General features: G+C 45.6%; 1 long non-coding RNA gene across 1 annotated transcript; it reads left to right on the forward strand.

The window, feature by feature from the left end:
* Positions 1-5,524: 5,524 nt before the first annotated feature.
* On the forward strand, positions 5,525-32,104 carry LOC125167165 (uncharacterized). Its single transcript, XR_007152670.1, has 4 exons — positions 5,525-5,737; positions 20,848-20,961; positions 21,837-21,968; positions 31,824-32,104. It is a non-coding gene; the product is annotated as an uncharacterized LOC125167165 (long non-coding RNA).
* Positions 32,105-72,089: the final 39,985 nt, after the last annotated feature.

Consider the following 72,089-nt stretch of genomic DNA (forward strand, 5'->3'; position numbering starts at 1 on the left):
TTATCCATAAAAGGCATGGAATCCTGACACGTGCTACGACATGGATTCCAAGTGAAAACATCATGCTAAGTGAAAGAAGCCAGATGCAAAAGGACAAATACTATAGGATTCTACTTACCTGAAATACGTAGAACAGACACATTTATAGACACAGTAAGTAGAGAAGAGGTTTCAGGGCTGAGAGGACGGTGAATGGGGAACTATTGTTTAATTTATTGTTTAACAGGTACAGAATTTCAGTTGCGGACGACGAAAAAGTTCTGGAAATGGATAGGGGTGAGGGTTGCACAATAGTGTGAATGTACTTAATGTCACTGAATTGTGCACTTAAAAATGATTAAAATGGTGGGGTGCCTGGGTGGCTCAGCCGGTTAATTGTCTGACTTTGCCTCAGGTCATGATCTCATGGCTTGTGGGTTTGAGCCCCACGTCAGGCTCCAGCTCGGAGCGTGGAACCTGCTTTGGATTCTGTGTCCCTTTCTCTCTCTGCCCCTCCCCACTCATGCTCTGTCTGTCTGTCTCTCTCTCAAAAACAAACATTAAAAAAAATTTCTTTTAATAATTAAAATGGTTAACATTTTATGCTATGTATATTTTATGTCCCCTTTCCCCCAACACACAAGCCTTCCCACTGCCCAAATCAGAACTTGCTTTAAGAGGATGCAGATTGCCAGAACTCTTAGGTTTTCATTGTGGGGTTTAATGGCTCTTTGAACTACCTCATAATCCACTTTTTTTTTTTTTTTAACCAACAGAAAAACAAAATTCCCTAGCCTGACTCTAAATTTTTCACTGGGGCCCTCTAAGCCTGATGGCTTTTCTAGTAACACAGTTTTTTAAAAAAAAGCTTATTTATTTTTGAGAGGGAGAGAAAGAAAAAGAGAAAGAACTAGCGGGGGAGGGGCAGAGAGAGAGGGGGACAGAGACTCTGAAACAGGCTCTGTGATGACAGCAGAGAGCCCCGTGCAGGGCTCGAACTCACAAAACGTCAAGTCACAACCTGAGCTGAAGTCAAGCACTCAACCAGCTGAGCCACCTACACACCCCTCTGACAGTGCAGTTTTGTGGACTGATGGCTCTGGGGAAGGGATGAATCCTATTTTATTTTCCTTTTTGGTACTGAGACCCCCACCCCACCCCACCTCAGAACGGCTGCCAGCAGCCATCTGTCCCTGTTGCTGGGGTTGAAGGGAGAGCGGCTCTGAGTGCCTGCCTGGGGACAATTCAAGCCCTCAAGAGGTTCCCAAAGAAACTGCTCTAAGGTTATTCATTTGATGGGAAGACACTGGTGAGACGAGGAATGAGTTTTGGTGGGGTTGAGCCCGAGGCCCGCGTGGAGAAATGGTCTGGGAATGGATTGACAGATCCCACCCAGTGGGTGGCTGAAGGGGTGAAGGAAGCTCTGTAACAAACCCAAAGCTCGTTGGTGTACCCCCAGCTGCAAGGGTGGGGTTGGGGGCAGGCTGGGGAGCCCCCAGACCCTTATGGACTGAGTAGGCTTCCTGGACCACTGGTTTAATGTTGTGTTGTCACCATTTTGAAAGTCTTCATACATATATATTTTTTTAACAAGGGGCATCACATGCTTCTTTTGCATGGGGACCTGCACACTGTGTAGCCGGTCCCATCTGTAGGGTATTAGAGGGAGAAATTCCACCTGAAGGCAATGGGCCAAAGGATCAGGTGGGAAGGGACCGGGACCTCCAAGTTGTAGGTCCAGCTACAGCAAGTGTGGTGTAGCAGGTGCACAGGAGACAGGATCCAACTTCTCCACCAGTCCCTTTTATGAGAAAGCTCTCCAGGCAAACCCCAGACTCTGGGGCAGGAGGGGTGGGGGGGGGGTGCGGTGAGACCAGTATCTGCCTGTGCAGGTCTACCTTGTTTTCTCTTTTGCTTTGTCCTTGGGTATCATTCAGTCCTAGCCTGGCCCTGTGTCTATTATTCATGGTTAGCATTTTCATACCTAATATTTCTATGTGTTCTTTACACTTCTTCTTTTTTTTTTTAATTTTTCAATGTTTATTTTATTTTTGAGAGAGAGAGAGTATGAGCAAGGAAGGGGCAGAGAGAGAGAGAGACACAGAATCTGAAGCAGGCTCCAACCTGCCAGCACAGAGCCTGACGCGGGGCTCAAACCCACGAACTGCGAGATCATGACCTGAGCCAAAGTTGGACGCTCAACCGACTGAGCCACCCAGGGGCCCCATTCTTTACACTTCTTGCTTCATCCCGCGTATCTTTTGTCTCTTTATTTCTACTTGAGGCTTGTTTTAGATTCTTGGTCTGTTTGTCCCTGTTCAAATCCTTCTGCTTCAAATCACACGGGTGGCTTGTGTGGTTTGCTGTTGTTCTTCTGAAGGAGTAACAGCGCTCCAGGTAGGAAGCACACATTCCCCAGAAGCGCTGGTGGCTCTGTCCTGTACTGTGTGCCGGAGAGTGCACAAGGCAAGGCCCTGGTGTGAGCCACCTCCCCAGGGGCTTCTCAAGCCTTGTTGCTATAGTTATTGTTGTTGGTGTTGGTTCCCGGAATCCCAGTTTCCCTCTGTAGTTTTTCCAGCAGAAATTTGGGAAAGGGAGCCAGTGGCCCTGCTGGTCTGCCAACGTGGCAGATACTGGAAGTCTCTGGCTCACGGCTATTTCTTGCGTAACCCATCCACACAGTATTCTCCCTCCCTTGTAGATGGGTGAAACCTATTCTATTGTAAGTTGCTAGGTATGAGCATTTCTCCGTTTTAATCGGTCCGCTTCAATTCATTTACAAAGGGCCGATCTATTGCTACTGCCATTTAAACAAGATCCTGATAGTGGAGGCTTATGTGCAAGGTACGTGTGAGGAGAATGCTATCGTTCCTGAATTCTGATTGGGGGAATTTTCTTGGCCAAAAGTCAGGCAATTATGCAGGAACATGTTCTCACTTTTTGGAGAAGGTATTTAGGGATGAAATATTATGATGCTATGATTTATTTTAAAATACGTAAACATTTTGGAGTACCTGGGTGGCTGGGTCGGCTAAGTGTCTGACTCTTGATTTTGGCTCGGGTTATGATCTCACCATTCATGAGTTCGAGCCCTGTGTGGGGCTCTGAGCTGTCAGGGCTCTGGGCTGACAGCTCAGAGCTGGTTTAGGATTCTTTATCTCCTCTCTCTGCCCTTCCCCTTGTCTCTCAAAATAAATAGGGGCGCCTGGGTGGCGCAGTCGGTTAAGCGCCGACTTCAGCCAGGTCACGATCTCGCGGTCCGTGAGTTCGAGCCCCGCGTCAGGCTCTGGGCTGATGGCTCAGAGCCTGGAGCCTGTTTCCGATTCTGTGTCTCCCTCTCTCTCTGCCCCTCCCCCGTTCATGCTCTGTCTCTCTCTGTCCCAAAAATAAATAAACGTTGAAAAAAAATTAAAAATAAATAAATAAATAAATAAATAAATAAACTTAAAAAATAAATAAATAAAATACTTCAGCATTTTTAAAAACGTTTATTTATTTTGAAAGAGAGAAAGAGAGAGATGTGGGAGGAGCAGAGAGAGAGAGAGAGAGAGAGAGAGAGAGAGAATTCCAAGTAGGCTCCACACTGTCATCACAGAGCCCAATGCGGGGCTCGAACCTACAAACTGTGAGGCGACCTGAGCCGAAACCAAGAGTTGGATGCTTAACGAACTGAGCCATCTAGGTGCCCAATACTTCAGCATTAAAAAAAAAAAAAGGAATTTATAAAATGAGAATTGTTAGTCCCTAAATTTACATTCATAAGACCATAGGTTGCAGGAATCATTCTTGTCGGGAAGTATTGTTTCTCTTTTATACTGCACATAATCTGCCTCACATTGTATATAATCATGTTATTTGTTCTATGTAAATCCTATGGTTTGGACATTTGTGCTCTCCCCCCACCCCTAAATTCGTATGTTGAAATCCTAATGCCCAGTGTGATGGTATTTGGAGGTGGGGCTGTTAGGAGGTACTTAGGTCATGAGAAGGGAGCCTTTATGAATGGGATTTGTGCCCTTATAAAAGAGGCTCCAGAGAGATCCCTGGCCCCTTCCGCCAAGAGAAGATGCTGTGAGGAGGGACTGACCATGAACCAGGAAGCAGTCCCTTGCTAGAATGTCACCATGCTGGCACCCTGATCTTAGACTTTCAGCTTCCAGAACCATAAGAAATAACATTTTGCTGTTCATAAGCCGCCCAGTCTGTGGCATTTTGTTACAGCAGCCTGAATGGATTAAGACAATAAATATCTGGCAATATCTAATTTCATGAATTCTGCAGAATTAGTGCCCATTTGACAGATGAGAAACCTTCATTTGGGACTGGAATGGGACTGGAAAACCTGATTGCAAATGGCTTATTCCTGAGACTGTCGACTGGAGTCCTTAGTTCCTCCCCACATGGACTCTCCACAGGACTACTTGACAATGTTCACAGCACAGGGGCTGGCTTTTCCCAGAGCAAGTGATCTGGGAGAAAACAAGGAGGAAGTTGCAATGTCTTCTGTGACCTAGTCTTGGAAGTCGTTTCTGCCACATTCTATTCATTAGAAGGAAGATAGTAAGTGAAGACCACCCTCAAGGGGAGAGGATTTAACTTCCAACTCTTGAAAGGAGGAGAATCCAAGAACTTGTGGGTGTATAGTAAAGCCACCACAGGGGTCACCAGTCCAAATTTTTTTTTTTTTAACTAAAATGGGATCATATGGTATGGAGGACTTCATATTCTACATTTTTGTGTTTATAAACTCAGATCTCCTGGATTCAAATCCTGCCCCTCTACTTAGTAACTATATAATCTTGGGCAAGTTACTTAACCTCTCTACCTCAGTTTCCTTATCTACAAAATAAGAGTAAAATTAAAGCATACCTTATAAGGCATTGGTGACAAGCATGAATCAATACATTTAAAGAACTTATAATCATGTCCATCACAGGATAGGCAGTATATTTTGGCTCATCATGTCAGCAAGGGTATTTTTAAAAAATCTTGGGGTGCTTGGGGGGCTCAGTTGGTTAACTGTGCAACTTTGGCTCAGGTATGATCTCACAGTTTGTGGGTTCGAGCCCCACATTGGGCTCTGTGCTGACAGCTCAGAGCCTGGAGCCTGCTTTGGATTCTGTGTCTCTCTTTCTCTCTGTCCCTCCCTGGCTTGTGCTGTCTCTCTCTCTCTCAAAAATAGACATTAACATTTTTAAAAAAATATCTCAATCACTGCATAATGTGTTATTATTTGGTTATATTGTACCTTAATTCCACTATTAGATCTCTTCTAGTTTTTTTATTACTGTGACATGATAAAAAATATATTTGGTCTCTGCTTCCAGTTCCTGACATAGAACTCCAAAATCTCATGAAATTTCCTGATAGGAGTCTCTTTTGTTCTAACGAGGCAATTTTCTGTGGGCTCCTGGATAGCTTCAAGAAGAGGAACTGATCACCGGAAAGACCAAGTCATGATTATAAGTCTGAAGCTTTCAGCTCCACCTCTCATCCTCCAGGGAGGGGAGGGGCTGGAGATTGAGTTAACGATAGTCAATAATCATGCCTACGTGATGAAGCCTCTGTCCCTAAACTTCGGGGTTCAGAGAGCTTCTGGATTGGTGAGCACATCCACATACGAGGAAGCTGACACACCCAACTGCATAAGGACAGAAGCTTCTGTGCCTGGCACCCTTCTGGACCTCACCCTGTTCCTCTTCATCTGGCTATTCATTTGTATCCTTTATAATATTATTTATAATAATATAAGAAAAATGTAAGTAGATGTTTCTTTGAGTTTTGTAAGCCTTGATAACATTATCAAGCCTGAGGAAGGGGCTATGGGAACCTGGATGTATAGGCAGTTGGTTAGAAGTGTAAGTGATGGGGGCGCCTGGGTGGCTCAGTCGGTTAAGCATCCAACTTCAGCTCAGGTCATGATCTCGCGGTCCGTGAGTTCGAGCCCCGCGTCTGTGCTGATGGCTCAGAGCCTGGAGCCTGTTTCAGATTCTGTGTCTCCCTCTCTCTGACCCTCCGCCATTCATGCTCTGTCTGTCTCAAAAATAAATAAACTTAAAAAAAAATTTTTTTTTAATTAAAAAAAAAAAGAAGTGTAAGCGATGGGATACCTGGGTGGCTCAGTCAGTTAAACGTCCGACTCTGGATTTCGCCTCAGGTCATGATGTCGTGGTTTGTGAGTTTGAGCCCCACACCAGGCTCTGCACTGACAGTGTGGAGCCTGCTTGGGTTTCTCTCTCTCTCTCTCTTTCTCTCTCTCTCTTTCTCTCTCTGCCCCTCCCCTGCTCACATGCATGCTCACTTACGTGCGTACTCTCTCTCTCAAAATAAATAAACTTAAAAAAGAAAAAAAAGAAGTGTAAGTCACAGCCTGGGACTTGCAATTGGTGTTCGAAGTGGAAGCAGTCTTATGGCTCTGAACCCTTAGCTTGTGTGGTCCGTGCCAACTCTCATAGTTTGTGTCAGAATTAGAACAGTTGGCGCATGGAGAGTTGGAGAATCGGTTGATGTGGAAACCCCTCCCCCCATATTTGGTGCCAGAAGTGTTGTGAGTAGAGAAATAGTTTTTCTTTTAATTGCTAATATTAGTAATACTGTACTAAATATTTAGCTATGTTACTGTACTAGATATTTAGCTACATTACTGTACTAAATATTTAGCTACATTACTGTAGCTAAATATGTGAGTGGAGGATGAAACCCTTTGGAATGTGTACACAATTTTGCATATATAAAAGGCTGGGGGTGCCTGGGTGGCTCAGTCGGTTGAGGGTCCTACTCTTGATTTTGGTTCAGGTCATGATCTCACAGTCATGAGATCCAGCCCCATATTGGGCTCTGTGCTGAGTGTGGAATCTCCTTAAAATTCTCTCTCTCTCCCCCTCTGCCCCTCCCGGGCTTGTGCACGCCCACGCTCTCTATCTGGGGGGGGGGGGGGGGGAGGGGGAGTCTGTTTGTGGAGAAAGGAGTCCATAGCCTTCATCAAATTCTCAAAGAGATTCCTAATTCAAAAGATGTTAAGAGCTGCTTGTCTAAGATCTAGTCCTCAGCCACCCAGGATGAGGTCCTGGATGAAGGGATTGGAGATGTGGTCATCAAGGTCAGAAGCACACGTTCGCACCAACCAAGGTTCCGGGGAAGGTTCGGAGGTGCCTCAATCACATGAGCAGTACATTCCCATGTTGTATTTCATGGCAGCTTATTTCTAAGATGATTTCTGTAATTGACTAGTCTGACCACCTTATTATTCTTATCATAACATCAAGTAACTTTGTGGTCTCAAGATCTGTGATTCTTCAGTCCATTGTGTCTAGGCTGATACCATTTGGGGGTTATGGTACAATGACTCCAGTGTGTATATGCTATGTACTAAGCATTCTATAGCATTTGTTGGATAAATGAATGAATAAATGGAAGCGTTGTCAAAAGTGGAAATACATACAAGGAAATGCAAAGAGGAAGTGGCCCTTGTTTGTCAGGCTTTGGAATGATTGAGCTTTTGTGATGATGAGTTTTGTGATGACAAGAAACCCTAGAGAGGAATAGGGATCCCAGCATCCTGGTGGAAAAAGGAGATGGCAGTAGATGCTGCAGGGAAATGTTCTGAAGCTTGGGCTCTCAAAGAGCCAGGTTGGGTGTGAGGATAATGGACTGATGTCTCCGACAAGGTGGTGGGGGTGCAGGCAGCAGGAAGCACCTGGTCTCATGCGTGGGACCAGCTCCTACAATGACTGCACTCACTGCCACCCATGAGACCATCACGGGACACATCCACCCTGCAGCTGGGAGCTTAGCGTCCCACCCAGGGCAGCAGCCTGGTGGTGCTTTGGATGCCCACCTCCCACTGGTGGCGGCCTTTCATCTGAGCCTGAGCAGTGGCTCAGAAACTGCCCATCGTCCAGGCCAGTGGCCCTTCAAGTTTGGTGTGCACCTGAATCATGTGGGCACCTCATGTACAATGTGGATCCCTAGGCCTCGCCTCTGAGAGTGTCCCTTAGCAGGTGCGAGGTGGGGTCCAGGAGTCTACCGATGGCTCACAGACCACCTGTGTTCATTCAGGTTCACTGAGAAGCAGATGCCAAGATGGGATCGGCCGTAAAAGAGATTTTGGAGGGAAATGCCTATGAAGGATAAAAGGGTGGGAGCCCAGGAAGGGGGTGAGCTCGGACCCCAGTGCAGTTCTGGCCCCAGTGAAGGGGAAGAATAGGCAGTGAGGAGACTCAGGGCAATTGTACAGATTAGAGGGAACAGTGACTACAAGACTGCCCTCACTTCAGACACCAGCTGCAAGTTCAGAGTCTCCAAGACCATTCTCAGGGTTCCATGATTTGCTAGAAGGACTCATGGAACTCCCTGAAAGCTGTTAGACTCATGACTAGTTTATAGGGAAAGGTTATAGATTAAAATCCGCCAAGGAAAGGAACACATAGGATGGAGTCCAGGGACCAGACCCAGAGCTTTCCTTGTCCCCTCCCCCATGGAGTCAGGACATGTTACTTTCCAGGAATCTACCTGAGACTATGCATGGAGTGTTGTAAACCCAGGAAGCTCACCTAAGCCCTGGTGTTCAGAGTGCTTATTGGGGCTCCGTCATGTAGGCATGGTTGATTGACTGTCCATGTAGGGGATCTCTGTCTGTGGGTGACCCAAAGCTGCACCCTAAACCATATTGTTCTTCCTGGTGTGGCCAGCCCCCACCCTGAGTCACACTGCTGTTTTTTGGCCAGCCCAATGCCCCCCCAGGCAAATGAAGATTATCTCCCAGGAGTTAGGGGTAAACGTCAGATCTCTTTTGTGCTAGATTAATTTTTTTATTACACAAGTGGGAAGAGTCTTAGTAGTACGAGAAATGTTCGGGCAGATACATGGGGAGGCCCTGAGCCAAAGCTGCTTGGGAGGAGTCCTGGGTCTCTCAGGAATGCCCTGCGTTAGTCCATCCCCGGTTCCCCAGTGCTCAGCGTGGACTGGGTGTAGGCCTAGGGAGTGTGGCTTCGGTGTGAATGTGGGGGTGGAGCCCATAGCAGGAATGCTGAGTGGCGGCTCTCATCTTCATGCCACAGGGACGGTAGTGGCAGTGGCTGGGTGAAGCTGCCCCCCTCCGCCCCCCCCACCCCGTCTTCCTGCAAGGCTTCTTTGCCTGACATGTTTGTGTCCCCCCCCCCCCCGCCCCCCAACCTCGTGGCTCCTGCAAAGAGGAAAAGGATCTGCGCAGGGCTCTGGACACAGCAGTGGCAGGTGAGGTCCAGGCCCAGACTGTGTGCTCCCCTCCTGCCGCAGCCTTGTACGGGCTCCCGCACACAGGACAGAGTAGGGACAAAACAGGAACAAAGGAGGTCAGGGTGTGGATGGCAGCTTAGCTCCTATGAAGGGTCACTCCTGTGGCTTCTGCTCTAGCTGGGGCTCCCCTGGGGTCCCTGCAGCTTGGCCTCAGCCTCACACAGGGGAGTCCCAGGGGCTATGGCTCAGAGTCTCCAGCTCAGGGACAGTTCCGGGGCCCAGAGGCACCGGCTGCGGAGAGCGTGGGCTCAGGGGGCAGCTGGGGAGGCCCCCCACCCCCACCCCGGAGTCTCCACGGCCAGAATTTCTCTCATAGTCCTTTCAAGCCTTTTATTGATTGCTCCTCTTAAACTCCACGAGCCGTTGGGGCAAGAAAGCAGGTGGGGAAACTGAGATTATAGAGAAAGTGTGGCATGTGGACCAACCATGTGGAACCAGGAAGGGGATGACTCAGAATGTCAGTGCTGCGGGTATGTTCTATGCCGGGCACAGCTGGGTCTGCTTCTTATTCCGCAGCCCAGTTCCTACCCCACCTTTGCTTTCACATTGCTTTAGTGCTTTCCTTGCTGGCGGTCAGATCCCAGCCCCAGGGGAAGGCTGCACTGTGCTTCTAATTGAAGAATGAGGAAGCAACTTTGCACACTTAAAAAAAAAAAATGTCTGGACCTGGGCCAACCCCTACCAACACTAGGCCTCAGGGTAGGGACGGGCGGCCTTGGTAGTCACACAAGTAAGAGAGCCCCACCCTGGAAACACTGTGATCCTGGGGACACGGCATCAGACAAGGAGGCTGGCATCCCCATCCTTAACTGATTATGCCTTTGACAATTATTATTACCCTTCTCAGATTCTAAGGCACCATCAGTTGTAAGATGCACCAACAATTTAATAACTGCTTTTAGGGACAGGAAAAGAAACACACGGCCATATCCAATGCACACATCAACTCTAACATCTGTTCTGATTTCAGGGCTGTGAGCATTTGAAAAATACAGTGCACCTTAAAAATGATTTTTTTTTTAAAGCAGAATTTATAGGGGCACCTGAATGGGCTCCGTCAGTTAAGCGTCCAACATCGGCTCAGGTCATGCTCTCATGGCTTCGTGGGTTCGAGCCCCGCACCAGGCTCTGCGCTGACAGTGTGGAGACTGCTGGGATTCTCTCTTTCCCTCTCTCTGCCCCTTCCGTGCTCTCTCTCTCTCTGTCAGAATAAATAAATAAACTTTGAGGGGAAAAAAAAGAATTTATAAAAAAAAAATAAAGCAACAGGAGACTTTTCCTAATTCTGGGGTTGAGATGCAAAACCAATACCCACATTTTGGGATAACAGTGTTGATAGGCTTTTTACCATGTGTCGTTGCTCTCTTTTTGAGGGGAAGAGGACTTGGGTTAACCTGATAGATACCCAATCGAAAAGATGGTACATTAGTGATATTTATAGTCAGAGCAGTGCACGGTTTAAATTGGTTACTAGATATTTGCATCTTTTAACTACACAGCTAAAATAAGAGAACTACAGGACATTTCAGTCTTAGAACAACAACTAATGTTTGTGGGGCACTTTTTAGGTGCAGGCCCTGCTCAAGGTACTTCATGTTTATTGACTTGTATAAACCCACAAAAATCCCATGAGAAGGTGCTAGGACCACCTTGACTTTAGCGATGGGAACACGAGGCATGGAGATTAAGCTCCAGGTCCCACAGGTAGGATGTGGACTTGAACCCAGATGGGTGGCTCCAGAACCCACCTCTTACCTGCACTAGACAACTTCTCTTAGAGCATAAGGGACGAAAAGAAATCAAATAAAACTTAGAATTTCTAGTCACTGTCCGTGGGCAGGGCATGTTGGGCTGGGCCAAAGGCAGTGGTATGCTGGTCAACCCCCCTCAGAAAGCCCTTGTTTCTAACACTTGCCAATGTCCTTGGTGTAAATACTTCTCCCTTGGCTGATTTTAAGACACACCGCGCCGGTAAAATTCCTGAGTGCTTAGCAACTGCATCTCAGGAGTTGGCACGAGCTGGCTCCACCACCCCCGGCTGAAAGTAATTGTTCGTGTCCGCGTGGCACCGCTTGGCCAAGAATGCGTTTTGCATGAAGTTCGTTCAGTGAAGCCAACCGCGGGCGGGACTCGGCGCGCGCGTTCAGGGCTTGGAAATGGTTTCTCCCCTCCGTTTCGCCACCTGCTAACCAGGGGAGCCAGCCCCTTGCTGCACCCCGGATGACAGGTACGCACATGCTCGCCACTCCCCTTGGCCTCCTGAGCATCAAAGACGAAGCTGAAGACCAAAGCTTCCGGGCAAAGGGAGGCCGTTGCCTGGCTCCTGCTGGAGGAGACTCTGCGGCTGGTTGCCTAAGGGCCTCCTTTCTGAAGCAGAGCGGTGGTGGTGAGAGGAGAGAAACACCAGGTTAAACGAGAGGGAAAGGGGCTTCTGAAGCGTTAGAGTTGAGGCATTAGGGGGAGGCTGGTGAGCTGTGGTCAGTGAGGGCAGAGCAGAGAGCAGAGCCATCAGGCTAACCGACTGGACAACATTTAGGTTCCTGTCTGGACGGCTCTAGAGACAAAGCCGCAAAGTCAGATGGCTACAGACGCCGGGCAGATGACTGAGGTGGGCAAATGAGACAAAGCATGAAAAATAGGAGTGGCGGCCACAGTGGTGAACTGTAAGCACACACCCCACCAAATGACACTGGCGGGTCATGGCTTTTTTTGTTTTGCTTGTTAACATCACAGGCCGAACAAAATAGGTCGGTGACCTGGATACGGGCCTCCATTTTGTGAGTTTGGTCAGCAAGGCTTCCTGGCAAGGTTTAGAAGGCCAGACTCAGAGCGTGGCTTGCCAGGGGCTGAATTCCACCCCCTCCTCGCGTGAGAGGTGGGACACCAGGGGTGTGAGGGCAGTGGGGTCACCCATCCCGAAGGCAGGCTATCGGGGGTGCATTATTCAGCAAATTCTCCAACAACCATAAAATTAAGATTCAGTCTTTTTTTTTTTTTTTTTTTTTTTATTGTTCACACGTGCTGGCCAATCTGAACAATGTCAGTGATAAAAATATCCTCCTTGAAAAATTCTTTTGTCGGTCTAAGTTCTACATAATCGCTCTGGTTGCTGTTGAGTTTCACTAATGTATATGTAAGCTTCAATGAACACATTCAAATAGCTTATCTATTAACAAGCATTGTATTCTACATGGAAGTTAATTTGAGAATTAACCCCTGACTCCAGTGAATTCACCCATAAGTGTTTGTTTTCAGAATAAGTACCTAATGATTTGGAACCCTTCAGTTCCAAACCCTGTGGAAACACATATTCCTATGTTTAAACCATAAATTCAAAATAAACAATGATAATGCCTGATTGCAAACATGAAGAAACAGACTAAGAGTTAGTAGGATTTTGTCATTCCATGTGCCCATGCCAGAAGGACTCCAAAGGGCAGTGTTTATTTATTTCTAATTTTCAAACAGTTTTATTTATTTAAGTAATCTCCACACCCAACATAGGGCTCGAAATCACGAGCCTGAGACCAGGAGTCACATACTCTTCTGACTGAGCCAGCCAGGCGCCCGAAAAGGGCAATGTGTTTTGTTTTGTTTTTTTCAATATATGAAGTTTATTGTCAAATTGGTTTCCATACAACACCCAGTGCTCATCCCAAAAGGTGCCCTCCTCAATACCCATCACCCACCCTCCCCTCCCTCCCACCCCCCATCAACCCTCAGTTTGTTCTCAGTTTTTAAGAGTCTCTTATGCTTTGGCTCTCTTCCACTCTAACCTCTTTTTTTTTTTCCTTCCCCTCCCCCATGGGTTTCTGATAAGTTTCTCAGGATCCACATAAGAGTGAAAACACATGGTATCTGTCTTTCTCTGTATGGCTTATTTCACTTAGCATCACACTCTCCAGTTCCATCCACGTTGCTACAAAGGGCGATATTTCATTCTTTCTCATTGCCAAGTAGTATTCCATTGTGTATATAAACCACAATTTCTTTATCCATTCATCAGTGGATGGACATTTAGGCTCTTTCCATAATTTGGCTATTGTTGAGAGTGCTGCTATGAACATTGGGGTACAAGTGCCCCTATGCATCAGTACTCCTGTATCAAAAGGGCAATGTTAAATGCCTTGTTTTCAAGGCATTCAAAGAGCTGGATGCTTGTTCTCAAGCAACATATCAAATAATGCCAATATTCACTGTTACTCAACCATTTTCCCTGATTTTTACAGAAGAAACACCGTAGAAGTTTACCAACTGTAATAAAAATGCATGGTAAATTTTCTGGTGGAGATATTTTAGCAGAAATTTTCTTACTACGAAGACATTTGAAAGCATCTAAAATTGATCCCAAGAAACAAATACATGGACAGTATTGCAACTTCTAAAGTGAATTGTGACATGGGATTTTTAATGAATCTTTGACAAACCTATTGTTATATTTAAGATTTCTATTTATATATTTGTTGATTCATGTAGAAGAAGTTTTTCAAAATGAAAATTAACCATGAGTGAAGACTGTCTATTGAACAACGAACTGTCCATTGAACATGAATTATGTGAAGATGAGTTTTGACAAAGTCATTAACAAATTTGTAGAGGTTAAGCCTGGAAAACAGAAACTGTTATTCGTTACTGCAACAGACCAATATGTAGGTATGTTTGTTCCAGTTTTTAAAAGTATTGATGTAATTAAAACAGAAAAATCCATTATTTTTCCTCTTTTTTTATATTTTAACATTTATATATTTTTATTGGGATAGATATATATAGGGAGAGGGTTTCCCTCCCATCCCAGTATTTCATTTAAAACCTTTTCCAGGGGGCTTGGGTGGCTCAGTCAGTTGAGTGTATGACTTGATTTTAGCTCAGTTTATGATCCTAGGGTCATGTGATCAAGCCCTTCATCAGGCTTCATGCTGAATGTAGACCCTGCTTAAGATTCTCTCTCTCTCTCTCTCTCTCTCTCTCTCTTTCAATAAAACTTAAGGGCACCTGGGTGGCTCAGTCAGTTGAGCATCTGACTCTTGGTTTCAGTTCAGGTCAGGATCTCATGGTTTGTGGGTTTGAGCCCTGCATCAGGCTCTGCACTGGCAGCATGAGCCTGCTTGGAATTCTCTCTCTCTCCCTCTCTCTCTGACCTTCCACTGCCAGCATGCTCTTCCTCTCAAAATAAATAAATGAACTTCCATTTAAACACCTTCCATTTAAATTTAAAATTAAATTAAAAAAATTAAAAAGACAAAAGCTTTTTCCAATATAGGAATGGTTTTGAGACAACCTGATCCCATATTTACTGGCCTGATTGGAGAGTCCATCTTGGCAGCACAGAATGAGATTTGGAGCAACCATGGAAATCCTGGAATTTGCGAGTTTGATCTCATGGCCAAGGAGGGTGGTCTTGTTCCCACTTGAGAATGAAAATATTGTGAGGGGCTTTCTAGCCACCGTTCTAGATAGGTGATATGGGGCTTTCATAGGCACAATGCTCTGACGTTGGGCAGAGAGATAGAAGTGACTTTCCTCTCCTGCTGGCTCCTGGCCCTTAGCCAGACCATGTCACTGTTGGCTCCATCATGGTTGTCTTTGCAGAATTTGGAAGTGGAGACTGGCCAGCCTGATGAAGGGGCAGAGTGAAGACAGCGAGGATCACCCTTAAATCAGCCCTATTGTGGCCAGCCCTAAATGGGCAGAGAGGGTGGCATTCTCCAAGGAATAATTGGCAAGGTCACTGGCCCAGATCGGGCCCTCTTCTCCCGCATAAGTCCTGAAATTCTCACTGTCGAGGTATTATTCCTCCTCCTCCTGTTACTAATACCACCATTTTACTCTGCTTCCTAGATATTCTTGTGAATGCGCAAAAGTGCCACCTGGAAGAACTACCACATTCACCCTCAAAATGTCAAGGAAGACCAGCTCCTGGTCACTCAGACCAGTCTAGTCACTCAGGGCCCTGGAGGCCAGGGATGCAGAGCAGGGATGTGTTTACGAGGAATCTTAGGCACAGAGAGGTCTGGGACGGGAGGGAGAGAAGGGTAGGAGGGGAAGGTCTGGACTGCCAGCACTGGAGGGGGGCCCGGTGCCCAGGGATGTGACAGGCGGTGGTATTAGTCCTCACCACTTTGCCTGGTTCGGTTCATGGGTCTAAAATCGTCGTGTGTCAGGCAGAGAGGGCGGTGGCACGGAGACACTCCAAAGGCAACTGATTTCTTCTTGGAAGCTGTTAAGGTTATTGATTTAAGTCATGACAGGCTCAAGGGCACTAAGAGATTCTTTCAAAAGGAAATAAAACTGCTTCTCCAGGTGAGTATTGCTTTTTATTTAGGCAGGGGTCTAAATCTATTGAGGTGAAAGCGACTGGGTCTCACCTCTGGAGCAATCTGGGGAGACCTATAAAGTTTATTGATTGGACTTACTTAACTTACACTGGCTAATAATAAAGCAACTAGACCCATCCATCAGTCCCCAGGCCCTCCAAGAAAATGATTACAGGGTGGATTGATTCCTCCTCAGAGATGGCAGTTTACGGGGAAAACACTGAGGGGGTGGGGACAATAGATGCTGCACAATGACATCCTAGGGCAGCACATTGGGGAGGCCACTTCTTGCCCAGGTGAGTGTCCTAGAGGAGGGCCAAGAGTTCTCTGGGAATAGGCTGCCGTGACCTCTCTGGACAGCAAAGAGTTAGCCTCATCAGGAAGGTAGTGGGAAGCTGCCAGATTTATGACTGCCAGGTAAGAAAGGGCAAGAAAGTGAGGATATTGACACGGGGCAAGGAAGGAGGGGTATATGGTGAGGGGCAGACAGCCAAGATAACTGAGATTCCAACACCCCAGTCTTCAAGTCTGGAGCAGGGCCCTCTCAAAGGCATGCTGCTGGCCTGCCATTGAGCCAACAGGAAGGATCTGGAGGAAGAGGAGTTACTCAATCCTACTCAACAGGTACTTCTCTTGCCTTGAAAAGTAAGACGTGTCCTTGCCTGTGGTTATATGCATTCTTGTTGGGGAGAAAAGATGTTCCCACTTGAATGAGATAATGACCTGAGACCTTGGGTGATAAAATGTCAAGTCAGTGGCACACATTCTCCTTGCTAGGGGAATTCAGGGAGAGAGGTGCTCTGTGAAGGCTGGACAGTTGGGGAGGATCTCAGAAGGAATGTGAGACTTGAACTAGGCTTCCCCAGTTCAAGAAGAGCAGAGGACAGTTGGATGATTAAATCCATCCTCTACAAATGTAGCATCCACTGCTAATCGGGCAGAGACGTACATAAGGACTGTGCAATAATATATACAGTAGTTAAATGTGACAGCTCTGGAGTCCATGTTTGGCTTCCAGCCTGGCTTCCACCAATGACTATCCACATGGGCAAATAACATTTACAAGTCTGAGCCTCCTCGTCTATAAAATGGGGATACTACTACCATTTGCATGGTAAAGCAGTTGTAAAGATTATACAAGGATAATGTTTGTAAAACACTTAACATAAAGCCTGGAGATTAGAAAACATTCAGTAAATGATGGTCGCTGCCATTCTTCTTCTTATTAGTGATGGAGGTATTATTAAAGGTAGGCAGTATTCAGACTACCACGAGGTTCTGGACACTCCCCACCCCAGTCCTGGGTGTTTCTGCAAGCCCACATTAGCCTCTTTGAATTGCATGTACCTAGAACCTAAAGGGCAGGGAGGGAAGGTCCAGGAGCTCACTGAGGGGTTGAACAATGGCGTACCACAGCCAGCAGCCAGCTAGTTGAGCACCTGCAGGGCAGAGATAAGTGATCCCTGAACTTTTACAGGGCCTCCCCCAAAGGCACCATTGGAGAGCCAGCAGGGATGTAATGAGGAGAGAACTCAGCCCTGAGTTTTGAATTTAAAGTGGCGGGGAGAATAAATAGGTTGAAGAAACTGCGAGAAGACTATCCTTTGGGGACCCAACAGAGACGTATCTAGAAGTGCTGGCTCCCCGCAGCAACAATTATATAAAGGGACTCCCAACACTGTGAAATGAAAAATAAACCAATCTCCAGAGCAATACCAGAGTGCCTCGGGTGATGCTTACAAACACCTTCAGAGCTGGGAAAAGGAGCACGGGTTCCTCACTTACCTTCTAGCTCATTCTCCTTTGCTTTCCCCCGTGCAGCCAAAGGTTGCAGGACTAATAAGCCCTCAGAACGGGGGGGGGGGGGGGGGGGGGGGGGGGGGGGGGGGGTTGAGGGATATGGAACTTCCATAAACAGTACTTCCAGCAAGTTGGTAGGGATTAGGCAGGATCTCTCAGAAATCAAGAAATACATGGGCTACTTTCATTTTTAAAAGCTCCTGGTATATTTTAAAAAGAATGTCAAAACAGAATCATAAAAATTATGATTTTTTGGGAAACTCTGCATTTATTTATTTTTTTTTAATTTATTTTTTCAACATTTATTTATTTTTGGGACAGAGAGAGACAGAGCATGAATGGGGGAGGGGCAGAGAGAGAGAGGGAGACACAGAATCGGAAACAGGCTCCAGGCTCTGAGCCATCAGCCCAGAGCCCGACGCGGGGCTCGAACTCACGGACCGCGAGATCGTGACCTGGCTGAAGTCGGACGCTTAACCGACTGCGCCACCTAGGCGCCCCGGAAACTCTGCATTTAATACGTTGGTATAATTTAATGCCCAAGGCACTGAGTTATTCACAAGATAATTATAGGAGTTTTGAAAAATATCAACTTATAATGTACTGCAGGCAGTCTGACTTGGTAGTGGGGATACATGTTTTAGCTGTAGGAAGACCAGCATCTTCCTCAATGCTGTTGTCAGTGTGGCCCTGAGACTGTACATAGAACCTCACTCGGAGATGAGTCAAAATATTAATCTTGAGGCCTTTGGTTGGCCTGGGATGAATGGAATAAATGGTTTCCTCAACATAACACACTGCCCCCTCCCCCCACAATGGTAGCCCTGGGTGGAGCGGAAGTAAATAGTTTATATAAGTTAACATTTTATGAAGACTCAGGAGTCTTAGATAATATTTAATAAAGACTGCCTTGCTTTGTGACTTAGCCAAGTATTAAAGAAGGGATTATTATGGCTTCTGGGACAGCATTCTGGGGGACCTCTTTGCCTTTAGGGCCCAAATTTCATGAAAGCACTGCCAGTGAGATTCAGTTATATACATGTGTCTCCACAAAAAACCTAAAAAGACCGAGGTAAAATGCCGAAGGAAGGGAAATCGTCCTCCTTTACCAATGTATGTGCATGAGACACCTCCCATGAGACACTTCCAAGGTTTAGGTCTCTCCTGTCCCTTATTCCATCTGTATCCAGTTCTGTGGGGTGCCAGCCAGTTCGCACAGGTGCAGTTGACCCTGACCCACCTCAGGTGCACTTTTTGTACCCCTTGCTTTCTGCCTTTGGGCCTCTGAGTGTCGTTATGGGTGGGGCCCCCCTGGAAGCCCATTTGTCACTCACACACGGGCAAGGTAGACAACCATGCAAAGAACTTTTGCCCGGTGGTGTGAGGACAATGGAGAGCTGCTGTCTTCTTTCCTCCCCCCTGGGTTGGTGCTGAGACACCTTTCAGACAGCAATGCCATGACCTCCTGGGATTGTACACACAGATGCCTGTAGACATGGCCACCTCCATAACATAGTTCTGTACTGGTTCTTTTCTTCTTCCTTCTTCACTCCGCCTCACCTCCTCTCCTTTGCTCCTTTGATCACATTCCCAGGAAGGAATTTGCACTTAGGCCTCTGTCCTAGACTCTGCTCTTTGCAAGCCGAAAACCCTTTTCATAAGAACTGTTCATGTATGATCTTCCTTTTACTGTTTCTTGCAATTGATTTTTTGAACCTAAACGTAAGATTTGACATGGAGATTTGTTACATGCCATCTATTGAAATGTGCCTTAATTCTGATTTTGTCATTTTACAATGTTAGCTGTCCTTCTTTGCCTTGAGTTATCCATAAATTTTTTCATAAAACTTGTTGGCTGTTAAAAAAAAAGCCATCAGTGACCAACCTCTGTAACCTCATCTCATGCTTCGCTCTTCTCGGTAACTACCCTCCTGCGGCTTCACCTCCTGCGACTGTACAAATGGGCCAAGTTCTTCCTCCTCCAGGTCTCGCATTTGCCGTGCTTTCTGCTTAGAATCCTCTTCCCTCAGGCTCTTCACATGGACATGTGTCACACTTCAGGACTCAGCTTAAGTGTCACTTCTCAAAGAGAACTTCTAGGACTGCTGTCTTTCAGTCATGGCCTTTATCCCAAACCATGGGTACCATAGATCCATTTTTTTTTTTAAATTGTTCATTGCCCTAATTAGAATGAAATCTCTAGAAAGGCAGGGATGTTGCCTGTTTTCTTCTCTGCTGTGTCCCCAGCACCTAAGTAGATTCTCACACTTGTCCACTAGGTCCCATTCCATCTCACCTCCTCAAGGACAATTCACCGATTCTCTCTCCTCTCTCCTGTGTCAGTATCCCCCCGCCCCCCTTTACTGGATCATTCCCATCAGCAGACAGACATGCTATAATTTCGCCTGTCTGAAAAAGCAAATAAATAAATAAGTAAAAATGATAGTAAAAATAAAGAAAGAGCAACAGCTAAAAAAAAAAATCCTCTTGGCATGCATCCACTTACATATTTTGTTTGTTGTCTGTCTGTCTCCACTAGATGAGAAGCTGTATGAGGATTTTTTGTTTGTTTGTTTTGTTTATTGTGATATCCCTAGTGCCTCAAAAGTGCCTGGCACACAGTAGGCATTCAGTAAAAATTGTTCGGTGAATGAATAATTTTGCAGATTGAATGAATAAACTTTCTTTTTTTAATTAACAGAGAAAAAAAATCCATCTGTATCTTGAGCAATGTCTAAGTAACTGAAAAGATCAACATTCAGCTAATAAAGCAACTATATGTCAGGTAGCTTTGCAGAGATAGATGGTGGCTATCTGACTGTAAGTGATGTGAGGAAGAATTCTCTTCCACTCTCTGGTGCAGTTTAATGGAGAAAGGAAAATCAGCCGTGGACCCCTCTGCATTTAGAGAATGGCCTTGCCTTAGAGATGGAAAAATTGAGGTCTAGAGGTAGTAACTTCTCCCAAACTGTGTTCTCCACTCTAATGGGATAGAGCATAATCCTTCAACAAACACACCCGGATAACTAACAATAAAAGAGTTCTTCCACTTGCTTACAAACGGGGCACCCTGGATTGCTTCCTGGTACATTGGCATGCGATAATAGGGCCTGCCAGCAGATGGCGACGTGCCTTTCTTTCCAGGAGGGCTACACTCTAGGCAGGTGCTGAAGGGCAGAGGACTGGGGACCTGGCCAGGTCAGCTGGCTTGTCAACCAGGGGCCCCTAGGCAGGAGAGCCCCCCAAACAGGGTTCTGCCTCAGAAGACCTCATTCTTGTTGGCTTGGTCCCCATGAGTAAAATAGTTGTTGCTGAAAAAGGTACATTTTTAAGGCTTCAGATGCCAGAGCAACTAGGAATCCAGGACGGTTGGCAGGTCCACAGTCAGGAAATTTATCTCAAATTCAGGGAGTTTGAAAATCTAGGACAGCTCCTTGGCAACCCAGTACTGACAGTCCTTTTGTTCGACTTTTCTTAGGCTTAGACAACAGCCTCCGAGAGCCAACCAGATTTCCTCCAAGAAGAAGACCCACCCTGGCCAGCATTCTACCACAGGAATGATTAATCTGGGCTTTGGGGTCCACCAACCCCTGTAAGTGGGTGTAAAACTGTATTCGAGGGTTGAAGGTGGGGGGTGTGCTGATAGATATTTACAGTTCCTAGAGAGAAAGCCCATTGTTTTCATCTGTCTCTCAGAGAGCTCCATGGTTCAAAAACGGTTCAAAAACTAATGCTAAAACTAAAAAACTACTCTAAAAAACTGCAGCTTTCCCTCCTAGAAGCCCCACTGTTTTGTGTGTTTTTTTGTTTTTTTTTTTTTAAGTAGGCTCCACACCCAATGTGGTGCTTGAACTCAGAACCTTGAGATTCGGAGTCACATGCTCCGGTCTACTGACTAAGCCAGCCAGGTGCCCTGAAGCCCCACTGATTCTTTACCCCAGTGAGGCCCCTGAGAGACTCCCCTTCTCACTTTTTTGGCAAGAGGCATACCAGTCAGGGACCGGCCAGGAGAGGGAAACGTTGTCAGGTATTTGAACAGAGAAGGTAGTATAACAGTTGTTCAGTAGGAGCGAAGTTATTAACTTGGCAACTGAAAGTCAAAACCAGGACACTAGGGTGTCACGGAGGTAGGAACTGCAGAAAGCAGCCGCTGTCTGAGGGGCTAGGTGTGAGGGCAGGTGGGAATTATTAAAAACTTAGCAACCTGAAACCCAGACTTTGAGGAGAAGGCACGGCTGGCTGGGCTGGCACCTCTGAGCTGGAGAGGGGCCCGTGGGGACCTGGGGTCTCCGGGGAGAGGCAAGTGTAATGAAGCTCGTGAGGTAAGCGTTGGAAAAACCACACTGTGTGCAAAGTGCTGGGAACTGCCAGTGCTGGGGTGGAGAGGTGACATCAGAGTGACCACCAAGGAACAGGCACCCCACGGGATGCAGAGAGGAAGGAACACATTCTTTCTTTCTTCTCCAGCTTTGCTGTCTCCCTCTGGTGCTTCCCATCCAAGAGCTAACAGGGAGCCCGCAGGGAAGCCCGCAGTGTGGTTTGCAGAGTCTGAACTGCACAAGGCTGAGCCCGGAAGGGCAGGTTTGGATCTGAGAGACGGTAAGTTCTAAAGGTCTCCGAAAACATTTTGTTTGTTGTAATAGTCACAGGCATCATCCAATCTGTTCATCCCAAGAGATTCAAACTCTTAATAGATTCATCCTTGGGTGGTCTCTGGGGGCACATATAGCGGATTTTTGGACCGTGGTCGTGCAGCAACGGGAGCAGTGGTGGCTCTCACCATTTATAATCTCTGGTCAGGATGGGTTTCTAAATCGGATGGGGACCAATGGCACTTCTTGATCATAGCCCCATGGCGACTGTGGGCACTGGCCTATTTATGTGGTTGGTGTCACCTCTCCAGTGATGTTTTCTGGGGTTCTGAACCAGAGTCCAACTCACAAACAACCACCCACTCTTTCCTTGGGCACTAGGAAATCGCCCAACATTGAAAACATGACTCATGGAGTGTAATCAAAGCAAATTTGTTTCGGTCTCCCACTGTCCATTCTCATCCATTCAGGGGAATGAGCTCTTCCCCTGCACCAGATAAAATTTAGGGCGAGCCCCATGACTTTCTAGTCACACTTAGTAATACCCAAGATTCCTCTAGTCACTTCAAAATGTATAGTATAAATTTAATAGTTGAAATATTCTTGCCTTAAAATTGAAGCTCCCTTTCCTGTCCCAGCTCAGGATTATTGAAAGATGGAGAGAAAAGGGGCTAAGTATACTTACTAACTATGAGTCCTGACTCTTTCAGGGCTGGAGTTCTGGAATTGAGAGGAGGTAAGAGGAGTGGGGGAGTTCTTGCTTGATTGGTCTTGGCATAGTGATTTATATCATCTGCTCTCTTTGGACTTGGCAGGTGTTTTTAAGCTGACTCTCACAGACTCTTTTGGATGATCTTTACTCCCAATTACTGAGGATCTTTTTCCTAAAGTTTGTTTCATAGGACAAATACTCTATTCCAGCCACTCGCTTACTTCTTCTTCAGCCTCTGTGAATGTGGTGATACCTCAGGCTTCTCTCTGAGAAGATCTATTTGTCCCCCCTGCAGCCCTCTTAGAGCTAAGATAATCTTTCACTGCTGTGGGGAGTAACGTGGGGGGGGGGGAGTAAGAGGGGGGACTTTTCCTCTACCCTCTTATATTCAGTGACTGGAACCTGCAAATTAAAATGACAAAAGATAGATTAACAGGAGAGAAGGTCTGTGTTTGGCCTGGGGGTGGGGGGGTGGGGGAGGCTCTCACAAAAAGGAGTGAAAAAATCCCCCAAAGCCTGGGGGCTTATATACCATTTTAACAAAAAGTGATAAATCATGAAGTGACAAGACAAGTTAAGGGGTTTGGGCTTCTAGGGGTGGTAAATCATGGAAGGTAATGTACAGGGGAAACTAATGGAAGATAAGAGTTGTTTTAGCCTAGATTCAAGTCAGTGCCTCGGGCAAGTATGGGAAGAGGGGAAGGGGCACAGCACAGGGGAAAGGCGTGTCTCTCTTTTACAAAGAGAGAGGGCAAACAGTTCCTCCAGTGTGTGTCATTTCTTCATTGCCTTCAGGTCAAAATAACCCTTAGGTTACAGAGACATATTTTGGGGTGGGATGTTCTGATCCCCTTCACTGCCAACCCTATTTTGGGTGAGGCCGATACCTAGCCAGATACTCACGCTGTTGTAACAAATTTGGAGAGTGCAAGCTGTCACTGGCCTTCCCTTAACTCCACAGTCAAAGCCATAGTCAGCCGGTCACTCGTCCCTCAGATTTTCTAAGTGGAATATTGGATACCTGTGCACTGTGTCTCCTAAACCTCTCAGGGGACATGTTGGATCCCCTTTCTCTAAGCTTGTGACAAGGGCCCTATACTCCCTTCTTTCATTCGTGGGTAAGAATGGGACTCACAGCACATCAAAAACTTTGTTCAAAAACCCTCTTCTCTCACCTCCAAACTCTTATCCCCATGATCGAGGGGTACAACAGTCACAAAACTGGTTTTCCCTGCCTGCCTTCCAAAGCCTGCATGGTGGTCTGGCACCCCATTTTGGAAGGTAATCTCTGTTGTCTTTAGGTCTTGGCAGAAATTTCTATTGCGGTATCTTGTTACATGTGTACATTAAGAAAAATGAACAAAGTAACTGAGTAATTATTCTAGAAGCATCAATATTCTTAAAGTTTCCAAACTTGAGTAGAATGGCTGGGATGGGTCTTTTTTGGTCCGTTAGGGACTGTTCAGGTAGAGCAGAGATACTGCAAAACTTCCCTCAGGCCCTCGGAATCCTCTCCCAACAGAAATCACGGAACTGTTTCTAACCTCTTGTAAAAGGGGGGAGCACTCTGGGACTGCACCAGAGGACTGTCCTCTACTTCACCGGCTTACCCCGAGGATTACATGAGATCATATATGCAAAAAGAATTTTGTAATTTGGTAAACCAGAAGGCACGATGCACGGACATGCAGGGGGCTATCGTGATTATGGATACTTTAAGGGGGCCTTGATTAGCTAGAATTTCTCAAGACAGTTCTAAGCAGGCACTTCCAGTTCAAAGAGGAAATTTTGCTCATTAAAACTAGATACAGAGCAAACAATGGGGCTATTTGGCAAGTGTTTCTGAGGGGAAAAAATACACCTAGAGTACACATTAGCAACATTGGGAGATTACTGTGTAGCTGGCAGGCAGAGCCCCACCTATATGCCCTTGGCTTACCCCAGGGTCACCTGCCACCTGTTCCCCGGTGACCCACAGCTTCCTGCTTCTTGCTGCCTGCAGGTGTTCTCTGGCCTCTGGAGCATGCCTGCCTCTGAGGTTGGCAGGGATGAATGCTCCAGGAGCAACACTTACCCCATGGGGGTGTGAGGGCCCCCAGGGGCCATTCTGAGATGTGTTCCAACTTCTCAGAGGGTCCCTGCGGCATCTAGCCCCCCTCTTGCCAGTGGTAGCCAGCTCACTACCCTTGCCTCCCTTTCCTGCTTCACCTTCCTCCTTCTCTCACAGAGCATTCTGGGATCACCACCTCAACTACGTGCAACCTGAATCTTTGCCCGAGTCTGCTTTCAGGGGAGTGACTCAAGCTAAGGCAGAAAAGCCCGGAGGGCTTATCTTTGGCAGGAAAATGTAAATCATACTAACTGAAATAGTAGCTTCTCGGTAAATCTAGCTACTGGGTGGAAATTGTTAAGTGGTCATAATAACTTGCAGGTATTAATAGCTTCCTTCATGATACTAAGCTCTCTTCACACACTTCATTCATAGCAATTGTAGAAGTGGATGCTGTTATTTTCTCTTATTTTATAGATGAGGACACTGAGACACAGTGAATAGTGCAAGGCCACATAACTTGCAAGCAACAGAGCCGGGATTGCGACTCTGGTAATCTGGTTCTAGAAACCACACTCGTGTCTCCTCACTGTGCTTTTTAAACTATTGAACACTGACAGAGCAGGCTCTCCAGTGCATGAGAGGTGGGCCTAACTCAAGTGTTGCTGAGAGACAGAGGGTCTAGGAAGATGAATGGAGATCAGAGATTGGAAGCCTGAAATCAAAGCCACATCCCACCCCACTTACCAGCTGAGTGACCTTGACCAAATCACTTCCCTGACCCTCAGTTTATTTATTTATTTAAAAAAAATTTTTTTCATGTTTTATTTATTTTTGACAGAGAGAGAGAGAGAGAGAGAGAGAGAGAGAGAGAGAGAGAATGAGTGGGGGAGGGGCAGAGAGAGAGGGAGACACAGAATCTGAAGCAGGCTCCAGGCTCTGAGCTGTCAGCACAGAGCCGGACGCGGGGCTCAAACTCACAGACCGCGAGATCATGACCTGAGCTGAAGTCAGACGCTCAACTGACTGAGCCACCCAGGCGCCCCCCCCCCAACCCTCAGTTTAAATCTTACGTGTAATGTGGGGGGGGGGGGGGGGTTGGTGAAAAAAAACTTACGTCCGAGTCATGGGGTGGTGCTGAGGTTCAAATGAGAGGGCACTTGTGGAGCCCCAGGCAAACTCTGAGCCTGATGGGCGATTTTCAAAGCTGTCATATTGGCCACAGGCTCCCAACTCTGTCCTCTACAGATCTCACCATCACCTTTATCCCACCTCCCAGGACCCAGGACTCTCATTGCCGCTTCCCTGAAGGAGTTACTATGATGTGGGTGGCAGAGGATGAAACTGGAATCTGACAGGAATTCGAGTCTCAGAATCCTTACTGTTTCTACTTTACTTTCTTTTTGGAAGTAACCTTGGACAAGTTATTTAATTTCTCCAGGCCTCTGTTTTCTCACCTGTAAAATGGGGATAATAAACAAGACTGTGGAAATGGTTAACTAGACAATGCACAATAAGAGCTTAGCACAGCCGGCACAGGCCAGTGCTCAAAACATGGTAGCTACTGTTGTTACTATGGGTTTTTTTGAGAGAAAAACACGAGCCCCATCCAGAGACAGGAAGAAAAAGGGCTGATTTGACATGATATATAAGAAGAGAATTATTAACTGTTTCCATCTACTTAAGAGAAAGTGAGAAAGCCTCAATCTGTCATTGTATTCCTGTTTACTTTCAAGTTCTATACATCTTGCTGGAGAAAATGATAAAGAAGGTTTGAAGAGGAAGCAATTTTGGAAACCATTATTAAAAGCAACAATGATGTAACACAAAAGTATAATCTATAGCCGTGAACCCACATGGATTCCTTAAACATAAACAAAGCTTTTATTTCTGAATCTAGCTCCCTCCTCACAAAGAAACAAGCATAGTGTCTGGGGGAAGGGAGCAGGGAATGCAATGTGCTGAATCCGGGAAGAGACAGCGGGCTGGAATGATCGCCCCAGGCAGCCGGGCGTGGACTTTGGAAGGAGCAGGGCAGGGGCAGAAATGTGGGTGAGGAGGGTGAGAAGAGTGAAGACACAGTCAAGTAATGGTGAAAAAGAAACCCGGCTCTGGCCTCCTACCTTGAGGCAGGCGCCCTATGGACTGGTCCCTCCTCACCCACCCTGGGGGGCTCAGGGAGAGGAGACACCCTGGTGTCTGCTCCTCACCAGGCTTAAGTGCCTATCTAGGATCCCGCACTTGTTAATTTGTCAGGTTTAAAAGAAGGGAGAGAGCCCTGACGTTTTCCCACCCCGTGGAAGTGAAAGAAGAAAGAGTTCTTTACTTTTAGGGCCATATCCTGAATGACAGAGGTCAGTGTTTGCAACTGATCTGTGTGGGCTCCGGCTTCTAATTATTTCCTGGATAACCTGTTATCTATTAGCCATCAGGCTGCTTGCCAGAATATGCAATGTCTCCAGAGTTCCTGGTCTGGATTCTGAGGATCGGATTTTGTGTTTTTATTTATTTGTTTTGTTTTGTTTTGTTTTAAGGGGAAGTGGGAGGTGGGGGCAGACGGCTGTGAGTCCCACTGGCAGAAGGGCTTTTCTGTCCCCCTGTCCTTAGCCTGCGCTGAAGGAGCTAGAAGGCGGAGGGGCCCAGGGCACAACCATTCTGATGCCCCTGTGGACCCCGGCGTGTCTACCGGCTCCTTGACTCGCACTACTTTGGGAGACTTGGCTTTGTTGTAACCTTCTGGAAAAGCTTCTGAGAGAAATGTTTTTCTGGGCTGATATCATTTGCTTGGAGAACAAGGAAAGTCTTCAAATAATCTTTTGTTGGGGAAAGGAGGGAAGGGAGGGTATCTGAATTCAATAGGCCTGTTCTCAGTGGAGGAGGGGCAGAACTTGGCCGTCACCCAGGTGAGCTCAGTACCATCAGCCATCAGTTACACCCATGGCCTCTGTATTTGTACTAGGGCACAATGAAGTGTCATCAAATAAGAGGGGCACGCAAATATAGGGCATCGTTCTTTCTCTTGTTATAAAGGTAGCGCATGTTCATTGCTTAGATATTTAGAAACGGTAGAAAAGCAAAAAAAAAAAAAATCCACTCAAAATTTCATTCTTCTGAGATAATCGCTTAGGGTTGAGAGGACAAAAGGAAGTAGTTTGAATTTTTAAAACTTAGAAACTCAGAAGGGAGCTGTGGAGTCTCAGACCCCCTCTGAGGAAAAGGTGCTCCCTGAGGGGTGGTTTCCGTGGGTGCAGAGGAAGGGGCCCTTCGGGCTGGAAACCAGAGCTCCGAGAGGGGTACTTCCGGTCCGTGCCGGTGAGTCTGCAGTGCTGTAATGAGACCTTTGGGAAAACCGTGAGCTGCATCTGGCTGCTGCTGTGAGCAGGGTGACCGGCGGCCGGGGCGAGGCGCCCCTGGAAGGGCAGCGGCCCGGGGCAAGCGGGAAGGACCGGGCCCTTTCTCCCTCCTCCAGCCCCGCAGCCCCCGCTCCGGCCTGCCACCGGCTCCCAGACGCAGCAGGCGCGGCGGAAATGTGCTTTGCAGAGCCTCGGCTCCAGCATCAGAGGCAGAGTAGAAAAGGGTGGTTTGGAACCGAGAGAGAGGGTAACAGGTGCGTCTGGGTTTATTTGCCCTTGCTTGTGTTCCTTCCTCCTGTCCTTTATTTAATTCATTTGTTTAAATATGTAGCACATTAACCTACTTCGCAAGAATAAAAACTGTCCACAAAGGTATACACAGAGAGGCGTCCTCACCCCCCCCCCCCCCTTTACCCGGTATCCCCCACCCCTTGTAGGTATTCCACTTCATGGTTTTCCGATTTGCCTTTGATGTATGTGTGTGTGTGTGTGTGTGTGTGTGTGTGTGTGTGGTTTTTTTCGCTTTTCAGAATTTAACACTTATGTTTTCTTATTCCCTTTGGTCTTCTGTGCAGAAGTATATTATTTACAATTGTTTTTGCACTTTGCATTTTTCATTTACTATATTCTGGAAATCAGGTCGTAGAGTTTACCACATTTTTTTTAAATAGTACTCTATAGTACTCCAGATGTCATCGTTTATGTAACCAATCTTACATGTCTGGGTATTTAAGGTATTAATATATGTATATTTTTTGAAATTACCAATAATGTTGCATGAACAACCTAGTACATGAATAGTTTTTAAACTGTTGGACGTGTACCTTCAGGGTAAATTCCTAGGAGTGGGACGATTTTGTCAAAGAGTGACTGTATCCTGGTTTGTTACATATTGCCAAATTCCTCTGCATAGGAGTTGTATCTTTTTTTTTTTTTAAGTTTATTTACCTATTTTGAGAGAGAGAGAACGAGTGTGGGAGGGGCAGAGACGGGGACAGAGGATCCCAAGTGGGCTCCATGCTAACAGCAGAGAGCCTAGTCTGATGGAGGGATCAGTCTCACAAACTGTGAGATCATGACCTGAGCCAAAGTTGGACACTTAACTGACTGAGCCATCCAGATGCCCCTCAATTGTACCATTTTTCATTCTCATTGGCAATAGATAAGTGCCTGTTTCATCAGCAGAAACTATTGTCAGGATTTTGAATTTTTGCCCATCTGATGGGGGAGAAATGCTATCTTAGTATGGTTTTAATTTGCCTTTCCCTTATTATGAATGAGGTTGAACATTTGTTCCTGTTTCAGGATCAGTTTTGTATCTTTTTACTGTTGTTAATTTTGCCCATTCTTCTGGAGGATTTTTGATCCTTTTCCCTCAATTGAAAAAACCATTGATATATTAGAGATTTTGATCCCTTATCTGTGCGATTGTGATGTAAATCTGTTCTATAAATGTGTCATTTGATTTTTGATTTTGTTGATTTGTTTGCCCTGCGAAACCTTAAATTTTTTTAAGTAATTAAATGTATCAATCTTTTATTGCATCTTCATTTGGAGACATAATTAGAAAGATTTTCCCCACACACAGGTTGTAGAAGGTAGTGCCCGTGTTTTCTTCTAGTACTCGTGTTTCAGGTTTGGCATTCGGATCTCTGCCCCATTTGGAGTCCGTGACACCTTTTCCCAAGTGGCTGTTTCGGTTATCTATGGATGGATAACAAACCACCCTGAAATTTAGTGGCTTAAAATAAGATTTGTTTTATTAGCTTCCACAGTTCCGTGTGTAGATTTGACTCAGCTGGGCAGTTTTGCTATTTTTGCTTGGGTCCTCCTGTATGGTTGCAGTGCTGGGCGGCTGGGGCTGGAGTTGTTTAAAAAGGCTTGATTTGGGGGTGCCTGAGTGGCTCAGTCAGTTAAGCGTTGGACTCTTGATTTCAGCTCAGGTCGTGATCTCACCGTTAGTGAGTTCTGAGCCCCCAGTCGGGCTCCACACTGGTAGTGCAGACCCTGCTTAGGATTCTCTCTCTCCCTCTCTCTGCCCCACCCCTGCTCTCTCTCTCTCAAAATAAATAAATACAACTTAAAAAAAAAAAAAAGGCTTGATTTGGATACTGGGAAGGCCTCTCCTTCCACATGTAGTTCTAGGTCCTCTTCTCTCCATGGGGCCTCTTCATTTGGTCTTTTCAGTAGGGGAGCTGGATTGCTTCTTTGTCTTTTCTTCCTTTTTCTTCTATCTCTCTTTCTCTCTTTTTAAAAGTAATCTCTCCGCCCAATGTGTGGTTCGAACTCAAGACCTGGACATTGAGTCACATGCTCTTCCCACTGAGCCAGCCGGGCGCCCTTCTTCTCCTTTTAAATGTTTTATTGTGATAGCTTTCAAATGCCATAAAATTCACCTATTTAAAGTTCACACGGTTCAGTGGTTTTCAGTACAATCAGAGTCGTACAAACCCATCACCACAATCTAATTTTAGAGTATTTTTAGCATCCCAGAAAGAAACCCTATACTCATTAGCAGTCATTTCTCATTCTGCGGCAGGCTTCATGCCTGTTCCGGCCCCAGACAACCACTGATCCACTTTCTGTCCATATGAATTTGTCTATTTTGGGTATTTCATATAAATGGAATCATACAATATGTGGTCTTTTTTGACCAGCTTCTTTCACTTGGCATAACGCGTTCAAGGTTCATCCATGTTGTACTGTGTCTCAGAACTTCATTCCTTTTTATATACAAATAATAGTCTGCTACATGGTGATCTCCCAGTTTGCTTACCCAGTCATCTGTTGGTGGACATTTAGATTGTTTTGACATTTTGGCTGTTATGAATAATGCTTCTATGAACATCTTTGTTCAAGTTTTTGTGTGGATGTATGTTTTGATTTCTTTTTTTTTAATTTTCTTTTAATGTTTATTTATTTTTGAAGGAGAGAGAGAGAGAGACAGAACATGAGCTGGGGAGGGGCAGAGAGAGAGGGAGACAGAATCTGAAGCAGGCTCCAGGCTCCAGGTTCCAGGTTCCCAGCCTGACGCAGGGCTCACACTCATGAGCCGTGTGAACATGACCTGAGCTGAAGTCGGACACTTAACCCACTGAGCCACGCAGGCACCCCTGGGTGTTTTGATTTCTTGAGTCTATACGAAGAGTGGAATTACTGGATCTTATCTTTAGCCTTTTCAGGAATTGCCACGGTGTTTTCCACGATGGTTGCACCACTTTTTGGATTTCGTCGGAAGCTTTATTTATCATTTAGGGTGAAATCACATGTTTTTCTCGTTAGACCCGTTCAAATGGTGCTTTATATGAACGGATTATTTAATAGTGACATATCCTCGCATTTCCAGCATAATCTCAAATAAGTTATTTCTTGATGACCTCTCTCTGAGGTTCAGTTTTCCTATCTGTAAATTGCAGATAATACTAGTATTTACTCTCCTAGGGTTGTGAAGATTTAATGAGGTAATGAATGTAAAGTGCCCGTCACCGTGGTCAGCATAGAATAAATGCTCAATAAATATTAGCTATGTATTACCATCTGTGGGTAGATTCTCCCCAATCCAGGACATTTCCCAGCCACAAAGTCTGAGTTTGTGCAGAGAAATTTTCTGTGAGGCACAGTGCACTTAGTAGTTAACAGCTGTGATATTTGTAATATTGAAAGAGGACTTCAACTAACTCCATTTTGACCTCAGTCTGTACTTTCTAATTGATTAAGTTCTTCTTTGTGGCTTATCTTTTAACTCAGGCAAAAGACCCCGTGGGCAAGGCATCCCTTGATAGGAAACTAAACTACCCCCTCCAGCAGTTAAGTACCGCACCGAACCAGCAAGACCCTGCATGACTGACCCCAAGACAATGGCCGTCCTGACCTTTACTGCCCGCCTGCACATTCCCACCGACCTTTGCCCCACATTTTCCTCATATAAACCTGGAAGTGTTTTCGGCACTTTGGAGACAGTCTTTGAGACTCTAGTCCACAGTCTTCCCGGTGCTGGCCTTGCTGAAATAAATTCCTTTCTTGTTTCACCACTGCTTGTCTCTCTGCCTTTGGATTTTGTCAGCAGAAGAGTGGCCGAACCTGGTCTGTTTGGGACCCCTGGAGCCACACGCTCTTGCACACCTGCACCAGGCTACAGCATAACCAGAAATTTATACTTGGTCTTCATCCCCAGTTCCTGGGATAGAGCTCCTAAAAAGCTTTGTAAATTCCCTGAGTGATGGGGGTGGCAGGAGAGTCTTTTGTTATTTATAATAAGCCCCATCCAACCACAGCTGAGTTATGCTAATGAGGTGACACCTGCAGGGCGGAGGCTGCAAACCCCAGAAGCTGACCATGTGATCAGAGGGTCAGGATTTTCAGCCCCACTCATGACCTCCAGGAGCCTGGGGGCTGGAAACTGAGTTATCCACCAAAGGTCAATGATTTAATCAAGCATGCTTATGTAATGGAACCATAAAAACTCTAAATGAGCGGGTTCAGAGAGATTCCAGGTTGGTGAATCCAGGCCAGGTTCCAGGAGGGTGCCAGGAGGGTGCCAGGAGGGTGTCACACTCAGGACAGATCTGGGCCTCGCTCTACATCCCTCTTATCTGGTTATCCATTTGTATCTTTCATAATAAACCCTTAATAGTACCTAAAGTGTTCCCTGAGCTCTGTGAGCTATTACAGCAAGTTCTTGAAATCGAGGGTTATGGGAACCTCTGATTTGTTGCCACATGGGCAGAAGTCTGGGTCACCTGGGGACCCTTTACTTGTGAGTAGCATCTGAGGTGGGGGGATGTCTTGTGGGATGGAGTACTTGACCTGGGTAGTGAGAGTTAGAATTGAATTGAATTATAGGACACCCAGTTGATATCCCCAGAGAACTGGAGAATTACTTGCTGTGGGAAACCCACACAATCTGGGGTCAGAAATATGGGGTGAAGGACTCGGGCACTGGAATTCAGCAGGCATGAGTTGGAATCCTGCGTTTACCACTACCAGCTCTGTGTCTTCGGGTGTGTTTTGCTTAACTCAGAGATTCATTTTTGTCATCTGGAAAACAGCGGCATTAATGTCTGCTTCATTTGCTTGATGCATGAATTAACCAAAATCATTTATGCAAAGCACTTAACCCATAGCAATACCATATAGTGAGTCAGAACTTGAAGCAGGGGGAATGGTTAGTCTGACAAAAGAAGAATGGCATGAGGTGGCCATATCCTGACTCAGGAGGAACTGACTTGACCAGGATAATCCATCTTTTTTCTACTCTTCTCTCCTCTAAGAAATAGAATTAATGTTTCCTAACTACATGAAGCAGTGTGGTATGACAGAGGGAGCATTGGCCAGTGACGCTTGGATTCCAGTTTTGATTCTTCCAGGAATGGCTGCTTCCCCTTGGATGAATCACTCTCTAACTACATCAGTGCCTTTCAAAGTTTTGAGCACATCTCAAAACACATTTATTTTGCTGGTTCAGTGCAGTACATTAACCATGGTCTGATATTTATGTATCTGTATACATAACCAAAAAACACTATCAGTGCTAACTTGACTGAGTTTCTTTGGCTCTGGTCCTCACAGAGAACTCCTGTCCTTCCAAGTTGGGAGTTGCTGAGCCTCTCGGCATGCTGGGAAGTTTATCTGGACAACTTCCAAGGGGAGGGTACAATCAGGCCAAACCCAGAAGCAGCCAGCTGTCATGGATTCTGCCTGGCTCATCGGCTCAAAGGAATGCCCAGGAGGCAGGGTGATGTCGGGGAAACAGGAAACGGGCCCCGGCCCTGGCCCAACACAGCCACCAGCTGTGTGACCTGCTCGGGATGTTTCTCCTTTCTGGACCTCAGTTTCCATCTCTTGTTACTGGGATGTCTACAGATCCTATGACTCTGCAAGAAAGCAGAATTGCCATTTCTATCGGAGGCTGAGGCAGGAAGGTGGTTTCATGCTGCTGGCCAGTGACCAGGTGTGCGCCAGAAAAGTCTAGCTATGAGAAGCCAGACTGAACTCCCTCGGAGCAAGATGTCTCTACCTTTGGGTTTCTGCCCAGGCATAGAGCCTGGCACCTAAATCTTTGTTTAGCTGAACAAAGGGACTCTGGAATGAGGGTTTTTTGGTTTTGTTTTGTTTTGTTTTTATATGGAGGGAGGGATTGTTTTTGTTTTGTTTTGTTTTGTTCTGTTTTGTTTTAGCTCTGGCCTCCCAGATCCCACTGTGAGAGGCACCATGTTGGCTCATGGAAAGGGATTGTTTGTGAGTGCTTCAGCCAGTGGGACTGTGAACTCTGCCTTCTTAAGGAATTTAAAACAATTTAGAATTCTTTCTATTCAGAGGGAGTTGCGACCATGGGATGGTGCCCAAGTCAGGTGACAAGAGACAAGAGTGCTGGTTCCTTGGATCTGTGGGGCATTATAGCCCCTCCTCTCCTGTTAGAACCACCCCCATCTCCTGTCTGGGTGGGGAGGTGAGACAGGAAGCCCGGAGCGGGGAGAGAGAACTTCTGGGCTGAACTGGCAAATGGGGAAGGAGAGGTAGGAATGTGAGAAGGGAAAGGAGGGATTGAGAGAAGAGGGTGGGGGGAGAGAGGCAAAGGAAGAAGATTCATTGTAGCAATAGATTTTTTTTCTCCTGGGAATTTTCAAAGGCAAACAACCCCCTAAAACAAAAACCCACAAACCCCAAATATCTTCCCCTTCTTTTTCATAACAAGAGCTGGTGAGTTAGTGCACAGGGTGTTGAACAGGGCACCCAACCACTCATTTTGGGATCAATAAAAAGTTTAAGAGACTAACCATCCATGTAGAGGACCTTTCTAGGCTTCAGAATTAGGCAGCCCTAAAAAACAAAACAAAACAAAACAAAACAAAACAAAACAACAACAATTAGGCAACCCTAAGAAAAACACAACCACCAGTGCCAGGGCTCAGCAGGAAAAAATATGCCCTCAATTGGTTAACTCCTGTGTAACCCATGAGTTGTCAGTTGGCAGAAGCCTGGGCAGGAAACAGGGGTATTATGGACAGGCCCCTTCAAATGCCTTACCTGGTAGTAAATCCTGCCTGCCTCTCAGGGCTGCCAGGAGGAAGAGGCTTCCCCAGTATGCCCTCATGTCACACAAAAGAAAGTTTGGGATGGCTGTGGGATAAGCGAGTTACTGTGGCTCCTTTTTCTTGAGGGCAGTCCTGCCCCCTTCCCACCCTGCCCACTGTAGGGTGGGTGGAAAGACTGTGTCCTCGCCTCTGTGGGAGCTGCTAAGTCAGCCCTGAGGCCACACAGATTGGTGGAAGAAGCCCTCTCCCCCTGCCATGACTCAGTAGGGGCTATTTCACTGCTCCAAGGCTAGGCCAGGCCAGGAGAAACACACACACCGCACACACACACACACACACACACACACACGGGGGCTCATCACTGAGCTCAGGTAGCCCAGCCTTGCAAGCCCAGAACCCAGGGCACAAAAACCTGAGGAGAAGCGTGTATTCCAGTCTCTCAGTGATTTGGGCATGGTGATTGTGCAGGGGAAGGGGCCCTGACAACACTCTGGACCCCAGGGCTGGTTGTCGACTCCGGGGGCCCACCCAGAAGAACTTCACTCTTCAGTCTTTTTCTGGGTCTCTGGTCTTTGCCACCTGTGTATGTGTTGGGAGAAGCTCATTACTTTTCATATTAGCATAAGGAAAGCTAATTAGAATGGTGAATCTACTGCAAAATAAATGGTGTGATGTGTTTATAAAGGAATGAATTATCTTTTGTTTGGAATTGTTCTGCCTACTCTCCTTCCATTAGCAAAGCTTATGGTGAGCCAAGTGTGGACTAAATTTGTTGTTCCATAATGGAGTAGTATGTGGGAAGGGCCAGAAGAGTGCAACAGACAATAGGCACAAATAAGGTTCAAGGAGGAAGAGGTCATTTTAGGCAGATGTGTCCAGAAAAGATTTCAGAGTTGAGTATTGAACTAGGCTTTGAGCCTGGGGTGATATTCTCTGATGTACTTTGTCAGGGAATCCTATTTCATGGTATAATTTACCATAATTTAGTCAAGCACTTCTCTATTGTTGAACATTTAAGTTATTTCCAGTTTTTGGTAAATAACACTATAATGAACATCCTTTTAAAAAAAAATTAATGTTTATTTATTTTTGAGAGAGACAGACAGACAGAGCATGAGTCGGGGAGGGGCAGAGAGAGGGGGAGACACAGAATCCGAAGCAGGTTCCAGGCTCTGAGCTGTCAACACAGAGCCTGATGCAAGGCTCGAACTCACAAACCATGAGATCATGACCTGAGCTGAAGTCAGACACTTAACTGACCGCGCCACCCAAACACCCTAATGAACATCCTTATACATACATTTTTATGAATTTAACTTTTTAAAAGGATGTTTATCTTGAAAGGGAATTGATGAGTCAAGGGTATGCACAAATGTTTTAAATCATCATTTCCTTTTCTGATTACTGAATTAATATACACTCACTATAAAATATTCAAACACAACAGGGTATGGTTTTGAAAAATGAAAGTGTCCTGTAATCCCATGTCCCAGAAATATTTTCTGATAACAGTTGGTATATATTTTTCTAACTTTTTTCAATGAGATACCAACATGTTGTAACAGACACATCTCCAAAGACTGACTTTCCATCACACTTAGAATTGACTCCAGAGCCTGGGCCTGGGTCCAGGTTGGCTGTGTCCTATTACTCTCCTCCCCTTACTTGTCCCAACTGCACAAGTCTCCTGGCTATTTCTAGGACCACCTAAATTTGCTACTATGACAGGCCTCATGGTGGCTGAGCTTCTGATTGGAATGTCCTTTCCTCAAATATTCACAAGATTCCTGCCCTCACTCTTTTCAGGATTCTGCTCAACTGTCACTATTTCAGAAGGGCCCTCCCTGACCACCCACCTAAAATAGCACATCTCATAACACTATTTGTTTTCTTTTCTTTCTTCTCCTTCTCCTTCTTCTCCTTCTCCTTTTTCTCCTCCTTGTCCTTCTCTGTCTCCTTCTCCTTCTTCTTCTTCTTTTTTTTTTTAAGTAGGATCCATGCCCAACATGGGACTTGAACTCATGATCCTGAGATCAAGAGTCACATATCCTGCTGAATGAGCCAGACAGGTGCCCCAAATGCTATTTCTTCATAGCACTTATCATCACCTGACATTTCATATATGTATAATTGGTTTATTGTCTGTCTTGAAAGCTCTCTAAATGCAAAGACATTGTCTTGGTCTTTGTACACCCCTAGCACCTGGAATAGACACTGGCACGTAGTAGATGCTCGATCTATGCATGTTGAATAATTGAATAAGATGAAACGAAACTATATCATTCTGAAACCTGCTTTTTTACTTAACAGTATATCAAGGACATCTTTTCATGTCAGTATATAAATCTTTTTAGTCTTTCTAAGGCTCTACAGTAGGATTGGAATTTATTTGCCCAATTCTCTCTTGATGGGTATTTGTGTTGCTTCCAATTTTTCAATATTATAGACAATGTTACATTACACATCCTTGAATATATATCCTTCATGCTTTTAATGTTTTATATCCTTTATCTGAGGTGATGAAAAAACCCTACAGGCATGAATGTCTAGCATAACGTTGGAAATGCAGACTTGGTGCTCAGAGATATCCAGCATGTGGGTAGATTTGAGACTTCTTCACGCAGACCTGATCATTGAAGTCATAGGAATCAGTGAGAAAGAAGAAAATTGAGCAAAGCTCAGAGACATGAATCTTAAACAATGTCTGTATTTAGAAGGCAGAAGGAGAAGGGCAAGAAATTATTCATTCATTTGACAAATATGTGTTGACTGGTACTTTCTAAAAGTCGGGAATACAACACGACATGTGTGACATAGACCTTGTCGCTACCTTCCTGTTGCTTAGAGTCCAATAGGGGAGGGGAAAGGGCACAGAGAACAACAAAAGAAATAAAAAAATCATCCTATGATGGATAGGACAGGATGGCACTGAAATACAGACTAGAGATTTTAAGGAAAATGTTCTGGAAGTAACATTTAAACTGAGACTGGAGTAGGAAGCAGTTAGCTAGGTGAAGGGGTGGGCTTCTGAGTGGGGAAGGGTTTCAGGCTAGCAGTGGAGCACTTCTGAAGTCTAGGAGGTGTGAGGGACAATGGCATACCCAGGCCCTGGGAGAGAAGGTCTGTGTGGCAACAGAGTTGAGATGGAGGAGGGTAGTAGGAAAAGATGGGATGGAGAGGTAGGCAGGAGCTCTCTGGGCCATGTTAAAGGGGTCGGCTTCTATTTTAAAGGCAACGAGGAATTTTAAGCAGGGAGGGCTTGTGATCAGAGTTACACTAGAAAATGACTCTGGCCATAGTGCAGACAATGGATCGAAAATGGGGTGGGGTGAGGAGATGATCAAGACTGGAGGGACCTGTTGGGAATCAAAGGGGCGGGGATGCTGGCCTAAACTAGAGCAATGGTGTTGGGCATGAAGATCAGTGAATGGATTCCAGAGGCACCTCAGATGATTAGAAGGTATAATTGATAGGACTTGCTTATAAATTATATTAGGAGGAGAAGGAAAGTGAAGAATCAACAATAGTGAACAAAGATGATGAGCACTTTGTGGCTTGTATGACTGAGATAGGAAGAGGAGCTGGTCTGGAGGTGGGCTGAGGATAGAAATTTTAGCTTTGGAAATACTGAATGTGAGATGTATGTGGAATAGCCAAGCAGACCAAGTAGACAAAAGAGAGATATCTGGGCTAGAGGCCAATTTATATGTCATCAGTATCCAGATGGAATTGATACCACTGGCAACTGTCAAGTCCATGAGAGCAGGCCCTCGTGTATCTTTAGGGCTTTGATCAGTGCCTACTTACAGTGGGTGCTCAATAAATACTTGTGGGGGTGCCTAGGTGGCTCAGTTGGTTGAGTGTCTGAGTCTTGGTTGTGCCTCAGGTCATGATCCCAGGGTCATGGGATGAGCTGAGTGTGGAGCCTGCTTAAGATTCTCTCTCTCCCCCTCTTGTCCCTTCTTTCCTGTGTGCACACCCTCTCTCTGTCTCTCAGATAAATAAAATGAAAAATAATTTTTAAATAAATTGTCGTGGAGTGAAGGAATAGGTGAGATCACTCAGGGAAACTGAGAAAAGAAGGAAGCCCAGGACAGAATCCAAAGGAGACACTTGTCCATGGTGCAGAGAGGAAGCTGTCATGGGAGGGGGGATGCAGGAGGAGGAGGAAGTGGTGAACCATGTCAACGCTATCAAGAATAAGTCAAGGGGCCACAAAGGTCCAAGGGATTTTCACAACAAGGAGATCATTGGCAACCTTGGTGAGGTTTTTCTACTGACACACTGGAAACAAAGGTCTCATTTTAGAGGACTGAAGAGTGACCAAAAAGGATGTAAGAGAAGACAGTGGGCGCACACAACTCTTTTAGAAAGTTTCGCTGTAAACGAGGTATAAGAGGAAGTGAAAATAAGGCTATTTTTAAAAAAAGAGACGGAGACAGTGTTTTCGTGATGTTGAGAAAGAACAGCAGAGCAGAGGTTTAAGATTCAAGAACAAGTGAAGCTAATTGTTAGAGAGAGGTCCCTGAGAAGGTGGGAAAAGATGGGATTTCCTTCAAGTTGGAGCAACTGCTGTGGGTCAAGGAAGAGACAAATGTTCCATTTTGACCAGGAAATTGATGGTTTTTCAGATCTGCAGGTGGGAAGTTGGGGGTATTTGTCTGATGGCTTCTAGTCTCTCTTGAAGCCACCAAACAATGGCAGGAATGGCTATAAAGGAAGGAGAAGCAGTCACAGGCAGAGAGAGGGCCACCAAGGAGACAGAGAAAGTCACCGGAGCACAGCACCACAGACAGGAGAACCTGAAGACGGATGAATCATTGGGTCTGGTAGATTGGAATTCATAATTGAGAACTTCTGGAAACTGACAGAAGGTGGACCCTCTACTACAAGGTTTAAAGAAATAAGCAGACATGTGGGAAGGGAAGGCAGCAGTTATATGTGACCAGAGAGAATCTGGAAGGGGAAGACAGGGGTGGAAGGGTACTAAAGGTCATTTGAATTTAATTCAAGATTGTAAAAAAAAATTATTTATTTATTTATTTTTGAATAAATAATTCAAATTCAAAATTTGAGAGAGAGCATGAGCATGAGCGGAGGAGAGGTGGAGGAGAGGCAGAGAGAGAGAATACCAAGCAGGTTCAGCACGGAGCCCAGTGTGGGGCTCGAACTCATGAGCCATGAGATGATGACCTGAGATGAAATCAAGAGTCGGGTGCTTAACTGACTGAGCCACCCAGGCACCCCTGCATTTAATTCAAGATTAAAAAGAACACACACACACACACACACACACACACAGGAAAGTGTGAAGACAGGGCAGGAGCCACTGGTGAAGGAGGGCTTGAAATGTTGGAGAAAGAACAAAAGGACAGATAAGCCAGACTGAGATGAAATCAAAAGTTTGGCAGAGGAGTTAGCCCTCAAAATGTGGAGAAATCCTTCCTTTTGTGACAGGAAAGAAGCTGGAGAGGATTGGTACACAAGCAGAGAAACAAACTGAAGTGAAGCATGTTTTTGTAATTTGTAATAAGAAATATGTATTTGGAATTCATCCTGGTTCCTGGTATAGAGCTCTTAAAACCCTTGTAATTCCCTAAGTGATAAGAAAACTGGGAGCATTGTCTGTTCTGATGAGGCAATTCTGGGTGGTCTCCCGGGTGGGGGCTGGTCACCAGAAAGACCAAGCCCTGATTAGAAGCTTGGATTTTTAGCCCTATCCCTTGTCCTCCAGAGAGGGGAGACAGGCTAGAAACAGTTAATGATTGAGCATACCTATGTGAGGAAGCCTCCATAAAATCCCAATAGTATGGAGTCTGAAGGGCTTCTAAGCTGGCCAACATGTCCATGCTAGGAGGGTGACACATCCCAACTCCATGAAGACAGAATCTCCTGCCCTCAGGACCCTCTCACATCTTGTGCCAAGTATCTCTTCATCTGGATGTTCATCTGTCTCCTTTAATAAACTGGTAAATGTAAGTAAGTGTTTCCCTGAGTTCTAGCAAATTAATCGAACCTGAAGAAGGGGTCTTTGGAAGCTCTGATTCATAGTGGTCACTAAGAAGCACAGGTTTTAACTGGCATCTGAAAGGGGGGCAGTCTTGTGAGATTGAGTCCTTACCTGATGTTATCTCCAGGTAGGTAGTGTCAGAATTGAGTTAAATTGTAGGATACTCTGCTGGTATCCAAGACTTGCTTGTTATTGTGGGGAAAAAAACCCACACATTTGGTGACCAGAAGTGTCAGACATGAAGTATTCTGTGTAAAGTAGACTCACAGGGAAGAAAGACATAGTAGAAGAATTGGGTTTTTCCTTTTATACCTACCTAGCTCAGTGAAATCCCAAAGTCCTAGTAGGTGTGTGTGTGTGTGTGTGTGTGTGTGTGTGTGTGTGTATGTGTATGGAAACCAGTTCTAAAGTGTATAAGAAAGCAAAGCATCTAGAATAACCAAAACAATATTGGAAAAGAAGAACAAAATGAGGGAACTCAAGCTGTCTGTGTTCAAAACTTACTTACTTTAAAGCTACAGTAATTGAGGAGCTAGGGTACTGGGGTAAGGATAGGTGTATACATCAAAACTAAAAGAAGGTCTAGCAAAAGACCTATATTTTTATGGCTAAGTAATTTTTGACAGTATGGCCAACTCACTTCTATGGGACGATAGGCTTTTCAACAGATGATGCTGTAACAGTTGGATTTCCATACTAAAAACATGGACTTTGGGGCACTTGGGTGGCTCAGTTAGTTAAGCATCCAACTTTGACTCAGGTCATGATCTCACATCTTGTGGGTTCGAGCCCTGCATCGGGCTCTGTACTGTCTCCCTCTCCCTCTCCCTCACTGCCCCTCCCCCACTTGTGCTGTGTCTCTCTCTCAAAAATAAATAAATATTAAAAAATTTAAAAAAAACCATGAACTTTGATCAGCACTTCACACCATACATAAACATTAATTTGAGAGAAATCATAGACCTAAATGTAAAAGATAAGCCATAAAGCTTCTAGAAGGATAAATAGGAGAATATCTTCACAATCTCTGAGTAGTCAAAGGTGTTTTTGGACAGCTTACAGAAAACAATAGCTATAAAAGAAAAATATCAATCTATTAGATCATATCAAAATTAAAAATTTCTGTGCCCTTGAGAAAAATGACTAGGTAGACCACAGACTGAGAGAAAGTATTGCAAAACAAAGAATGTTATCAATAAAGTATAAAACATTTCTGAAACTTAATAAGAACAGTAACCCAATTAAAGAGAATGGGCAGATACTTCATATAAGAAGATATACAAATGGCTGGTAAGCACATCAAAAAGGGCTCACTGTCACTAGTCAGCAGGGAAATACAAATTAAAACAAATTAAACACACCCACTAGAATAGCTAAAAACAAGATACTGACAACACCAAATGTTGATGAGGATGTGGAGCAACTAGAACACTCATACACCATTTTGGAAAACAGTTTGGCAGTTAGTTTTTCATAGAGGAGCTTGTGCTCATACTCTGAACCAGCAATTAAATTTCTAGGCATTTACCCAAGAGAAATAAAAACATATGTCCACAAAAAGACTTATATAAGAATGTTCTGGGCTCTGCTGCCTAACTAGCTGAGTGACCTTAAGCCTGTTACTTTACCACTCTCTACCTCTTTCCTCTAATGTAAAATGGGGTTAATATCAATGTGGTGAATAATCTGAAGGGGAAATCATAATGCTGTATACACAGCCTCCTTCTGAGAAAAGTAGCACCACTAGTCTTTTCCCAATGTGGCTGCCATGCCTTGTGCAGCATACTTTGCTAGTGGCCCAACTTGACTCCCTTGGGAGTCAAGATAAGGTCTGGGACACAAGCTGGACTCAACCACACAATGGAGGTCTTGGCTGGGCCAGAGCTGAAGTTGGATTTGTCTGGCAAAAGGAGTATGGGTCCCCCAGCTCCCCACTTCCTCTAACAATCTGTTTCTACCAAAGAATTCCAAGGGAAAGAAAGCTTGAACAGCATTTGCATTTGGGATTCAGAGTTAGATAAGTAAGTCTGAGAGCTTTCCATTCTGTAGGAGATGCTAGGGTCCCTGAGAAAGCATTTAACATAAATGAAGAAAGACCCAAACCCAACCATGGGAAAGGGAGGTGTCTGTGTGACCTTATAGTGAGCAAGCCTGTATTTGAGAGATGGAAAGTATCAATGTTGTGATGGACTCTTCAGCTTCCCATCAAGCCAGCGACTCATTTCTCCTTGCCAGAGATTGGCTTAAGAATAGGCATGTACCCAATTCTGGCCAATGAGATATGAATGGAATTCTACAGGACACTTTGGGAAAGTTTCTGTGCTTCTAAGAAGCAGATACAGAAAGAGTGTCCTTTTCTTCCTCTAGATATTATTGTGTCTGGCGAAGACATCTTCTTACTACAAAGGGGACCAGCTGGAGGCCAAAGCCAACATCTTGAGGACATAAAATCAGAGAGATAAAGACAACCTGGGTCCCTAATACCTTGAGCTGCTCATTGTACTGCACCTGGAGCCCACAACTGCTGCAATTCCCTGTAGTGAAATAATGTATTTCCTTGTATGTTTGAATCTGGGTTTTCTATTACTTGTGGCTAATGCATCCTAATCAACAGTCCAAGAACTGGACTGGGATTCTTACATTAGCTGAGGAGAGCTTAGAGCTAATAAGATTTGAGTATTAACAAGCTGTAACTGGTATCCTCACAGACTGGTGGCACCAGTACAGCGGGGTCATTCATGCTTCTATACATGTCAGGTGCGACTCTTACTGTACAGCCCAGCTGAGCTAGGAATATTGTACTCCTCTGATTTTTTCCCTTTAATCAAAGTAAATCTGACTCTGAACTCCCAATCCTATTCAGTGGGAAGATTATTAATCGGTCATTCTGGGAGCTCAGCCCCTTGAAAAATTGTGCCTAATTGGGCAAAAGTGTAGAGGCATCTCACTCACTCATCGGCCGATAGTCCACACTTTGGTGCCTCAGGTCTCATCCAATTTGGTGATTTTAGTGTTTCTGAGTCATACTTTAGGGCCCAGGGATCTTTGTTGAGGCTGGAAACCCAATGCCTAAGGCCTTGCATCCCCTGAGGTCTGGCCCTTACCCAAGACTCTGATGGACTCTGTTCTCATAATCAGAGTTGTTTTCTAACTCTCTGGTCTTTGAGCACACTGCTTTCTCTTTCCTTGCCCTTCAAAGCCCTCCTTCGTCCACCCCCTTCTCCCTCAGGGTGTCTGCATCATCTCATAAATGAGCCAGGGCTTTTTAGCAAAGACAAGAAGATCTATTAGCTTTAAGCAGCTTCTGTTTTCAGTCCTGCAAGAATTCCTAAGGCAAGAAAAAACAAAAAGCCTGACTAGTAGTGCCTGCTTGTAAAGAGAAGGCAGTGGAAAAATACAGCAAATTTATTAATATGGCAATTATCTTGTCACAGGTACCTCAGAGGTGACAGGGGAGAACTCAGCCCAATAGAGGGCTGGCTCCATGCTGAGTGGCAGCCAGCCAACCAATGGGAGTGGGACAAAGAGAAAGAAGGTGGATCCTGAGCACCGCTGGGGAAACTTTCCTGGTAACTTGCAAAACCTGCCTCACAGTCTGGAATTGAAACCCTGGAAACCAGTTGCCTCTTCCCAGTTGCCACTTTTCTACCTTGTCCCTGGGTGTTCTTGAAAATACATTTTCATTCCCAAAGCATTCTCTCTGTCTCTGCCCTGTGATCACACATGGAGCTACAATAAATGCTCACCTACGAGGGAGTGGGAAGGATCAAATGGGATAATGTACAAGAAAGGTCTTAGAATTGTTCAACAGGTAAGGAGGCACCGGCATCTCACCCAGGGCTGGAGCCACTCCTGGTCTTCCCCAGCCTCCTTTGTGAAGGTCACCTTTTTTATGGCCCTGGTGGTCCCCATCAGCAGGTATCTTCCACGGCCCTCCAGGTGGCTGTGAGACTCCTGGGCTTCTGGACTTGCCCCCAGGTAAACAAGGGCAGCAGAAGTACATGCTGGATTTAGACAGTATCTTCCCACCTAGCTGAAAGAACCTTTGAGACCATTAAGGGCAACTCCTTAATTTTACAGATAAGATTCCTGAGGTTAGAAGGCCAGGGGACTTGGCTAAAGTCAGGTGAAGACATAAAGGGACAACAACATTAGGGTGTGAGCTCTTTGTTCCCAGCCTTCCCTTGTCATCCTAATCTCCCAATACGGTTTTTGCCCCTTGATCCTGACTGTCCTCTCTGGTGCCTTTGAATGATCGACCTACACTATCTTGTGGCTGCCTTTGAGGGCAGCACACCTCCTTCAGAAGGCTCTCTCCAGGCTTTGGGGCTGCAAGATGATTAATCCAAGGAGAAGAAAGGTATGCAGAGCCCACAGGACTCAGATCTTGGGCTGCGTCCTTGCTCCTTCTCACTGTCATCCTCAGAGCATTTTTGGAAAGAAATGGAATTATGGATTACTCAGAAGATAGCTCTGGGCATTTCTCAGTTTACAGGTATCTTCTGGGCATACTCATTGGTGACTTTCGGACGAGAAGCATTTCAGCCTGAAGATGACCTTCAATCAAACCATGGAGCCAACAAGTCTGGGGTTTCTTGACTCCTATTGTCTTGATTGGTCTAACAAACACCTCAGGGAATTCTGATTCAGGTAACCTATAGAGTACACGATCTAAGAAACTCTGTGTATTGGGTTGGTGAGCTTGGGCAAACCCCTTACCCACCATAAAATATGGATGAGAATATCCACCTCATAGCATGGTTGTGAGGATTACATAAGATGATGGAATGTAAAGTCTTTAGTACAATATCATGCAATGGGAAACACTCAACACAAGTTCACTGTTATGGCTGCTATGATTATTTTAATTGGATCACTGTTCAGCTAGGCTCCTTGGTATGGCTGCCTGCTTCAAATCTCTGCCTGGTCTGAGAGATCTGTTGGAGATCTCTTCTTCAACCATCTACTTCCCAATCCTATCAGATAGATTTCTCATCTCTTACTCCCCAGGATAGACTAAAATGCCAGGACTGTCTCTGCTCCTCCACCACCCCTCAGCCATACACACACATACACAACCTGTGCTTCAGCTCTGCGCATCGCCTCCTGTAAAAACTGGTTGTCAAGGTGTTGAGGGTGTTAATAGAAGTTGTCTTTGGGTGGGCGAGGTTGTAGGTGGGTTTTTAGAATTTCCTTTCTTTGCTTGTCTGTATTTTCTGATTTGTTTGCCATGGGCATGTGCAGCATTTGTACCAAGACAATATTATTTTTAATGTTTATAAAATCTGCTTGCTGTCTCTAGAAATTTTCCCTGAAGTGTTCGACTGCACTCTGAGCACTCCTTTGAACTCCCTGCCCCACTATGCACTTCTTTGTGCTCTGTACTCCACTCGCATTCTCTTGTGAGTTGTTCTGTAGATGCTCTTAGAGGGGTTTTGCATCTGTGAACACGCAGTAGGCACCTTGAGGGTAGAGGCTGGATCGTCTCTTCCATAGAAACAGCTGCCTTCGACTCTCCATTCTTCTCTCTGAACCACTGAGCCCATGACTGAGAAGTCAAGGGTGCTTGGTTAGAGCAGGGCTTGATCTAGCCAGCTAAACTTCCCATTGTTCCCATTTTACAGTCCCTGACACTAAGGCTAACAGCAAAGTGCAGTTTCTGGGGAGCCATGATGCATATATAGGGCAGCTTTCAGCAGGAATTGGCTGTGTCATGGAGCTTGGGACAACGTCTTAGCTTGGGCATGAATTTAACCTAGATCTTGCAAAATCTCCACACAGCTACTTGTGTGACACAGAGAGATAACAGCCAGGGACAGGAGAGAGTGAGGGGCACACAGTATATGGAAGTGCTGGGAGCATCAGATTAAGGGGAACGGTCTGGGAAATCTTCAGAAAGCATGTACGTCTTGGATAGACCTGAAGGGATTGCTGAGGACATGGAGGGGTAGGGTGGGAAGAAAGGCAGGGGTGGGGTACAACACTGAGGAGAGACGGCATCAGGTTAGGAGCTGGCTGGTGGGTTAAGTGGTTAAAAGCTCAGGCTCTGGAGTCAAAGGATGTGGATTTGAGTCATTAACCAACTATGCGATCTTGGGAAAGTTTCTTGCCTTCAACAGGTCTGGGTTTTCTTATCTGTGTAATACAGCTAAAGGCGGTTCCTTTCTATTAGAATTTTTATGAGGAATTAACAAAATAATGCTTATAAAATGCACTTTAAACACACAATAAATGCCAGCTAAGGTTGCTGCTAGTATTTATTATGTATATTTGGCATTTGTTTTCCAGAAGAATCTCATTGCACATTCATCCAGGCCTTTCTTTCCCATGCATTTGTTCACCTGCATTCATTCACTAGTACATATATGTAATAATTATACATAAGTGCACATATTATAGATTATATATAATCATAATATAATAATAGGTAACATTTAAATAGCATATTCTATGTCAAACATTGTTTTAAGTACTTAATATATGTGAAACTCATTTGATCTTCCCAATAATGCTTTGAAGTAGGTATTATTATCATCCACATTTTATCTAGGATGAAATTGAAATTCAGAGAAGTTAAGCAGTTTGCCCGAGGTCACATAATTCATAAGTGCAAAACTAGAATTTTGGTTCCAAGGAATTTGGTTCGGATTCCGGGCTCTTAACTCCTTGGCTGTTGAACATCCATGCTATTTTCAAAGACTCTGGGAAGAACTGAAGGACAAAGTATGAATTAAACACCAGTCTGCAGGGAGATAGTAACCAGGAGGAGGGACAAGATACTTACAAAAGATCATACCCACCCAAGGGGGATCATGCTGCCTCGAAGTCTAGGTAGAAACTGTGTAGGCCTCTGGACGTGCCTGGATTGTCAGCTGTGACCAACTTGTGTATCAGATGACATCCCTATTGTAGACTCTCCAAGACCCCATTAACTTAGTGCATTGCTGATACCTCCTGGCCACAGTCGGTGCCACCTGTCCCATGAGGCTGGATGACATAATGTGATTGGTTGGGTATACAAACCCACCCCACTACTGGTTGAAAAAATAACTCAAAGTACAAAGCCTCCTGAGTATGGGTTGGGTCATTGCCCCATTGGGTCATCGAATCATTCACTGGCTGGCTATCTATTTTTTAGTTCTGTGTGCTGTGCTGGATACTACACTGAAAACATGTTTTTCTGCCCCTCTCCTGAGCACACTTCCCAAATCTCTAGGATTATTCTACTTAGCCCTTCCCAGCTTTAAACGGCTTATGCTTTGATATAAAGTTTTAGAATGTTGGCACTAAAAAGATTCTAGATAGTGGTATCCTGGAGCTGGCTCATAGTAACTTGTAAGAATTGTTAAATTTTCCAGAATTTAACAAGCCAATTGCTAACACAGCCATTATCAAAAATTACATCATATAAACTTACAGGTGAATAAATTATATTAAAAGCAAAGGTAATGAATACTCAAAACCCATTGCTTCATAATTACTTCCCCACATGGTATGCTATGGCATGCTCAACTCTGCATTCAATGATGTGACATTGGTGGCTTGAGTGTAGCCATGGTGGTAGTATTTACACCACAGAAATCAGCAAACAGTACAAATCAGCACTCCCCACTCCCCAGACTATAATTAAACATTTCCTTGCACACTGCCCCTAGAGATAATCACATCTGGCGAATTTCACTATGTTTCAGCCAAGGAGATCCCCTGAGAGTCTTTGGTTGCTGCCTGAATGAGGAAGCAGAGGAGGTGTTGGGCAAAGTGAGAACAGGTGGGGCTCTCCCCATGGCCCCAGCCCCGAACTAGGCCAACGGCACAGTTGTTTGTTTTCAATATAAACTTATATACAAAAGTTTGTCTGAGTAAAGTTCTTTCCACAGTTAAAAATAATGGAAAGTGACTAATTACAGTTCAGGAAATGGAACTTTTTACAGTTTGGATCCAGAGGAGGGAAGTGACTTACTCTAGGTCCTGCAAAGCCTAGTCCACTGAGTTATGGGAGGGAGCCAACACCAGGGGCTCCTCATAGCCGGAGACAGCTCCCATAGACACTCATGGGAGCCATCTTCAGGGCTCCTCCCAGATGGGTGGTCCTCCCAAAACAATGTCCCAATCAAGGACACTGGGTTGTGGACTCCCAACCAAGCCTTGCGATTGCTTTTCTCGCAGAATGGAAATCCCTTTCCATACTTCTGAAGGACTGGCTGCGTTTCTGGATCCATATTCCCGGATTTGAGGCCAAGTTGAAAATCTTACCCTCACAAACAGGTTTTTACATTTGTTCCCAACTTTCAGTTGGGGAAACCTGCTTGAAGCCTTAACAAACCAACAAACAAAACAGAACAGCTGTTTTATTTTTTATGACTCAAAGGCAGAAAGGGATGTCAAGTCTGGCCGGAGAGCAAGTGGATGTGGTGGCAGCAGGGGTGTGGTTGATAGGGGAGAGTGGAAGGCAGGGGATGTGGGGAGAGAAGAGAAAAAGACACCTTTAAAAGAATAATTTTAGGGGTAAGAAAATTTAGCTATAGGTGTCAAGGAGAGTCCAATTTCCTGAGACTTCTAAAGTCTTGCTAATTGCTTCCTTCTTGCAAAACCTGGTCTCATGTGTTATCTGTCAGTTGTGCTTTCTTATGCAATCCGCATTACACAGTGCCCAATGTGGACACAGATGTGTTGCACAAACACATCTTTGTAGTAACACCACAATGAAGAATTCTGCAATAAGTGTTGTATGAATTTTCTAGGGCTACCGTAATGAAATACCACAGACTGACTGCTTTAAACAACAGAAATATATTTTCTCACAGTTCTGGAGGTTAGAAGTTCAAGATCAAGATGTGGACTAGTTTGGTTTTTCCTGAGACCTCTCTCCTTGTCTTTCAGGTGGGCACCTTCCTGCTGTGTCTTCACATGGTCTTCTTCTGTGAGTGGACATGTTTGATGTCTCTGTGTGTCCAAATTTCCTTTTCTAAGGACCTCAGATTAGATGAGAGCTCGTCCTAATGGCCTCAATTTACCTTAATCACCTTTTTAAAAACTTATCTCCAAATACTGTTACCTTTTGAGGTAACTCAGATGTCTGAGGGAATTCATACATTGAAGTCAGGACTCTGACTTATGAATTCAGGGGATACAATTCAGCACATAACAAGTATTTAGGACCCATTTATCCTATACTACATGAAAAGGATCCCAGTCACATACTTGTATATTAATGGTGTCCCCCCATTGACATCAAAAGGTTTTATCATGTACACAGATTCACTGCCATGCATTGGACTGGGAGCTCATCAGGTGAAATGCTTAAAAAAAAAATCTCATGTTGGCTTAAAGAATTTTGAAAGTTCTATCTCTCTTCCAAATCACCGTTTTGTCTGTTATTACAGGAGTTTATTTTCATAGGTGGGAAGTCCTCAAAGGATTTTCAATATTATCAGAAGCTACTGATGACATGGAAACAGGTGTAATTGCTGAACGCGGCTGGAAGTGATAACCTTGGTCAAGGTGAACAGGGTAGGTGAAGGTCAAACTGTTCCATCTGAAGCATGTATTGAGTACTTTGTCTTGTGCTCTATCACCCATTCCTTCATTCTTTCCTGAATCTATTAGTCTTTGCCAGGCATCTAGAATGGGCTGGGCAACTGCAGATACACAGGTGAGTGGTGTTATCAAGTCCCTGCTTTTGTGAGTTTACAGATTAGCTATGTTAACTATTAAAAAATGATTCAAACAAACACAGCCCTTACCTTTACAAGCAGAAAGGATCCGGCAGGGATTAGGAAATCACTTCTGGAGCCAGACTACGCCTGCAAGATCTGTGTAGGCAAAAATGGGTGCCCACTCCTGATTCTCTGTACCCAGGAAACTGGTGATGGAGTACTGGTCCAGTACCTCCAACCATGTTTGCCAGGAAACAGCAGACAAAGTGGACCATAGTCTCATCTCACATCTCAAGAGGGTGCTTCTGTTGTGCATTTTTCCATATGGGAGGAGCTCTGTTAGTGCAACACTCCTGCCCTCCCTGCATCCCTTCACATTCTCCTTCCCAGGGGAGGTGGAATGACAGAGCCGATTGGCAAGTTGGAAGAAGAAACTTGACATGCATGCAAGAGTCCCCACCTCTTCTCTTTCTTTTGGGAGTAAGTCGCCCCCTGGGAATGTGTCTTCTGCTCGGCATTTCTAGGGACAAGGTTTCCCCTGCCAGGGAGGAATGTGGTTTCCCAGTGTGGCCTGAGCCTGGCTTGGTAAATTGGTCTGATGTTGGAGTTCAGTGTTAGGAAGCTTACTTGCCTATAGTAACACTTGCTAATGCAGATTTATAGGAAATAAAGGTAATGGTTTGAATTTGATATGCCAACTTTTTCCTTTCTTTTTCTTGTTTCCCTGTTGATTGAGAATCTGGTGAGGAAACTAGATCTGGTGACATGGATGCAAACTCTCCCTGTGCTTCTGTCTGCCATGACGCCTGCTGTTGGGATGACTCAGTCACTCTTGAAACATTGCACACCCATTTCTCACGTGATCCTTATAACAACCTGTTGGCAAGGGCAGGACTGGATTTATCAGCTGAGGAGCTAAGGCTGCAACTATTAGTGCTTTCAGACTATTCCATATTGCGATACACACAGGAAGTTGAAAAAAAAGTATACATCTACATGCATATCAATCTATGCATCTGTACCCATATCCATGCCTCACCACGGAGAAGGGATGAGGCTGCTGGCACCAGAGGGGACAAGCTCAGAGATCTTGGCTGTCCAAGGCCTTACTTACTTATTGAAAGCAGTGAGAAGAGCAATATATCAGCATACCTGTAGACCCATTCTTTGCCCACCAGTTGGAAAGTTCTAGCTAGGAGAAGCATGCTAACTAATTCAAGGCCACACAGTTAATATACAGAATTTGAACACAGATCCTCTGAGTCTAACTCTAAAGAATCTCAAACACAGTCTGAAATGGGGGAGGCAGTTGTTACCATCATTCATGTTCCCTCTGGCTTGCTGGGTCAGGGAAGGTTCAAAGCGATGGCTTCTCATCTGGTCTGTGTCGACTGGACCAATCCCTATCCGGGGATGCAGTCTGCCTCCTGTCGGGTCTCCCCCTTTCTGAACTGGAGCAGATGTTTCTAGTTACCTTCTGGAGAAGGGAGTTCAGAGGAGTCTGTATTAAGGTCTCCTGATCTGGTCTAGTGCTCCGCCACGGGGAGACAGTACCTACTGGATAGCTAAGGTGCTTCCCTATTTCTAAAACAGGCAAAGCCCTCATCTCCAATGTGATGAAAACAGTAGATGGAAAACAGTAGATTAATTTAAAATATTATTTAGGGGAGCCTGGGTGGCTCGGTCAATTGAACATCCGACTTCGGCCCGGGTCGTGATCTCATGGTCTGTGGGTTCGAACCCCGCACCGGGATCTGTGCTGATAGCTCAGAGCCCGGAGCCTGCTTCTGGTCCTGTGTCTCCCTCTCTTTCTGCGCCGACCCTCCCCACCCCCCGGCCTCCACTTGTGTTCTGTCTCTGTCTCTGTCTCTCTCAAAAATGAATAAACCTTAAAAAACTTTTTTAAATAAAATATTATTTAAAGGGTAACCATGAGAAACATACCTTAAATATCTTATTTTAACTTAAAACATATACAAGTATGTTCAGGCACCATTTTTTTTTTTTTTTAAGTAGGATCAAGGCATTTTCTTGGTGCAGGCTTCTATTAATTGGAATTTGTTTTATCTTTCTTGTATTGACTATACTAACAATCCATTTATCCTATATATATTTACTGTGTTCGTTCTATGCACCTGGCATATTCTAGGTGCTGGAGATATAGCAGTGACCAACACAAAGTCTCCACACTTGTGGAGTTTACATTCTATCGGAATCTTTGGTAAGTTCCAGTTCAGGTTTCTTTAAAGAAGAGGGAGAACTTAAAGACACAAGACAATCGGAGTACAGAATCATCCTAAGATGTTTATGATTTTTTTCCCCAGTCTTTCTCAAATGTCTCCCATACCAGTTCAACAGGACTTTTTGTGTGACTTGTCCTTAAATGTTAATTTAAGGACAAAACATTAAATGTTTTCATAGGAACAAAACCTCTTTTTTTAATTAAAAAGTTTTTAGAGAGAGAGAGAGAGAGAGTACACAAGCAGGGGAAAGGGGCAGAAGGAAAGAGAGAGAGAGAGAGAGAGAGTCCCCAGCAGGCTCTGTGCAGAACCCAACATGGGGCTTGATCCCACAACCGCAGGATCATGACCTGAGCTAAAGTCAAGGGATGGATGCTCAACTGACTGAGCCACCCAGGCTCCCCAAGCCTCTTTCTTTGTACTCACATTTCATTGGTTTTCACAATAATTAAGTCACACAACCAGAATTGCAAGGACAATGGGCAGAACTGTGGGAACAAATGGCCCTGACCCATTGGAAGCACTCAGCTCAACCTGTGGAACAGAAGCTCCTGAGGGAACCTCTCCTAGTCGAGCATCCGGCATGCCGTGGGCACACTGGGTTTTCTAGAGGAAGCAGAGAGCCTCCATTAACCTGGTGACTTGGTCAGGAGGAGGTCAGTTTTAAAAGCTTCTGCCACACTGACTCCCTGGTCCTCTCCAGACCAAATATATACTGAACTTTGAGACTGCAGTATTTTATTAAAGGGCTCAAGTACTTATTCCAAAGCTTTACAAGGATGGGGGAAACTAGGAGTTATGCTTAGGTTTTACTCTGTTTTTATAAAACTGCATATTTCTCTTATTGCTATGGCTTGGCAACTGTTTTCCTGGCCTGGATTTCACAGCAAAGAGCCCTCCTATTTACTAGCTGAAAATGCCCCGTCCAGAACCATTCATGACAAACGGTGCAGGGCTCAAGTAGTCGATCTCTGATGACCACGTTTCTCCCCGATAGCAGAGGGTAAGTATCCAGTTCATCCTCTGTAGCAAACGCCTGCTCAATGGGAGAGCCCGTTGTCCTCTCGTTTGTAAAAGGAGAGAAGAGAGTATGTGCCTGTGTGTCCCGACAACAGCTCACCAGAAAGAGCCATGTGAGGAACAAACAGGCCATCATGATGAGAAGTCAAGGATAAAGGTTGTCCGGTGTCCCACAGTGCTCCTAAAATGACAGTGACGTGATAGAGATTGCTTAATAGATCTGCTTAATGTTACAAACACGGAACCTCAGACACTTGAGGAAAATGACTTGCGGAAGACAGAGCTAGCCTGAGGCAAAGCGGGAGTAAGAAGTCTCTGGCAGTCAGTCATTGGTTCCCTCTACTATACCTGCTGTTCTCAAAGGAGGGTCCACAGACTCCTGGGGATCCCTGCAACACTTCTGAGGGGTTCATGAAGTCAAAATGATTCTCATGGTGGCACCTGGGAGGCCCAAAGCCTCTGTCTCCCTCTCTCTCTGCCCCTCCCCCTCTCGCACTTTTTCTCTCTCTCTCTCTCAGAAATAAACATTAAAAGAAAAGACTTTCGGGGCGCCTGGGTGTCTCAGTTGGTTGGACATCTGACTTCGGCTCAGGTCACGATCTCGTGGTCCTTGAGTTCGAGCCCCGTGTTGGGCTCTGTGCTGACAGCTCAGAGCCTAGAGCCTGCTTTGGATTCTGTGTCTCCCTCTCTCTGCCCATCCCCTGCTCATGCTCTCTCTCTCTCTCTCTCTCTTTCTTTCTCTCTCTCAAAAAATGAATAAACATTAAAAAAAATATTTTCATAATAATACTATGATTGTTTTGCCTTTTGCACTATGTTAACATTTACACTGAAGGTACGAAAGCAATGGTGGATAAAACTCCTAGCTTCTGGGCGCGAATCGAGGCAGGCATCAGGGTGTACTAGTCATCCTTGCCACACACTTAAAAACAAATGCCAGTTTTGGGGCGCCTGGGTGGCGCAGTCGGTTAAGCGTCGGACTTCAGCCAGGTCACGATCTCGCGGTCCGTGAGTTTGAGCCCCATGTCAGGCTCTGGGCTGATGGCTCAGAGCCTGGAGCCTGTTTCCGATTCTGTGTCTCCCTCTCTCTCTGCCCCTCCCCCGTTCATGCTCTGTCTCTCTCTGTCCCCCAAAAAATAAATGAACATTGAAAAAATAAATAAATAAAAAAAAACAAATGCCAGTTTCATTTAAGGATGTCCTTGATGAAGCAGTAAAAATGATTACCTTATTTATTTATTTATTTATTTATTTATTTTTAATGTTTTATTTATTTTTGAGAGAGCACAAGCAGAGGAGGGGCAGAGGATCCAAAAGCGGGCTCTGCAGTGACAGTAGTGAGCCCAACATGGGGCTTGAACCCATGAGCCACGAGATCATGACCTGAGCCAAAGTCAGACGTGTAACTGACTGAGCCCCCAGGTGCCCCTGATTAGTCTTTTTAAGTACCAACACTTTTCAAAATATTCTATGTAACAAAATGGGGAGTATGCATAAATACTTTTATTGCATTTCGGGGTATGATGGTTACCCCTAGGAAGTGTACCGAGGCGATAAATCTGTGCGTTGAACTAGCCATTTTTTTTTCATGGAGCATCTTTTCTTTCCCTTTCTCTCTCTCTCTCTCTCTCTCTTTCTTTCTTTGCTTGAAAGACTAAATGACAAAGAGTGCTTTTTCAGACCGGGTATTTGGCAGATATTTTCTTTAAATGAACAAAGGGAGTCTGTCACTTTGAGGAAAACAACTGATGGTATTTGTTGCCAATGATAAAATTTGAACTTCCAAGGGAAAATGAGAATTTTGGAAAACTCGTATCTATTACTGTGGAGCTTGACAGCTTCCTAATATTTGGGCTTTTCTAATGAGATGGATGGTGATATTAATGAATGTGATTTTTAAATATTGTATAATGAAATTATGAACATTTAGAATATTTGTATAATTCAATAAACCAGCATTTTCCAATGCACAGTATTACAAATCATACATGGATAAAAGATCCAATCAAAGCTCATAATAAAGCAATGGATTTTAATGTAACAGTATACAAAAACATATTATGCTTTCAGATTTCACACTGCAACTACCCTTTAACTTGCTACATTTTGGTGCAGCATCAGAAAGAATATCTAAAAATATTCAAAATACTATTAAATACTCTGTTTTTCCAGCTATTATCTGTGTAAAGTCAGACTTTCTTCATATACTTCAACCAAAACAACACATTGCAACCTATTGAGTACAAAAGTAGATATGGGAATCCATATTGCAAAAATTGCAAAAATGGAATGCACTATTACTCTTCCCACTAATTCTTTTTTATTTTGGAAGTTTTTTTAAATGAAAATATTTATTTATGGGGCACCTGGGTGGCTCAGTCGGCTGAGCGTCCAACTGGCTCAGGTTGTAATCTCGCAGTTTGTAGGTTTGAGCCCCGCATCGGGCTCTATGCTGACAGCTCGGGGCCTGGAGCCTGCTTCAGATTCTGTGTCCCCCTCTTTCTCTGCCCCTCCCCTGTTTGCACTCTGTCTCTTTCTCAAAAATAAATAAAAAACATTTTTTAAAAAAGGAAAATATTTATGTTATTTCTATTATGGTAAAATGTCATTTATGTTAACATGTAATCGATTTATTTTTGTTAGTTTTAATTAATGAATAAACATTTCAATAAAACTTTTCTACTAATCAACATAATCTACATAAATTTTAAGGTGTAAAATGGTCCTAAGACTAAAAAGTTTGAGAACTGCTACATCATACCAGGCTGCCTTCCAGAAAGTAGACTGGAGGAGTACTTCTTTTCTCCTTTACACAAATAAGCCCGTGCTATTATTGTTTTATTTTATTTTAAAGTTTATTTATTTTCAGAGAGAGAGAGAGAGGGAGAGGGAGAGAGAGAATCCCAAGCAGGCTCCTTGCTGTCAGCGCAGAACCAGACGAGATCTCACAAACCATGAGATCATGACCTGAGCCGAAACCAAGAGTCAGACGCTTAGCTGACTGAACTACCCAGGCGCCTCCAAAACTACTGTTTTTTTTTTTTTTTAATCCAACCAGCCCTCTTCCTTGAGAACTGTTAAGAAGTAAAGAAAACTGCAAAAGAACTACAGATTCCTGAAATCAAAGGAACAAAAACAATGGGAGAAGGCAACAGAAGCAAATAAATGAGTTTCTCCAGAGCTGTGCAAGGTTGACCAGGACTCCCCTCCCTGCAGCCCGGTGGGAGTTGCTATTTCTTTTTGCATCATGGGCCTGGCCTCATGCCCACTCCCTAAGCCTCAACCCTGTCCCAGAATGCTGTTCTCTGGGGCCTCGAAACATACATGGATGTGTTAAAGCCTTGGGCGGCTTGGCACCCCACAGCCCTCGCTCCCAGTACCGTCTCTGGGTTACAATGCAGGGAAAGGCACTAATCAGATTGTGCCTCCACCAGCCCCTGTTGTGAGGTTTAGGCCCAAGATGAGAAGGGAAGGCCCCTGTTTCTGGACTGAAAAGGAAATGTAAATCTCTCACAGGCCACGTGCCAGAAGCTGCTGGGAGACCATTTCCCTGTTAGTAAACAGGGCCTCCTGGGCCATCTTTCTCTTCTTTAATAACCTGTGGGGCACCTATTGATTGCACATGCTGGTCCCTCATAAATTATAACAGGGATGCCTCCTAGTTGCTCTGGAGCTGCGTGGATGGGAAAATTGGCTCACTAATACCTCATGCTCATGGAGCACAGTGTATTGCGCCACATAAACATGAAGAATATGTATCATCAGGCACCGAGAACGCACAGGAAACAACTCTAGCGGCTGCAGAGGCTTCTGGGCATGCTGCAGACTTTAATTAGCCAGTTTCTTCCACTGGTACTGGAGAGTGGCAGAAATGCTGATTACGTGCCTCCTCCTGCAGAATGCTCTGCTTTCGGTTGTGGGCGGGGGGAGGGGGGGTCAAGCTCTGGTGGGTGGGTGATGGGTCTGCTCTCATCCCTGCCCCCTCACCAGGATGGGAGCTGGCACATAGGAGGGAAGGTTCATCTTTTGTGCTCGAGCGCCTAGTTAGGAATCAAGACACATCTACACTCACTGCCACCTACAGCTGTATGATCTTGGGTAAATCCCTTAATCCCTCTGAATCTGCATCCCATCTGGGAAGTGGAGAAAGTAATATACCTAGTTGGTTGTGAGGTTTGAGGGAAATAAGGCTGACCTGGTGCCCTGTATGTTCTCAGTAAATACTTGGCGAAACTGAATTCAAATCAGCTAAAGGTCACGGTGGCAGGTATAGGTCTGAAATGATTTCCTTCTCCCGCCTCCAGAATCTGGCATCCACCACTACCTGTAGCCAACACCTGGCTCTTTAAGTAAGAAGTGAGGCCACGGAACTCCCAGCTTGACTGGAAATGGTTCTCACATCCCTCTGTCTTCCTGTGCCCCTCCTGACTTGGCTTCTGAATTTAAAATTCACTTCACAGGGCACCTTTCTAAAGTGGACAGTAGGGGCGCCTGGGTGGCACAGTCGGTTAAGCGTCCGACTTCAGCCAGGTCACGATCTCGCGGTCCGTGAGTTCGAGCCCCGCGTCGGGCTCTGGGCTGATGGCTCAGAGCCTGGAGCCTATTTCCGATTCTCCCTCTCTCTCTGCCCCTCCCCCGTTCATGCTCTGTCTCTCTCTGTCCCAAAAATAAATAAACGTTGAAAAAAAAAATTAAAAAAAAAAATAAAGTGGGACAGTAAACAGAAAAACATGCCAGCATGGCTTACCATTCTACGAAGAAAGCTTGGTATCTACACGCTCACACTTGACAGAGACTTCAGTGTCTCTAACTTGAAGCAGGCCCTGGGCAATTGGGTCCACTTGTGCTTTTCCAAAGTGAGTAACCTTGTCCCTGCAGCTCCACTTTGGCCATTGCATGAAAATGGACTGGAAGGACAGTGTGTGTGTACCCATGTTTTCCTGCCACTTCCCTGGGTCCTAGAAATGATCTCTGCTGCTCTGGAATACTGTGTAGGGGGTTGAATGGCGGTCCCCAAGAAGATAATCCACAGTCAGAACCTGTGCATGTGACCTTCCTTGGAAAAAGGGTTTGTACAGATGCAATTAAATGAAGGATCTTGAGATGAGATCATCCTGGATTCCTGGGTGGGCCCTGACCCAATGCAAAGTGTCCCTATACAGTCAGGAGGAGAAAACACAGACACAGAGAAGTCCATATGGAGATGCAAGCAGAGAGCTGCAGCCACAGGCCAAGGAGTCACTGGGCCACCAGAAGCTGAAAGAGGCGAGCCAGGATTATTCTCTAGAGCCTTGGGAGGGAGTGTGGCCTGGCCAACAGTGTTTTCAGACCTTTGGCCTCCAGAACTATGAGAGACTACATTTCTCTTGGGTTAAGCCACTTAGTTTGTGGCAATTTGTGACAGCAGCTGTAGGAAACAACTGCAGACGTGCTCCCAAGGATGGACCCTGGCTCGGGTACTTCTGTCACAGGAGATGCTCCTTCTCTCTCTGGGAGGATTTGCCAGAGCACCAGTCTCAGTGGCCAGGTGGGCAACCAGCTCTTGGGAAGTGCAAACACTCAGATGGGGCTGTGGCTGAGGATCCACACTGGAGACAGCATGCTGGGATGCTTTCAGCATCTCTTGGCAGCCAAGGCATTGCAGAAATGGCCTAACTTTGGAACTAGACAGACTGGTTTAAAACTCAACTCCACTGTGAGCTTTGTGACTCCAGATGAACTACTTGCCCTCTCTGTGTTTCAACTTCCTCATCTATAAAATGAGGATAATAGCTCCTACCTTATAGGCAGGAGCAGATGCAGGATGAAGCCTGCGTATTTTTAGAGACCCTTTTAAAGAAGAAGAAAGCTTCAAATCCAAAATTAGGAGTGGGGCCTTGTGCTAGGGAGGGGCTCCAAGGCTTACACTAACCCGCCTCAGCTTCCAGGGTGTTCCGAGGGTTACAGATAAAAGCATGAAGCCCTAGGCATCCCTGGCTCCTAGCGAGTGCTTTGCAAGAGGTAAAGCTATCTGGATGAAGAATCCAACACTGAAGTGTCTACTGAAAGGCACACAGATATTTTTGTAACACACAGAAAAATGTATGATAGAATACATTCCATGGCGGGTTGCTAGTTGATGGCTTGACATCCGTTTTTCCTTTCTTTTCTGTAATAGAAAACTGACATTTTGGGGCATGCCCATGTGCTCAGCTAACACCTAGCTTTCCAAGCATCTCTTGCAAAGAGGTGTGGCCAGGAGACAAAGCTCTGGCCAAAGAAGTATAAGCAAATAGAGGTAAGACACTTCCATGCAATCTTCTTACGGGAGCGTGTTCGCAACTGAATTGTGCCTCCCTCAACCACCATTCATACATTGAAATCTTAATCCTTAGTATCTAAGACGATGACCTTATTTGGAAATAGGGTAATTGCAGGTATAATTAGTTAAGATGAGGTCATTAGGGTGGGCCATAGTACAACATGAATGGTGTCCTTATAAAAAGGGGAAATTTGAACAGAGAACCACACGAGGCAGAGAATGCAGTGATGCCTGTGCAAAACTAAGGAACATCAAGAATTGTGAGCAGATTCCCTGTAGAAAGGGGAGAGGCATGGAATAGATTTGGCCTTATAGTCCTCAGAAAGAATCAGCCCTGCTGACAACTTAATTGCAGACATTTGGCTTGCAGAACCATGAGACAATAAGTACATTTCTGTTGTATTAGCCACTCAGTTTGCGGTAGGTTGTTACAGCAGCCCCAGCAAACTAACACAGACAGATATGTCCTTCTTCACCAAGCTTCCATATTGCTGCATGGAAGGCAGATAAGAGGGCTGGTCCTCCATTAGCCATCTTGGTCCATGAGGATGAGGGTGAGCAGAGAGCTAAATGCAGTCTGGGACCCTAAAACTTCAAGAAACTTTCAGACTAGCCCTGTTCTGCCTAACTTTGGGCTTTTTTTTTCCTGAAAAATAAGTAATCTTGAAGGTTTTGTTGTTGTTATGGTTTGTTTTCTGAAACGTAGCTGAACATAATCTTAACTGATACATAGTTTTGATAAATTAGTGATTCTCTGGGAGAGGATGAAGATTGGAATATCTGGTAGGGGAATTTTAGCTTTACCTGTAATGTTTCAATTTTGATAGCAGAATGTATTCATGTACTATTTTCTAATTAAACATTTTATAATAAATAAGTTACAAGGAAAAAAAAGAGGGATGACAACATACAGATTAAGAGAGGCCTAAGAAATGTATCAACCAATCACAGTGCATGAACCTGATTTGGATCTTGACTTAAAACAAAAAATGTTTTTAAACCTATGAGCTAATCAGGGAAAATTTAATATTAATTGGATAGTTGCCATTATGGACTTAATATTAATTTTTATGCATGCTAATAATACCATGGTCGTATATTTAAGGTGCTCTTATTTTTAGGCTCTAAAACATTGTTTTGCACCCTCAAGACTATTTTTATTTTGGGCCAAAGAATTTTTTTTTGAGTACAGTTGACACACAATGTTACATTAGTTTCAGGTGTACAACATAGTGATTTGACAATTTATATATTATGCTGTGTTCACCACAAGTGTAACTACCATCAGTCATCATACAACGCTTTCATAGTATCATTGATTATATTCCCTATGCTGTGCTTTTTTTTTTTTTTTAATTTTTTTTTCAACGTTTATTTATTTTTGGGACATAGAAAGACAGAGCATGAACGGGGGAGGGGCAGAGAGAGAGGGAGACACAGAATCGGAAACAGGCTCCAGGCTCTGAGCCATCAGCCCAGAGCCCGACGCGGGGCTCGAACTCACGGACCGCGAGATCGTGACCTGGCTGAAGTCGGACGCCCAACCGACTGCGCCACCCAGGCGCCCCATGTGCTTTTTATTCCATATGAATGACTTATTCATTCCATAACTGGAAGCCTGTCTATCTCCCTCTCCCTTCACCCATTTTGTCCTTCCCCCAGCCCCCTAGCCACCATCAATTTGTTCTCAGCATTTATAGGTCTCATTCTGCTTTTGTTTGTTCATGTTGTAGTTGTTGGTTAGGTTGCACTTATGAGTGAAATCATACGGTATTTGTCTTTCTCAGTCTGACTTATTTCACTTAGCATACTATCCTCTAGGTCCATCCGTGTCTCAAATAACCCTTTGTTGTGGGGAGCTCTCCCATACACCGTGGGATGTTTAGCAACATCCCTGGATTGTACTCACGAGATACTAGCAGCACACCCCTCCCCCAAATTATGACAATCAGTAGTATCTCCAGACATAGTCAAATGTCCCCTGGCAGTGGGGGGTTGTGGGGGCACACTTGGTCTGGGTTAAGAGCTACTGCTCTAAAATTTAGGGAAATTTTCGAGAGGTTTACTAGAATATTTATGGGTGAAATGATTTGATGTTTGGGTTTTGCCTCAAAATGATCTATGTGATGGGAGTGGGTAAACTGTTTCATAATGAAAAGTCTAAAATACAGCTAAAAAATTTGAGTCTACTTGTACTTGTCTGTCAATATGGTGGACTCATTGTGAAATCTCTTGTCACCTCAAAATCTGAATATACTGGATTAAAAAAAAAAAGCAAATATTTACCTTCCTTGGTTCAAGATCTTGTCTCATGTCTCCTACATGACTCTTAACACCCAAGGCCCCGGGCCTTTCTGACTGTGAGGAGGGCAGGCCCTCTCTCCCACATGACTAACGCAGCTCTACTGGGGACATTCCTCAGCCAGGGGCTCCACTTGGGCCTATTTAAATTGCCTGGTGACCTCACACCTGATGCTGCCTGGCACCAGTGCTCTATGGGCCTCCTCCCCAAGTCCCAAAGCTCCAGGTGGGAGGGAGTGCGTTTACAGCCAGATTCGTTAGGGCTCTGTCTTGCTCATCCTGCAGAGAGTCCAGCCCATCGGCTTTCGCTGTTTGCAGACACCTTTCACCCTGGCCAAGCCCCAGGCCAGCCCACTCTCTTTAAACACGCACCACACCTGTGCCCATCTCCTCAGCCAGCTGCTTCACTTGACCAGCTGCTGCCTCACTTGGTCACCAGCTCAGGGTACTCCAGGCCCCCGTGGGGCTCACTCTTCCCTGGGGGTTTCTCCTGAGACGGACTCCGGGGTCCCCCTGATCCTCCCAAGGCTCTGGGCCTCGCCCGGTTTGGTCGGGCCTCCCTCGTGGCTGGGTTACCTTATCACCCGAGTCCGCCTGGGGTCAGTCAGGGTGGAAGGTGGAGGAGGGGCCTCTGAGCTGCAGGCAACTGCTGTGGAGAGTTCTGGGCCGGGGGGGGGGGGGCTCGGCGGGCTGCACGTGGTCTCCACACACGAGGGTGAGGGGCAGCCTGTCGGGTTCGGGCCGAACCCCCCCGCCCCGGAGCCCATGGCGGTGGGAGGCGGTGGAAGCAGCCGGGCCCAGGGAGCCCCGCCCGCAGGCCCCTGTCGCCGGCGCGGAGCCAGAGGAGCGGGAGGGCCTGGCTATTTTTACACGGACCCCGTTCCACCGCAGCGGCCGTTTTCCGGGTGGGCGGCAGCTCTCTGCTGGAAGCATCTTCGAGGTGAGAGGGCGGCAGGAGGCCTGAGCAACCACCACTTCCTCTACGTTTCTGAGTGTGGACCACCCGTCCTGGTTCTCCTCCAGGACAGGGGAAGGCTGGCCTGGACAGACTCAGGTGAGGCGCCCTTTCCCTTCCCTTCGTAGAAACGGAAGGACGTGTGGGTTCACGACAGCACTCAGAAGTCGGAGAGCCCTGGGTTCAAATCCTACACGCTCCACTAACTAGCTGGCAAGGTGGTCAACATCTTTGTGCCTCACCTTTCCCATGGGAGAGGTGCACGTGTGAAATGAGAAAGTGCGGCCTACTTCAGAAAGCTATTGTGTGAGCAGTAAATGAGATTATATATGTATTTATAAACATAAACACATGTTATCTACACGTATAATGCAGGACAGGAACTAGTAATCTTGACCTCTCTCAGTTGTTCTCACACTACTCTTATTAATGACCCTCCTTTTATGCCAGCGAGGTGGGGGGTTGTCCTCAGTCTACACAAATGGCTTTTCCTTTCCTGCCAACATCTCATAGATACCTCTGATATCAAGGGTACCAATGATAATTTAGGGGTCAGTAATCCTGCCTGTGCCTTTGGCTGTAGCTGTTTATAACTTCAGTTTATCGAAAGCTTGGTCGTGGAAACAAAGACCCTTTTCCTCTTCTGGCCCTGTTGTCAAGCAAGTGATGTAGACCCAGAGAAGGAAGAGAGCAGGCTGGCAAGGGGCAGAGGCAGTGGGGAGCAATTTAAGATGATGGAGCAAGAGCAGCATTGAAATAATCAAATATTGGCACAGTAGGATTAAAACCTTCTGAGGGGGGAGACTTAGTGACTATGTAGACGTGTTTGGGGTTCAGGGATCACCAATAAGGTGCTGTTAGGCTTTGGTTGCCGACACCTGTGGTTTTCGCCTACCCCCCCTCACCCCTCCCCCACCCTAAGTACCGAATGGTTTTTGGAAACCACCCACCTTGTATTCTCTTTCCATGTATTTCAGGCGGAAACCTCCCCACCTCCAGATCCAGGGCGGGTTTGTGACCCAGGCTTGGCTAACTATAGTCATAGTGATTTGTTGAGGACTAAGTCTTTTGCCCAGGGAGGGTCAGGGAGAGTCCACACTGAGACTTTTGCTGAAAGAGATACCCTTTTTTCAGTGGAGTTGCTAAGCTGGGAAGGTGTAAGTAAAAAAGCGGTGGTGGCCATCTTTGTCACTGCCTGGGCAGTCTGCCTGAGAACAAAGACAGAGAGAAAAAGCAGCTCTGAGAGGTGGAGACACGTACATTTCTTATTCCCCTTGCTGAGCAGGTGGAACTAGCCATTCCCGAAGATGCAGGGCTTTGAAATACAGGAGCTAACATATTACATTTTTAAAGGCAGCGCTTACATTGGGTTTCTGTTAATGGCAACCAGAGGGGTTCTGACTAATTCATCCTTCTATTTATTTTTTATTTCGATGGAAAATTTGCAATTTTTACACTGTAGCATAAAAACAGAACTCTGACATGTTTGACAACATATTTTTGACAGTTCGATCTATTTCTGACAAAGACGTGCTGGGAAGTTGTGGGAACACATCCCCTGTGTCTGCCCCCCTCCTTTTATTCAGAGCTACATAAATGTATGTTAATGATCTTATGATGACAATCAGAACGGTACTCCAAGAAGACTATAGCAGTCAGGAGTAGGATCAGAGTAGGGAGAGACAAGAGGCAGAAAGACTACTCAGGAGGCCGATTTAATGATTCAAATGAGAAGTAATGAGGATCTTCATGAGGTGGGAGCCCCAGAAATAGAAAGGAAAGACCCTGCAGAGGGTGGATTATCATGGTCTGGCAACAGATTAGAGGGTAAAGGAGTAAAAAGTAAAGTGTTTTCATCTACAAGGCTCTACAGGACCTGACTTGCCTTCCTGCATTGTTCCTCATTTCTCTCTTACTAACTCTTTCCTTTGCCAGTCCGCCCAGCGACTCTGGCTTTTGAATTCACGGTGCCCTCTGCTTGGCACACTTTTACTCCAGATAGTCCCTGGTTCCTGTCTCACTTCCTTCAAGCCTCCACTCAGATGACGTTGCATCAGAAAGGCTTCCCTGAAGTGCCCCTGAACCCGTGAAAGCCTGTGATTATGGCTCTCATCCTCAGCATGTCTTTTTTTTTTTTTAAACGTTTATTTATTTTTTGAGAGACATAGACAGAGCACAAGTTGGGAAGGGGCAGAGAGAGAAGGAGACACAGACTCGAAGCAGGCTCCGGGCTCCGAGCTGTCAGCACGGAGCCCGATGTGGGGCTCGAACCACAAACTGTGAGATCATGACCTGAGCCAAGGTCGGACGCTTAACCGACTGAGCCACCCAGGCGCCCCTCATCCATCCTCAGCATGTCTTACACGTGCTTAATCTTTCTCCATAGTGCATAGCTCCTCACTGATTAGGTATATATTTCTTTTCCGTCTCCCTCGACTAAGATGCAGGCTCCCTGAAAGCAGTGACTTTTGTTCACTGCCGAGTCCCAGAACTTAGGACAGAATCTGGCACAAAATTTTACAGAGAAAGAAATCTTGAACAACTGGGACAATGATGGGGTGCTGGCAGAAACAGAAACACTGAGAGAGGAGTGGGACCAGGGTTGGTGGGGCGGAGGAGTGAGGTAGTGAGTCAGTTCAGACCCTACGGAACTTGAAGTTAGATGTGCAAACAGCTATATCAGGCTTGTGGTTGAAGTGCTGGTCCGGAGCTCAGGAGAAGCCAGAGGTGGAGGTCTAGAGAGAAATTTTGCTTCAAAGGCTGGTGGCTGCTGTGGTGGAGTCCGTGAAGTCCGGCTCTGAGGAGGCCATGATGAGACCTGCGGACAGGGCGCTGGAGAGAGTCTAGGGGGCCAACTAGTCTTTGTTTGACCAGGAGTTTCCTGGTTTAAAAACTAAAAGTCTAGGAGTGCCTGGGTCGCTCAGTTGGTTAAGTGTCTGACTTCTGGCTTTGACTTAGGTCATGATCTCGGGTCATGAGTTCAAGCCCCGCATCATGCTCTGCGCTGGTGGCCCGGAGCCTGCTGGGAATTCTCTCCTTCTGTCTATGCACAACCCCCTCAAAATAAATAAATACACTTTAAAAAAAAATCCTTAAAGTCTAGCGAAGAACCGCTCAGTCTCAGGCAAACTGCAGTAGTTGGTCACCCTAAGAAGTCCCTTCCATTGAGGAAGAAGGAGGGGGAGGACTGGTTGGAAAAGATAGAGGAAAAGCAGCCTGGAGCTTCCTCACAGAACTCAAGGAAGGGGAAGACTTTGGTCAGGAGAGATCTCCCTTCTCCTTCTCTGGCCTTCGACCAGTTTGGTTCTGACCTTCTGAGCCCAGGAAGGCTGAATTACCTCTGAGCTTCCCCCACCCCACCTCTCAGCAAAAGGTGATGGCTTCCTGATAAGCTGGGTGATTTGTTTGGTTCCAGGGCTGAGGTCCCAGCTCCAACCAACTGGAGCAAGTATGAGCCCTTAGATTCTTGTGTCTGGGGACTTAAAGTGATGCCCCGGATAACTAGTTCTAAGTCTGTGATCATTTTCTGCTTGTGCCAAGGGGGAGTTTAAGAAGGTAAACAACTGTGCATTTGCCTAGCCACTGTGGCTAAGGAAACAGGAAGCTGCCTCTCCTCTTGTAAACAACACCGGCCAAGATTAGTAGCACTTGTAAGGTGCCACTCTTAGCAGTGGGCACTGAAATGTGCCCAGAACGGAATTTCAAGTGAGAAAAATGGTTGCTGGGGACATAGAAACACAAAAGGAACCCTAAGAGGCATTTGCAAACCTCTTTCTGAACTTGAGTCCTGAACAAAGTATTTGGAGCTTTGGTTATTATAAAGAGCCCATGAGACAATAAATTAGAAAGTACCTCAAGTTGTGTAATTTAATTAAACAATTAAAGTTGTGTAATTATTTAAAATAATTGCACAAATACAAGGTCTTTTCACTGGGCCTTGCTTGAAATAAAGGATCTGTAGAAAACATGGTCCCTGTCTTTAGAGAACTTTATGGCTTACCGGTAGAGACAGGATATATACCAAATGTCTGATAAGAACTTAACTATGTTTATTAAGCAGTGTATAAGGAAGTGGAAATAAAAGTTGTGTCAACTCCCTGATTCTCTTACCCCTTCCCAGTTCTCTAACCTACAACACACATATCTACCTTCCTAATGAGCATGGGGAAAAGTGCCCTAATTCATCCAGGCCAGAGCACAGTAGTGTTTCCATCCAACTGTCTTTAGCCACAGACCTGCTCTGGGAAGAAAGGGTCATGGATGTGGCAAGCCTGAGCTTAAATACATTGCCTAGAAAGTTAATTCAGTAAATATTTATAGGCCATCTACTTGAGGCCTAGTGCGGCACTGGGTTTTGTGGAAGTCTAAAAGAGGTCCCCAAAACAACGCCTCATTATTATTAAGTGTTAGTGTAAGTTGTAAGTGCAATAAAATTCTAGAAAAGGGAAACATTAATATTTTAAGCAGACTATATATTTCATGGAGACGGGGCCATGAACTGGACAGACTGTCAAAACAGAAGGAAATCTGGTGAGTCAGGGTGTAATAGAATGAGTGAGAGTGGCGTTTGGAAAACTAGGGGCAAGACTTTCTGCCAAGATCCAGCTTCCGCAGGAAGAAAGAGTGTTTTACTGTTCCTTAAAAATATGGATTGCTTTCAGTGGTATAAAAAAACAAAAACAAAAACAAGAACAACCATGGTTCTTAAGAAGTTAAAGGACTTAAATGGACAAACTTCCACACCCTAGTACTTGAGTAGAGAACCTGGCACTCAGCCATTTAAAACCCCAAGTCCTTCTGGAATAGGAAGGTCCACTGTGCTAAGAAGAACAGAGCATCTGAGCTAATGGCACTGCCTCCTACTTGAAGCCAATGATGTCAATGCTGAGTTAACAGCACTGAGCTCAGCTGCCACTGCTGCCGTTCCCTGCAGCTTTAGGTGTTCACCAGAGGCACCATGGTCGCCCATTAAGATTGCCTTGTGCCTCTGTGCTAGGCCACCTCACTGGGCTCTTGCTTCCTAGGATGAGAACCACCTGCTGAAGTTGCTCCTATTACCCTGGTCCCAAATGACTCTGCAAATTGAGGACTATTCCCTATCTACATTCATTCCCGCTTGTCCCCAGAGTGCTGTTTGTGTACCCCCAATATCTTAAGGAAATTTCGTGTGACTCCGCCTACTTCGGCTCTACACTACCCCAGCCCTCTCTTTAGGATTTAGCCACATCCACAGGATGCTGGATGGGAACAATCTGGGAGGCATGCACCAGCTGCTACTCAAAACCACTGCTTCCCCCAGAAGTCAGGGCATTATCATCAGCGGCAGCTTGTGTTTGCCAGTGTCTCCCTTAGAAAGTGACCTTCTTCGCTGGCCCCTTGGTCCCTCGTACATATAGGTTCCTGACAGGCCTCCCTACTGGTTCTCTAGACAAGCCTGGACATGTCTGAGCCCCAGCATCAAGATGGTGATCCCCAGCCCGGATTTTCAGCACTTTTAAAGAGAAAAAAATAGATAGAAATATCTATTAGACTATTCTATTAGATAGAAATAGAGAAAAAAATAACTTTTAAGTTAAAAGCGTAACTTTCTTGGAAACTTCAGAACCGATCAACAGGCAATTAGGGCTGAGATGACAATATAAGAACCTCTTGGATGAACATTAGAAGGGGGGGGGGGGGACACTGATTGAGAAAATTGTTAAATGCAAAGATAAAAAGCCCTAGCCTTTGAGAACAGATGGGCGGAATTGCACCAAAACCAGTAAAAAAGGAGTTATCTGCAGAGCCGGCCTCTGTGACCTGCCATTGCTAAGCACTCAGAGGACCTGGAGGAGGCCCTCTTTGGGGCTGTTTGATAAAGCAAGGGCAATCACAGTGCCACGGCCCCTGCTAGGAACTTTTCAGTACACTATCTCTAATCTTCAAACAACCCCGTGTTACTGGAAAAAACCACCTGCCCACACCCACTCTCTCCCCTACTCAGCAGACAGGGCCCCTGGAGGAAAAAAGCTTTGTCTCAGAGCGAATGTACCTTCACAAGGGGTAATTTTAGAGTTCTGATAGAGCTTTTGCACACGTTAAGGGGAGTGGCTTTTGCAGGGAGGGACTAGAGAGAGGTGAATTGGGTGCAGAAGATAATAGGAAGGACCTGTGTTTTCCTTTGAGGGTGGGCGAAGAAAGAGGGCAGAAGAGAGAGAAGAGGAGGCCGGTGAGCATGGCGGGAGATCAGAGCTGGAACCACGGAAGAAGCCTGGTGACCAAGACACTCAGAGAAACGATATTCATTTTAGAGTCCGCTTAACCGGATGTAAATCCCTCCATGCCTTGGGTGAGGGAGTCTTTGTCGAATTTAAGGAAAGGGGCCGAGCCCCACAGCCTGTGGGGTGTGTGACATGGCACAGGTCTGAGGCAGTGTCGGCCTCACATTTGTAAACACTTCCAATGTCATTGGAATCTCTTCAGAAACAACCTTTTAAAATTTACGCACAATTATTTACGCACAGAATTAATTTTCTGAACGGCACAAAATTGGGCGTTCCGGGTGTTTCCAGCCTCGTTTTGTTTGTGCATCCACTTTTACTGAGCAGCACGTTAACCGTCCCCGAATAAAATGAGGTAATCCAGACTAACAAGGATCCTCAAATTCTTGAGAGACTGACGGAGTAAATGAATGATGGCCAGACCATATGTAAAAATTGAACTCTGACCCCCAACCTCTATGGCAACCAGCCCAGGAAGCCAAAGCACAACCTCTGTAGTAATCGGCCCGGAATCATCAACTTCCCTAAATTTTGCCTAAGCTTCCAACTCAGGACCAACCAGAGAAAGCCAAACGGACTCTCTGAACCAATCACACAATGTGCCCCGCTTCTGCTTAGCCTGCCGCCAGCTCCCCCACGCCGGCAGCCTCCAGTCAGAGCGTATCTGAAACCTTCTCTGTTTTCCACCGTGTAGCTTTTCCACTGCCCCACCTGTCTTTGAGCCTCTGCCAAAAGCAAGTGATGGCGGCTGACCTCATTGCCCCAGCAAGCTGTGCGTGAACAGCCTCTGCTTGTCACATGCGGGTGGTCTTTGTGCCCTCATTCCTCTCAAGGTTTGTCTCAGGTTAACCTGGTACCCGCGGAACCCGGAGGAATGTCACAGGCCGGACCATTGCATCAGAGCCTTTCCACCGTGAGCCACTGGAAAATACCTGGCTATTTGTAGAAGGATGTCTAAGAGAAAAACACCGCCCCCACACCTCACACAACAGACCCATCGGACGGAAGGGCCCGGGCCCAGTGTTCTTCCTGGACTGTCGGTGCCCTATGGACACGCAGCAGCAGCAGCAGCAGGAAGCCACAGAAAAGAAATCAGCTGTGGAGTTCGGATTGCTCCAGTTTGTCACGCTGCCACGTCGCCAGCCCATGGTGCCGTGCCAATTACCACCGCCAGCGCTGAAGTCACTTTTCAAAACATGGTCAAACAAACTCCGTCGGGGCCAGCCAGGTGTTAAAACACTCAGACACGATTGTCAAAGCAAAGAATTATGTGCCGGTAAATAGAAGTCTGGGCTCCAGTTAAGCAGTCGCCTGGATGCCAGCCTGCAGATTAACCCTTTGTGGACAGACTGGCCGGTCACCGCGTCCGTGGGACAGGGCTAGAGAGAGGGCAAAATGGCATAGGGTGGGAGGGGCCCGGCATGGGGTTCAGTCAGACTGAAACCGGGGTGTTTTTCTCTACTGCCATTCCTGGGCAACCACAACTTTGGGGGCTGTGGGCGATGCTGTCAATTCTGACGATCTATAAGGCAGGTGTAGGTGTTTCACATGCTTTCTGAAGCCCCTTGGCCTGTGCTCACGCAGACACCCAGAACCATCGGGAAACTGACGCATGTTTGCTGACCACCTACTCTGTGTCAAGCACTGAGTTTCCTTGATGTGTCAGGGCTTTAGTCTTATCTCATCAGGGCTCCTTTTCCAGAGGGTCCTTGTTCCGTGCCACTGCCGATGCTTCCATTCTGGGCTAAAGCTCCTTTTTAGCCCAACATTCTGAGAAACGATGTGGCTAAATTTTGAATAGGCTTTTAGAGCCTAGTTAGCACCGTTTACAAAACCCACTTGGTTTAATCTCTGCAAGTTGGTATTATCATTATCATGATCCCTCTTCTGAGGCTCAGAGAGTTTAACTAACTCGTCCATGATCACACAGCTAGGAAGGCAGACAGCCAGGGCTCCTCTGACTCCAAGCTCCAAGATGAATACTTTGGTGGTGGGGGCTTGGGGACCGGAGGTGGCCAGGTAGTGTGGGATGTCTAGCTGTCACTAGAGCCTTAGGTGTTTGCCCGAAGCTTCCTGACACAGTGGAGGGTGATGAGTGTGAGGCAGCCATGGCTGGTGTTTACAAAGCTCACAGCTCAGAGGGAGGCTAGAAAGAGCCTCTGGGTTGTCTTCAAGCCCCAGAAAGGGAGTGCCTAAGTGAAACCACCCTTCTACCCTTCTGGTATTTTAATGGAAC

The sequence above is a fragment of the Prionailurus viverrinus genome, chromosome B3 (genome assembly GCF_022837055.1).
Source record: "Prionailurus viverrinus isolate Anna chromosome B3, UM_Priviv_1.0, whole genome shotgun sequence".
Lineage (NCBI taxonomy): Eukaryota > Metazoa > Chordata > Mammalia > Carnivora > Felidae > Prionailurus > Prionailurus viverrinus.